The sequence below is a fragment of the Papio anubis genome, chromosome 5, assembly GCF_008728515.1.
Source record: "Papio anubis isolate 15944 chromosome 5, Panubis1.0, whole genome shotgun sequence".
Classification (NCBI taxonomy): domain Eukaryota; kingdom Metazoa; phylum Chordata; class Mammalia; order Primates; family Cercopithecidae; genus Papio; species Papio anubis.
The window spans coordinates 110,006,942-110,079,030 of record NC_044980.1 but is presented as its reverse complement, the minus strand read 5'-3'; the positions used below and the strand labels follow the sequence as shown (position 1 = coordinate 110,079,030).

The window sequence follows — 72,089 nt, the reverse complement described above, 5'->3', positions numbered from 1 at the left end:
CTAAAACTCTTTTGAAATTAATTCATGTTGATAAAACTCACAATGTATTCTTCCATTTTTACATTGATGGACTTTGATCATTTCTAATTTTTCACCATTATATTCAATGCGGTTAAACAAGATCCATATATATTTTGTTTGATTGGTTGGCTTTTGAGTCCAGACAAAGGTCTTAAAAGTGAAATTGCTGACTCATTGCTGATACTCAGTCAGCCTTAAAAGGTATTACCGCATGACTCTCTAAAGAGCTACAGAATTTAATCTAATGGATAGAATATATGAGATTTTCTGTTCCTCTATATTCTTTCCAATCTTAATACTATCAGTCAGTTTTTGACAATCTAATGGATATAGATATATCTCACTGTGGTTTTAATGTTTATTTCTCTGACTGCTCACAAGGTTGAGCATCTTTACAAATGTTATTTCTTCTGTAAGCTGCCTGTTCATACTCTTTGCCCTTATTTCAATAGGTTTCTTCAACTTTGTGTAGATTATTTATCAATTTCAGGCTCTATCTCTTTGCTCAGTTGTATGTTTTACAAATATTTTCTCCCAGTCTGAAGCTTGATTTAAAAAAAAAAAAAAATTAGATGTGATCACATTATCAATGTTTTCCTGTATTATTTGTAAATTTTGTGACTTAAGAATCCCCTGCTTCCTCAGTGTCGTAAAGAAGGTCTTCTATAGTTTTCTTCTAAGAAACTTATAGTTACATTTACATGTATATCTTTATTCCTTTCAGGATTTATTTTTGTGTATAGTACCAAGTAGGGGTCAAATTTCATTTTATATTTTTGTGTATGGATAACTAATTATCCCAGCACCATTTACTGAATACTCATTTCTTTTACCAATGCTTTCTGAAAGCGTCTCAGGTATAGAACATGCTTTTGTTATATGCTTGTTTCTGAGTTCTGACTTCTGTTTTCTTGATGTCATTCTCTCCGAGACAACACAGATGATGAATTTTCTAAATAATAACTTAAAGGTTTTATAAGATGTTTTAGCCCAAGTTCCCCAGATAAAAACTTGGATCCCATAAGAATAACTTTTAATGGAATTTTCTTTATTGGCAGCATGTAGCAGAGGGACATATAGGGCTGTCGACTCCAACAGTCCTGGGCTAGCTACAGCTGGCCAGAGGCTGTCAACAAGTGGTTAACTCAATGTACTTATCTGTAAAACTGAGAGAAAGGAAAATAGTCCCCTGTCTGCCTATAGTCTATTACTTTGCCTATTTCCTTCACTTCACAGCCTTGTCATAAGCTATAGTTATTTAGCTCATTTGTTTGTTTACCTATTTGTCTCTACACGTACACAAGAATATACAACTTTATTTACTGTTATATTTCCAGCACTACTATGGTGCCTGATATATAAGATATATAGTTCATAAATATATGTTAAATGACAAACATGAAGTAATGAATTACTAAATTTAAAGGAATATGTTATAACAAAAAAACAAAACAACTTAATAAATTTGCAAGGAATGTACATGTTGCAATTCTGGAATTTGTATAAACATATATTTGGAAGCCTGTATTTTAAAGAGACAAGAGCTATAAACTTTAAAACATTTTAAGAATACTATAAACCTCATGATTATTTCTTACTAAGATGACTGATATAGACTCCACCTCCTAAAAATATTGAGAGGTGGGAAACTACAACATGGGTTGGAATGGCCATGAAGTCACTGAGCAAACCCCTGAAAAACAGATAAGATACAGACAAGCAGAAAGAAGTTCTCAAGGTGCTGTCAATAAATTATAGCAGCAGAAGAAAGGTCCTCATCTGGTAATGAATACAGAGTGGGTGAGATAAGAATTTAACCAATGGATCAGTAGATATGGAAAAAATGTGAAGTAAAGTTAGAGCATTTTACCCACTAAAACACTTCCCTTTTTGGCAAGTTATTTAACAAAAAAGAGAAAGGCATTAATTTTGTGCTTAAAATGTGTCTTTCTTATAAGCAAATTAGATGATAGGTTAAAATTCTGTATTCCCTCCAGTATCAGAATAAAAACAACAACATTAATACTTCCTTGACCTGCAATCTAAAAGAAACCAGCTCTTCTGTTGGATTTCCACTACTTCCTGCTTCCTGGTAGGATGTGCTCTGAGTATTCTAACAGTGGTACTGAAGTAAAGGAGTAATTGGATTTTTCATATTATTTTAACATTAACTCTAAGTATCAAAGTAAAATTCAATACTGACTTTCGGTATCAAATTAAATTAGCTTAAATGGGCTGAATTTTATGAAACCAAAGATTTATTTCTAAGCATAAGACCTGAGCTGAGTTTGATTTTTACAAAGTCCATATTTTAATTCAAAACCTGGCTCTTTATCCATTGCCCAGATCAAAGTAAATTTTACTTTTGTTTAATATTAAGAATATTGTGGTATTTCATTAAAGTAAGTGGATGAAGATTATATAGTGAACTCCATCACCTGATTAATTAGAGATTTGTCAATATCATTAGCATTTGCATTTTTGCTGAGTATAGAAATCTAGCCACTTTTCAACTGGCCTCTCTTGGTTCGCTTTCTCTTTCATTAGTCTAGTGGTCCCTTGACTAATGTCTTCTGTTTGCTCCAAAGCATTCGTCTGGCTAAAGTTCTTTAAAAAAAAAAAAAAAAAAAAATCAACAAAAACTTAATCTAAAGGAGACAAGTTTGACTTTTATTAAGTATGGTTAAGGATTTTTACTCTAGTAGGAAAAGTTAGCAGTCTCTTGATGTTAGCAAAAGGTAAAACTTTGAAAAAACTTTTGAATTTAACTCATCAAATGCTACTAGAAAGCAATGAAAGGGACTTTTCTTAAGCAAATAACCTAATCAGGCTAAAGTTCTCATCTCTACACATTGAAAATATTTTTATATCAGGCATATTTAAATAGAATTATCAAGCAATCGATGTAAAAACTTCCCTATTATAGGGAATGAGATTGAACAACAAAAAAAGTAAGTTTAGGTATAAGTAAAGTTAGAGCAAACCTCAAACCAACAACTCAAGAAAGAGCATTCTGGAGGCAATTTTATAATCTTCAAATTGATAATACAATAAGTAGGGTGACCTGACTGTAGAACTAAATGATTCTTAGTGACCTCCAGATTTTTAACGTAAGGATCTCTTGCCAAATATTTTTTTCTGATTTTCTTTAATGTTCATCAAATATATTACTAATTCTTTCTAAATAAGCAGAGCCCTTCCAACACTCATTCCATGTAAGGTGTAGTGATAGAATTGTGAGAAGTGACATACCAATGGTTTGAAGGGGAAATGAGAGGAATAGGAAAGGAAAATAATATTGCTAGAGACAATACTCTATTTGAAATGGAGATAAAATTTCCCTCATGGTTTATTTTCATTGTTATCCTCTTATGAATGTCATAGTAAGAATTAGAATTCATCTTTTCTGACTCTGAATTCAGCATTCCCTTTCACTATACCAAAAAGCATTTGTAAGTCTGACCAGAGTTGTCCCTTGATTTTCTGTTAATGTATTTAGAGTGGTCAGAGTCAGAAAGTAGCTGAGAATATAACTCAAAGATTTTTGGGTGAAAAAAGTTTGACATTACATAATCTATAGTTACCTAGAGTGAAAATTTAAACTACATTGGCATTATGGTATGGGAAGAACTGTGTGATATTTCTGAGCTTCAGATTTACTATTTTAATTAGTTTTCCATGCTTAAATCACAACAATTAAGGAAAATTTCAAGAAGTATACTGCATAAAATACCCATTTTTATTTAAATATCAAAACAAATGTATAGAAAATACCTGTTCTATGAAAATACTTAAAATATTTCCAAAATTAGCTAAAGATGAACAATTGACAGTTATGTACTCTAAAATTTGTCCTTTTTAGAAATCTATAGTTTTTAGTTTCAAGCTTTAAAGGAGTATTCAGGGATAATAATCAAGTTAAATGTAATACCTTCAGTTGGGTAAGGTTATTAATGAACACCGTGATTTCACATTTATTAAAATCATGCCATTTTTCCAACATTTTTTTGAAATTGGTATGGAATACAGATATGGCATGTTGATATAGACTCTCTGAAAACAACAGTAGCAACAAAAGCATCCTGACTTGTAGCATTTGTCAATTTCCACAGTGTACAAATTCCCACCATGGATGAATTCAAGCTACCACCACAACATTACTAGAATTTTCATGGCATGTTTTTCCTTTCTTAAATAAGGAAAGTAAAATTTCCTATTTTGTAAGAGATGTGCAAACTATTATTTAATAAATCTCTCCTAATCTGAGAAAAAGACACTGATGAGAGAGAACGTGCCTCATCAAATGATAAAAATGTATTAAATGTATTATAAAGATACATTAATTAGAAGATTGTGGCACTGGCCTAGACATAGACAGATGAATAAAAGAGAACAGATCAAGTTTCCCACCTTATGTGCAATTGAAATGTTTTCCCTCCCCCACCCCAAGAAAAACACATGGGCAAACACTCATCAAAAATATGACTTTTTAATCCATCTTCTGGAGATTTAAAACCCATTTCAGTATATTAAGGAGTCTGAAAACTATTACTCTAGAAACCCATTTATAGAGTCCCAAATTTTCCATACTTACATGATCATTCATTTTTTCTGAAGATAATTTCTAAAATTATCTTCCAAAAACACTACTTGGAACATGCTGGAATAGAGAATCTACTAATCCACCCAACTGTGTATGGGAATATAGAATGTGAAAACCGTTGAGAGAAAACTTAATTAGCCAATAAGGCATAGTAGGAAGAATAATGATACCAGGAAAACTGACTAACTGTATTTTTTAAAAATGCAAGAAAGAAACAGTAGCTAGTTTTCTAACATTTCTTATACCAAAATAAATTTCAGGCAAATCAAAATTTTAAATAAAAAAATTAAAACTTTGAAAGAAAAAAATTCAAAATACTGGTTAATATGGCTGGTCACAGTGGCTCCCAACTGCAATCCCAGCAGTTTGGGAGACAGGTGGATCACCTGAGGTCAGGAGTTCAAGACCAGCCTGGCCAATGTGATGGAACCCCATCTCTACTAAAATTCACAAAAAATTAACTGGGAGTGGCTACATGTGCTTGTAATCCCAGCTACTTGGGATATTGAGGCAGGAGAATCGCTTGGGCCTGGGAGGTAGAGGCTGCAGCAAGCTATGATCACGCCAATGCACTCCAGCCTGGGCAACAGAGTAAGACCCTGTCTCAAACAAACAAACAAACAAAACTGATTGATACATTTAAAATCTTGGGAAAAGAAAATCTTTCTTGGCCTGACATTGAAGAAATAAACTAAAGAAAGCTATAAATATCACCAGATAAAAAATGAAACTTCTATATACCATAAATAAAGATAAAATATAAATTTTAAATGGCTAAAACTATTTGAAATATAAATGACATAGCAAGAGCTCTCACATATCAATAGTGAGGCCCTTCCAATGTTCTTCAGTTCAAGTTACTCAGCATGCTAATGAACCATTGTATTCGTTTGCTTTCGCGCTGCTGATAAGACAGATCTGAGACTGAGTAATTTACAAGGAAAAAGGGGTTTAATCGACTCATAGTTCCATGTGTCTGGAAAGGCCTCATAATCATGGTGGAAGGCGAAAGGCACGTTTTACATGGCAGCAGGCAAGAGAGAGAATGAGAATCAAGTGAAGAGGGTTTCTTTTTATAAAACTGTCAGATATTATGAGACTTATTCACAATCATGAGAAGAGTATGAGGGAATCCACTTCCATGAGTTAATTATTTCCTACTGGGTCCTTCCCATAATAATGAGAATTATGAGAGCTACAATTCAAGATGAGATTTCGGTGGGGACATAGCCAAACCATATCAGCCATATTGTGCTTATCGTGTTCTGAGCCCTGACACCATCTTGGTTGTATCTGTATTCATTTCAGAATTTAATTAAGATTAACATTTCTTCTTTTATGAATTATGAATTCCATGAATTAGTAAATTCTCTATTCCAGCATATTCTAATGCCTGTTTTTCGTTTGTTTCAATTTACTATGGATATGTGAGAGCCCTTTCTTTGTCATTTGTATTTCAAATAATTTTAACCATTTAAAATTTATATTTTACCTACATTTATGCTGTAGAGAAGTTTTCATTTTTATCAGGTGATATTTATAGCTTTTTTAGTTTATTTCTTTTGTGTTAGGCCAAGAAAGATTTTCTTTTCCCAAGATTTTAAACATATCAAGCAGGTGTTTTTTGTTGTTGTTGTTGTTGTTGTTGTTGTTTTGAGGCAGGGTCTCACTCTGTCACCCAGGCTGGATTGCAGTGACTTGATCTTGGCTTACTGCAGCCTTCCCCTCCCTGGTTCAAGTGATTCTCCTGTCTCAGTCTCCCAAGTGGCTGGGATTACAGGCACATACCACCACTTCTGGGGTCAGAAGTTTCTCTGACCTCCGCCTGCCTTACCGCCCCACTTTCTCTCCTGAAGCAAGTCATGAAGCAGAATTCCTGTTCCCCAAGGTGTGAAATAGAAAGTAGAACCTCTCTTATCCAAAGCAAGGCATAAAACCTAGTCCTACTTTCTCCTTTGTTCCTTGAAGACTCTCATTCCAGAGGGGTGCTGTCCTATACTCAGGAGGAAAAGATACTACACAGAGAGATAAAAAAGAATCTGACCGGACAAGCATTACTGGGTTTCCCCATTCAATCTATGTATTAGGCAACTCTTGCATTGCTGTAAAGAAATACCTGAGACTGGATAATTTACAAAGAAAAAGTTTTAATTAGCTTTTCTAATTAAAAAAGATGATTCTGCCAGCTGTACGGGAAACAGTTCCAGCATCTGCTTCTAGGAAGGCCTCTGGAGGCTTTTACTCATGGCAGGAGGCAAAGTGGGAGAAAGCACATCACATGGCCAGAGCAGAAGCAAGAGAGAGAGAGAGAGACCAAACCTGTGTGAACTCAAGTCAAGAGTTCACTATCACCAAGGGGATGGTCCAAGCCATTCATGAGGGATCCGCCCCCATGATCCAAGTATGTCCCACTAGACCCCACCTCCAATATTGAGGATTACATTTCAGCATGAGATTTGGGTGGGGCCATATATCCAAACTATATCAGTTTATTATTATTAGATCTTACCCTGTTGTTCAATCACATGTATGAACAGCTATTTATTCTTCATCAAACCTATGCATAGAAATAAACAATTTTCCCTGGGTCTTTAGGTCTTCATTTCTGAAGTTTCCTGTGTCACATAACACTATGATTAAATCAATTTCTTTCATCGTTGTACCTTTCGTCTGTTAACCTGTCTTTTGTAATAGGAGTTTTGCTCTTAACGCTTACGATGGGCAAGGTGCTTGACTCATGGAATCTCTTTGTGGTGAAAAGAGAAAAAAATAAGCAAATGTATTTACAAAAGCCATCAGGGGATATAATGATCTGCAAGTAACAAGGTGACTGCTTTTACACTGGATGATCAAGGAGAGTGACCCTGAAGAATTGTCATTTAAGCTAAGATCTGAATGATAAAAAGGGATTCAGACAAGAAGTTAACAAATAAAAAACTCTGATTTTATCCTAGATGTAATAGGATTCCACTCTAGAGATTTTTAAAATAATATAATTTCCATTTTAGAACCATCATTGCAGCTATTGCATTGACACTACGTTACATAGGGGCAGGAGCAGGATAAGAGAGACCTATCTGAAGGCTCTTGCTCTAGACTGTGTGAAATCTTGGAATAGGATAGTAACACAAGGTATGGAGAAAAGTGAGGGAAATTTATATATAATATATGAGTAAAATTTATAGTGCTTGCTAATTAATTAGATATAGGGATGACACCAAAAAAATGATTTTTTTAAAAGCTCAATAATTTTTATTTGAGCAAGTGGGAGGAAGAGTGTGATATTGACTACACAGGAAAGACCTAGAGCTCATTGTGCAGTATGAGGTATTTATTAGTAAACAGTACTTCTGTTTTGACCAGTTACGTTTGACATGTCTATTTCATATCCAAGTAGGGATACCAACCAGGCAAATGCATATATTATGTTAGAGTTTCAGGAGAGGTCAGGTCTAGAGAAATGAATTTTACAATCGCATAACTATTTAGAGCAAGAAACAAGAGCATGGTTACCAACAAAGCAGGGCAAGTTAACAGAGATTATTCATAGGGCACACCAACATCAGAGATTGACCAAGGAAAGGGAAGACAAGAATCTGAGTCCTAGCTGTGCAATCTTCCACCTCTATGACTTACTCAAATTAGCGTCACCATTCCTCAATCTTCTCATTTCAAAATGGGGATAAATCGTAATAAAAACTACCAATGCTGGTTGGAGAATTAATGGGAATAATTCCAAGTGAAACACGTAACAACATCCCCAACACACAGTCGGGTTCAACAATTGTCTGCCATAGTTTATTTGCGAAAATATCCATAGTTTTAATAGAAAAAAAAGCGGAAGCAGCCAAAATTATTTTTTAAGTAATAAAATAACTTTCAATAATCAGTGAAAAGAAAGCTATATGCAAGTTGAGGAAAAGAAAAGAACAAACAGAAATAATTCTAAGTTGGTATTAAATTAGTAGTTACATATAGAAAGCTATTCAAAGAAATAAAATTAGATTGCAGGTTCTAACCAAAGTTTTTTTGTTTTGTTTTGTTTTGTGTTTTTAATTATAAGGGAGTAAATCCAGAAACTTTTAAGTGAGAAAGAACATCAGAATGTAACTGGATGGTATCATAAAGGCTCCTAATCTTCGGACAATTGAAATGTTAAAATCTGCCAAGAGCAGGTCTCTACATTAATTACTATACTTCCATGTAACATTTAGCCAATAGTAAGTGTTTGCCATGGAGTTCTAAAATTCAGAGAGGAGGGTTATTTTGCAATTTCTATTAAATTCTCCTTTACATTAAAGCAACTCTCCATTCATAACTTAATTTTTAATACTTTCCGGGTTATAGGAAATAAAGCACTGATTGCCTTAAATAAAGAAAGAAATCTTACTACATTTTTATTATTTCATTATTTCACTGAAGGAAGAAAAAAGTACTCATAAATAAATACATTTTTTTTTCTAAATCTACATGTCTCAAGGAACTAAAAAATCAGGACGGGATATTCTAAATGGTCTTAATGAAGCAAGTATTATTAATTGCTTTTCGAATCAATATTTCAACAAAATAATGATAAGATAGAGTTGAATTCTCTTGCTTCTTTGCTTTGTCTAAATCTCTTAGAAAAACACTGTTTTTTCTCCCTTCATCCACGAATAAAATAATATCCCCCAGGACAGGCGCAGTGGCTCACGCCTGTAATCCCAGCACTTTGGGAGGCCAAGTCAAAAGATTGAGACCATCCTGGCCAACCTGGTGAAACCCTGTCTACCCTAAAAATACAAAAATTAGCTGGGCGTGGTGGCATGCTTCTGTGGTCTCAGCTACTTAGGAGGCTGAGGCAGGACAATCACCTGAACCCGAGAGGCAGAGGTTGCTGTGGGCCAAGATCGTGACACTGCATTACATCCTCGCGACAGAGTGAGACTCCATCTCAAAAAAAGAAACAAACAAAAGTCTCCCACTGCCAAGAGTGACATAGAATTGAAGAAAAGACAAAAAAAAAAAAAAAAAAAAAAAAACCCTGTATCTGTATAGTCACTTATGTGCAGCTGCTGAATTCTCCAAACAACAGCTGGGCAATTATGACTATCACCCTTGTATTCTAGAACACAATCTGAAAAGCATTTGTATTTAAGTTAAAGATTCAGTGCTTCTGCTATGTGTTAGTTCTCTCTTCCCTTCATCATCCCTTCCCCCTTTTTCTCCCCACCTGACCCACTGCTTCCCTATTTCTCAATACAAAATTTTATCAAACCTGTTCAGCATATTTTTCCTGTAAGGGAAACATGCTAAAGTTTATTGCCTGTACAGTTATTTTAGCAACTTAGAAATACCTATCAGCTCAGAATTTTCTATCAAAAGTAAATTTTGAAGGCAGTTAATTCAAATCTTAATGTGTTTCTGAAAATATTGGTGATTCAATTCTCAGTCTGTATTTTCAAGTTTCTTCCATACATATTTCTTATAAATATTAAAGTAAGGGACATAGGATTTTGAATTTCACATCATTGCAGATAACCAGGGAAATTGCAAACTGCTTTAAGAATTATTTGGGAACTCTATATGATGATCCATGAATTTATTCGTATGCATTTTATACTCCTCTCATTTGAAAGAAATTTTTAGTCTGTACCATTCTATCCTTTGATCTTGAAGCTACATTCTTACAGATTAAATGGGATAGACCCCTTCTTTCGTGTTCACCTTTCTTATCGTTATACTCCATCAAAATGAGAAAGCCATAAAATGCTCCATATTCTAGTCAAAGCATAGAAAGCCTTGTGTCTGGGGTGTGGGGATTGACTCCTATAGCACAGTGATAGTCTCACTCTCCTCCTGGCACTGGCCAGTCATGTCATTCATTTACCCCTGTTTCCAAATACTTTTCCATTTCTTCTCAACAGCAAAAGGAGAGGAGAGGAGAGGAGAGCAGAGGAGAGGAGAGGGGAGATGAGGGGAGGAGAAGGGAGAGGAGGGGAGGGGAGGGGAGGACAGGGGAGGGGAGGGGAACAGAGGGAAAAAGGAAAGACATAGGCTGCATGCTTTTGAATAGAATGAACAAAGAGAAAGAATAAAGAAGTTACAGACATTTATCGGAATACCACATATCATTGAATCTTTATAACAACTATATGGCCTCCTTATTTCCATGTTACATATCCAGAGTTCAGGAAATTGACTGCCAGAGGGTTTGTGCAATATACCAAAAGTCACATATTTAGAAAGTAGGAAACAGAAGGACCAGGCCTTAAGGTCAGATCTGACAGATTCCAAAGACCAAACATTTTCAGTTTGTCTTCCTTGAGATGTTTTCATTTGCAAATGGAACAGTAGAGAATTCTCTCTTATTTGTCCAACTGTATATGCATGTTTGGATGACATTACTACCCACCAGGGGAGCTGCAAACAGCATTAATTTGGGGTATCATTGATCAAAAAATGCCACAGAAGTTTGTCTGGCACTGTCTCCTCAACATTCTCCATCCCACTCCAACAGTCTAAGGGAATTACCGTGGTAAGAACTACTAATTGTCAGCCATTGGTGAGAGCTGAGGGGGAATGAAAGAGTTGAACTAGAGTCAAAATAAGTGTGCAGTGGGAAAATCCTGCAGACACAGTGCGAACTGTGCAGGAGTGCCCATTGGGAAAGCAAGTGCTTGAATTACTGCCACAGTGAGGTCATCAATAGTGGTCAACTGGCCTCAGCCAAAGAACTTGGGAAGACAACATAGGTAAAATGACATGTGTTCTTTGATCTAATCCTGTCTCACCCCTCGCAGACTGGATTAATAGAAATGTAGACCATTCTCCATTATTTGAAAGCCCAAACTTGTGCAGGGTGAAGGTATGATTGAAGTTTTCAACTGAACTGCACTGACATTTTGATAGCTGAAAATGATCACAAAGTATTAAAAACTCCCACAAATGTTAAGGAGACAGAAAGAAAGATTGACTATCACAGTTGGGAACAGGTAATGGAGAAAAAACTTAAACCTCATATTTGTATTCATGAAACTTCTGCTTCTACAGGAAATTATTATACTATTATTTGAATCCTCAGAACTAACCAGTGAAATGGATACCATGTTTTTGCCACTTTTCAGGCTGGGTAATTAACATCCAGAGAGGTAGAAGAATTTGCCAAATTAACAGTTAGTAAGTGACAGAACCCTGGCCCCAGAATCTGCTGCAAACAATTATTCTATGCTGCTCTAAAACAGGTTAACAACACACACCACAAACAGTTTTCCAGTTTAAACTGTGTTTAGATTAACTGTGCTCAATTATATATTCTTATACAATGACCAGACACAATATCTACAAAGACCTTTTTATCTTACTGGAAAATATGTGTGATGTAAAAAAGAAGAAATACATAATATCACACGTATTTTTTGCATACTGTGAATATAACATACACACACACAAATGAATTCACAGAACTATATCATCTTCTCAACATTTTTGACAGCGGGAGGTAGGGCAGGAGATAGAAGTTATCAGTGACTTTTTCCGGCTCTTTTATACTATGTTTTATAATTTCCCTAAAATAATTTTGCATAATTTTATAATTGTAAAAACTAAGAGATCTGGGAAAAAAACCTATTCTGCTAGTCTGCCATACATTTTTGTGCATATTGTATAAGAAGTGTCATACTGTATTTAGCTTATTTTGAGATTGGCCCAAGTAGTCAAAAAGTTTTAAAGCTTAGATGTTTATAAAACAAGTAATTTAATCCAGTAAGAAAGATTTTTAAAAATGTCTGAGTAATTTTCAATTGTTTGAGATTTAAAACTTCCATTTCACCTCTTAAAACCTAATGCCACTTTTAGACATTGCCACGATGCCAACTTCTTACATATGTTTATCTTAATCGGTTATTTCAATTATTCATAAAATTTTCAGTAAAGAATCTTACTCTATAGAGTTCTGTGAGAGTTAAAGGAGGTGTAAATTCTATCAGCAGCTTTTTCTAAAGTGACAAAACATGAAAGCCAAACTTACAGAATCCCCAATACTACAAGATAGAATTGTAGCCTTCAGTTGAGCATGAAGTGAACACACGTTTCACATTTCACACACTGAATTACATGAAATCCATTCACACATGTCACAACCACACAGTAAAGCTACTGGGGCCTCTTGCAGCTGTCTGGAAGCCACTGAAAAGCGATTACAAGTCAGAAAGCAGTGAGAGGCACTGAAAGTCCTTTTGTTTTAATGCCACATTCCTTTCCAGGGTCCCTCAGATTTGTTCTCCGTTATACAGTATTTTTGATAAAGATCCCCCTGCATGTAATACCCCTCTGAGGTCAGAAAAGGAATACAGTAAGAACCATTTGGACAATCGTCTTATTGCAAATTCCCCATACAATTCTGCTGACAGGTCAGAACGTCTGGCAAAATCATTTTAATTAGACCAAATCTACCCTGCAAAGCATGCTTCAGGAAGGCAACAGACCTTGAGATCCGTGGGTGTTCAGACGGCACTAGGAAGGGGAGTGCTCAAGCAAAGCATTCCAAGAATAGAGAGAACTGAAACGCACCTGGCTCCAAACTACTGGGCTCAAGTGATCCACCTGCCTCAGCACCCTGAGTAGCTGGGACTACAGGCATGGGCCTCTGTTCCCTCCTTTCCCTGAGCATGTTTGAAGGATTTGACATCATAGTATTAATGGATAGAGAAGGTTCGAAAAATTATCAAGTCCTATATAAAGGAGGTAATAGTATTATTATATACTGTGACCTCCTCTGTCCTGGATCCGGTGTGAAACAGTAACTAGAGGTTAACTTTAAGCTTGTGCCAAGTAGTTTTATTAAAACAGTAGTTGTCTGAAATATGCTTCTTCGGGGAATTTTCTCTCCACAACCCATACTCCATTTCCTTTGACCTCTATGCAGTCTTTGCTCCTTGCAGTTTTATGGTCTCATTAATGACACTATTTATTTATTTTTCCTTCTCCTAAGGAATTCCTAATTTAATTATATGACTTTCTGCAAGACCTTTGTATTTAAAGATAGGAAGTATAAAGACTAACTACAGAAATTTGCTGTGCTATATTTAAATTAATCCAATATAATTTGGTCTTAGGGAACTCAGTTACTAATAGATAACACATCATATATTTTCTCTTCTCTCTGGTGTATAGCTTTTGTTAAATTTCAGGTTGGAAAAATGATTCAGGAAAACAAAATTCAGAGAATAATGCTTATTAAGAGGAGACATCAGAAAGATTTGGGGAACAGAATATATTAAATAAGAGTAAAGTAGCTCATAGTTTGTGAGTAGAGAAAATGAGAGCATTGTGAAATCCTTATTCTACAAAGTGTGAAAGCAAATGCTACCTCATCCTACATGTGATTAAGCGTAAGAATTAATTGGATTGAAATTTTGTACAGTATACTGGAATTTAGAGGAAAAATGGGAAGTAACTCACAGGATGAAAAGTTGATAGTAAAATTGTTACAACAGGGCATGTTAAGTGTATATGACTATATTTTTCAGACACTAAAACTCTAGTATTGCAAACCAAATAATAAAAATTAATGTGTATGCATCTTACAGTCTTCAACAGTTCAATAGTCTGTCATAAGAAAGACAAAGAAAAGCTGGTTTGCCCAGTATGATGACAACTTTTTCTAGATGATTAAAGAAACAAATACCCACTAAACATAAAACATTTCTGAGAACAGCTGGCTAACTTTATAGCTCTCTGTAACTCACATCTTTTAACACCAAGATTTAGTGTCTGAAGACTTATAAAAAACGACGAATAGGCAAAATATACAACAGTGAACATGAGCTAGTCTTGTAGCAGATCAGGCCATTCATCCATAAAGCACTTTATGACCCATGTAAACAATTTAGACTCATCCATGATCTTAGAGTTTAGCTAAATGCAACTAACTGAAATCTCTGACTCTCCAGTACTCTGACTCTGGAACTTTAAAGGTTCAGTATAATGTCTGGGTAGTATTTTAACCTTAACATTAAATCTTAAATTATTACCTGTTGAACATTCTCATCCTCCACCTATTTCCTAGTTTCTTGAAATTCTTTGTTTTCTAGCCATCTTTTCACCAGGGAAGTAAACCAAATTAAAGGTTTTCATTTCTACTTGGCCCCTGTAAAAGTAATTCTGAGATGGGGCTATATTAAATTTCCGGATGGATGACTTCTGAAAGCTTTGTGTGCTCATTCCCCTCTGATTTTAGAACCAATTCCTCCCCCCACACATTTTTTTTCTCTTTTTGTGTAGGACAGACAATTTGACATAGATTCTGCATAATAAGGGGCACATTCTACATCCCATGATCAATTTAACTATCAGCCCAATGTTTATCTACACTTTTTAAGAATTTCAACATTGAAAGTCCCAGAGGGAAAACAAATGTCATTATCTAGCGTTAAAAATTCCATAACCAAACAAAGCAGGAATATCAATGGCAAAAGATGGCTTAGCATTTAGTTTATGAAGGATTAGCTGATTTTGCCATAAAGAGATATTCTTTAATGTTCACCTGAAAAATAAGATGCTGAGGAAAAGAGTAAGGTGAGTGACGACAGAGTTATTGCCTGGACACTGGAAAGTATGGGAATAGAAATTTAAGTGCAAAATACCTCCAGACCACCCACCACCCACTCCATCCACCAACAATAAAGCAGCCTCTGAGGAGAGCACAAAGCCCATGGACAGCTAGGAGCTAAGAAGAGAATTCTGTTGCAATGACCCAGACGTGAACTTAGAGAAGATAAAAGGAGAGCTGTGATAACTACATTCAATCACTGCAACTCCAGAGAACATTAGTTAACGGAAAGGATCATCAACATCAGGTTTTCTGAAGAGTTTTATAACCATGTCCCTATAAACATAGGATGATCTTCAGACTGAATGTTGGTCTCTGGCTGGTTAGCTGGTGAATGCCATATGATTGTATAAACTGAACAAGGAGACAGAAATGGATGAAGGAATAGATGGAAACGGAGTCTAACTGTGAAAGGAAAGGAAAGTATGAAAAAAGAGTGAGAATACGAGAAATAGGAGAGAAATAAGGATGAAAGAAAATGATACAGTCTGGGTAGAAAAAATTGACAACTTTTTCACAAAGTAAGTTAAGAAAAAACGTCTTTAGTTAGCTGTAAATATTAATATAATTTAATCTCAAACATTTAGTGGAAAAATATCTAAAAACAATCTCTCTTATTTTCATCTGTTCTCATTCCTATCTTATGCTCTCAGTCTGCAGTTCTACTGGTTGGGAAATCTCACAATTTTTATTTATATTGCTTTAATATCTTAACAAGAAACACAGTAGAAAATCAAGCTTTTTTTTTTTTACCCAAAAGTATGTTTGAGATGAAAGCACATGCATTTCCTAATGCAACAAGAACCCCATATACATTTGAAAGGAATTGCTTCAGAGCTTGTTGGTTTTCTTAGGCAAAAACAGAAGGAGGCCATAACATGTTGGTGTTATTTTCCATAAGCTTAGCAGGTTTTAACTGATGGTTTCAACTGTCTGCATCACCAAAAGTGGTGTGAGCAGGTCTGAGCTCAGGGGCTCAGTGGTTTGTCCTGGGACCTAAAAAAGTAAGTGACTGACTGTCATCAACTGTCGACTTTCCACACTTGAATGCTGTCGACGAAAGACATGGCTGAAACTCATCCAATCAAAACATCCCTGAGCTGCTTGTTAAAGTCCAAATTCTTGGTCCCATTCAAGAATTAATGGCTCTGAATCTAGAGTGAAGGACATTTTACTTTCTAGCAAAGGTGATTCTAAATTCAGGCTTGTTTGAGAAGCACTGTAAAAAGGAGCAATTCTTAGACTATAAATCATGTATGATTTTGGTTTTCCATTTTGAGTGACATATGACAAAAAAAAAAAAGAAATATTATGTATGCCTTGGGACCTGTTGCAACAGACTTATAAAACTTACACTAAGAGATGTTTTAAATTTGTGTATCAGTCATTTGATCACCTTCAAGAAATTTATACAGAAGCCAAATAGTATCCTACGGGAACAGGTAGACTTGAGAAAAAAACTGCAACACTGTTTGCTTATTGAGGGAACCAAGAATCAAATGTTCACTCTAGCCACCTGTGAACAATTCATGTTTGACACGTGACACAGAAAGTGGCTAACAGCTCTGTAGCTCTGTAGATTTATGGTGATAGAGATAGCAATTCATTTCCTTCACTTTTTGTCCAATCGAAGTTAAATTCTCAATTATTACTTTATGACCTTTGAAATAGAAGCTAGTTGAATGCTATTAATAGAAAATGCTTTCTTTGGTGGTGTAATATGCAGACATAGGAGACGAAGAACTTAAGAAATAAGAGGTGCTTTTATTTTGATGTCTCATATGGCATAAAAAAATAAAAAATAAAATCTTGGATAATCTAAGAATTGATTAAAATGTTTTCTAAATTCTTCCAGAGCTACCAGCTACTCTCTAAAGCTTTTTAGATTGGTACCACAGGAGTTAATTGGCTTAATTCTTTTCAAAGTTCATCACTTGTAATTAATAGACTAAAAGACTGGGAATGTAAAGATTTTTAGGTCTAAAGTTTATAATCCCTTGAATTTTAAATGTACTTGACCTCTTTCGTCTCCTTCCCTATAAACATCACATTCATGCAGATATGGAAGATAACTTGCCACTCACATTGACTAGCTCTGAATCCCAGTATATAGTTGAGATTTTTTTATCCTTAGACATTTTCAGCCTCTTTGTCCCAGAGTTTGTTAATTCCTATGTAGCACTACACTACCAGCACCCTCTTCAACAAAATATTAATCCTCATCTGTTTTGCTGTGGTCTCCGAAGACAACAAAGATTGACTAAGGCCATCTATTGTAATAGTCTCATAAAACATTTGCTACAGGTAACACTAACATAGTGACTGAGAGTCTCAGGTACAAAGATTTCTCTACATTTTTACAATATAAATAATCTGATGATATACATTCACATTTTATTAGAAAATAAAATGTAAGGCTAAGTAGTAATTTTTAAAACACAGACAATCTAACATAAATATCAGGTAAAATGTAATACATTAATATTAATATATTTCACAGTAAAATTTATATAAACTAGTTTTAGATTACCCTTTTAATAATAAGTAAAATATAATGTTAAAATAATAAATATAATATAAAGAAGTAAGGGCATGTGCTTATCGAGCTTGTGCTATGTGCCAAACACTATTTTACAGCTTTATATCTATCGACTTATTTTATACTAAATTTGTAACAAGAACACTTGTTTAGACAGGTTAAGGAATTTACCCAAAGTTATTATGCTTCTTGGTAGTGAAATTCAAATTTAGTTCTGCTTGACCATAAAATGTATCTTCTTAATATTATAAAAACACCTCGCTTCCTCAACTTTGAATGATTTTGGTAAACTGTATTATTGGGTTAGAACGTTGTTTACCAAGGATTAATGCTGGCTTCTATCTATCTGTGGTAAAGGGAAAAGATCCTGTATTAGTGGTCAGAAGACCTACCTTGTTCACGTCATTTGTTCTGTTTTATGATCTGAAAGTCACTTGAGGCCTCTCAGCTTTAGATTCCTGTTATAAGATGATGAAGGTGGTCAAGGGGGTGGTATTATCTAGCCTCACTTGCCTTATCTATGATGCTGTTGTGAAGGCTGAATGTCCATCCAAAGACGTGTACATACAAATGCAAACTAACTTGTTATAACCACCATTATTCTACATGGCAAAAAAAGCTTAGCTGCTGATTTAATATTTCACAGAAGAAGAGACAGATCTGAGTGAACTATACCTAGAAATCTGAATGTTGTCATGGCATAGAATGCTGTCTGATGCCAGAAAAACTAGCATGAAAGAAATTTTTACACTGAGAAGAAACCACCCTAAACATTTTTGAGATTTAAGATTTTTGGATTATTTAGTACTAGAACACAAAGCATTAAAAAAATACAACTTTCATTTATTATTGGGAATAAAATTAAACAGTTCTCATTTTGTTTGCAAAATTTTGTGTATATCGCTACAGATCCATTCAGCCAAGTTTGCATTCTGGTACCATGTAATTGAGGAGGTCTGTGTCTATTTTAAAATTGTGCTTTGATTATTGCTATATAAAATTTAGCCCAGACTACCATGTTGGCCATAAAGTACACTCTCTGCACACACACATACATACACACCCTAATCTGACATCAAATGCATCCTTGAAATCTGGTGAGTTGGATTTGTTATCAAAAATGTCTCCAAGGGATGAGACCAGCATTTTTTATTAGAGCTGTTAGGTTAAGCTATTTACCAGCAAATATCTCCAAAAAGGCAACTTTTCAGATTTTATATAAAAGAAAATATCTGCTTTGGCTCATCTGTGACAAGTTATCAGTCAGTATGATTACATGCTCAGAAAGAACATAGCAAAAGAATCTCCAATATTATCCTTGCTGTTCTCAGGAAACATCTTTACTTTGTCTTTGCTATTGTCAAGAATCTCCAATATCAAAATTTTTAAAGTTCCCAGATCCTCTTACATGCTACTGTTAGGAGTGTAAACTTTTAAACTCCTTGTGAAAAAACAATTGGCAGTATGTATTAGGAGCTTTTAAAAAATATTAATTCCCTTCGACCTGTTGATAAAAGACCATGAGATCCATGGAGAAAAAAGAAAGGCTTTATTTTCTATAAAAACAATCCATTGACTGGGGAGGCACAACTTCCAATACAAGTGAAAGTCTGCTTTCCTGAGAACAAAAGCTTAAATAGGAAAAGCTCCCAATCAGGTCTGTTTATGCAAATAAAGGACTCAAATTTGTTTCATTCTGATTGGTCAAAATAGCCAAGCTCTGATTGGGTGGTTTCCAAGACCCAAACCAGAAGAATCTGTCCGATGTTTATTTCAAATGGCACTGGGGTGAGATCGGGGTTCCTTGCTACAGTTAATCTTGGCAGCAACAACAGGAACTGTTTTGGCCTGTTGTAGGAAGGGACATCCTGTGATACTTTTAAAATATCTTTCCAAGAACACAGTGTGTGACCAGTCCCTCACTGAGCCATGGCTGCCTGATTCTGTTTTAACTTTGATCACCTCATTTAGCCATGGGGAGTCCATTTTGTCTGTTGGCCAGGGACATACCTTAACAGACCCAGTAATGAAACTTCTCAAAAAGTAGCTTACGAAAATAATCTATATTAAGAAAAAAGATAAAAAGGAAAAGAAAGGGAGAAAAGGAGGAAAAGCGAGAGGGAGAAATAAGGTTATACTGGTCATAGTACAAAGGGTTTAGGCGGTTTGGGGATTGTTTTGCATTATTTACAATATAAAAACTGAAAAAAAAATAAATATTCACAGGAGGAGATAACTGTGTAATCTATGGCATAGACAGAAGACTTGGTAGGCAATCACTAAAATATATTTATAAAAAATTCATTATAATATGAAGAAATGTTTTCTGTAATATTAAATTTTAAAAACTAGATGTCAAATTAAATCAAATATGAAGAATCTATCCATAAAACAGGAATTAGAAAAGTATAATTAGTTCTCATTACCTTTGTGGATTAGCTGGAGTGATTTTTTTTCTAGTTCTCTTGATTGTTCAAATAATCCATAATAATGATGAATTGCTTGATTAACAATTGTACATGCAGATTGACACCTAATTTTTTTCTAAATGCTAGAAATTTTTCAATTTCTAAATGTAGGCTACTACTTCTATCACCTTTACAGGTTTAAGAAAAAAACAGATTATTTTTTCCTAATTTTAATTCTGAAATGTAGATGTTGTCTAAAACAGTGAAGTTTATTTCTTCATCTAATAATAATTTCTTCAGTAAAGAATAAATGAAAATACAGAAAAGTAGGAGAAAGAAGAAAAAAAAATCAATGGTACCCACAGTGAGAGATAGCTATTGTTGATATATTAATGTATCCTGTTTTTTTTTTTCTATGTACTTTTCCTTTTACTTGTTTTACATGGTTATAGTATAGATGAACTTTTATATTTTGTGTTTTTCTCCATGAAATTGTTTTTAAAGTTACCTAAAATCAGTAACACAATAGACAAATAACCTAAAATTAACATAATTCCTGGAACTGAAATAGAAAAAAATACCAAGAAAAGAACTTAAGTAATACTGAATCCAATGAAAGTTGCTCCCTGAAGAATATGAAATTACTAATAGGAGGAAAATAATCTTTTAGAACACATTCTGACACACAATGCAGTATTTCATGTCTTAACAAAGTCAACAAATTCACAAGAAAACAAGTAATTACATGATAAGAAGACTGGAATATGTTTATACTGTCTGTGGAATCCTCAATAGACAGTTCTGGGCCTGGTATTTTTCTTATATCCACTTTAACCCAAGTTTGTGGTGTGGATATGAAAGCGTGTTGTAAGAAGTAAACCCCCACCCTCCCCGCCACAAAAAAAAGAAAAAGGAGAAGAGGAGGAAGAGGAAGAGGAGGAAGAGAAAGAAGAAAAGAAGAAGCAAAGGAAGAGAGGGAAGGGCAGAAGAAGAAAAGGAAGCAAACAAGTTGGTTTTCTAAATGGTGCAACAGAACAAACTTAGTTTTCTGTAACAAAGTTTGCTGAGTGAATTTCAAACTCTGCTAGACACAATAATCACCTGGAAAACTTGTTAAGATACAGATCCCTGAGCCTTGTCACCAACAATGAATGCTCAGTTGTCGTGAGGTAAGCCTAAAAATCATTTTTTACGAGCGCTTGGGTTGCTATCCAAGGCAGTCCATTGGTACTCTGAAAATTAATTTAACAAATTGAGGTCAATCCCTTCACACCCGACTAAATTACAGTCCAGAGACCTAGGCAGGAAAAACAAAAGAAAACAAAACACTCAGATCACAAATGCCCACTTCAAGAATGATTTTGAGACTAATTTTACTAGTACCTGCTGCTGCTCGCCAACCCTGGCATAATGTCTCAAATGCCAATGAGATTTCTTTCAAAACAACTCATCTATCTTTTCTCTTTCCCTGTAAAACCTTTACCTTCTTCTTTGTTCTTCAGACATTTCAAAAGCCACCACAGTCTGCGCATATGTCCCGAATTACAATTTTATTTTTTGTATATTTCCAAACAAAACCTTTTGCTTGGAGATTTGCCTTTATATTTTTATTTGATATTGACATTATGAAGACTAGCTTTTGAAAAATACTCACTTAAGATTGAAGAATAATTTCCTTTCAAATAAAATGTATCTTCTAAGGATATAAAGCATGTTTAAGGGGGGATAACCAGTCTAATCAAAGCATCTAAAATGAAAACTGAGGAAGAAGAAAAATGTCTAAATGAAATTTTTAGCTAGAGTGGCATAAACAATGGCAGACATTAACCCGGAGAAGAAGGAGGAAGAAGAGAAGGAGAAAGGGTTGATAAGTGTAGAAATTACAATAAGAATGCAAGATAGAGAACCAGAATAATTGTTACAGCTTCACATACTTACGTGCTTGCTTCTCAGAGAGTATGGATAATAAGCTCAGGACACTTAAAATTTTAACATGTTAATAATAACATACACATGTACCACCCAGATATGTTTTGAGAGGCTTAGGTCACATCATTAGAATACGGCCCCAACATTTCACACAGTGTACAAACAGTAAATATTTGGTAGAAAAAGTGGAACATTGGTATTGTGTGTCATCTATCTGTCTATCTATCTGTCTATTGGTCAGTATCTCTGAGAGAGAAAAACATGGATGAATGAAGACAGAGACAAAGAAAAAGGCAGGGACAGTGGAAGGAAAAGAGAGAGATGGAGAGACAGGGACAGAAAGGAGAGAGAGAGACAGCATCCATGCACAAAAATAATTAGTCATCAACGGTGATATAGTCAGGAAAATATAAATGACCAAATGTGACAAAAGAGATGTTAGAAAAACTTCAGTATAGCAACATGTATAGGCAAAACTGAAAGGTTCATTTAAAATTGTATTCTTAATATGTTGATCATAGTTACCTATGTTGGCATTAATTGATTTGAGAGTAAGGGGTGATTGTAATAAAGTGATTTTCATACTTTAATTTGTATAACTTACAATGATAATATATTTATTTCACTGGTTCTGTAGTAATAAAAAAAGCAAGTAATAATATGATAGTACAGACAAGAGCATGTAAATCACTCCTGATCTCTCATCCCAATATAAATGAACCCAATAAACATTTTGGTGCCTTTCCCTGTTTCAAGTATATCATTTGATGTAATTTTCATTCATTAGATTTTACCGTATTATTTATACATTTTCATAAATCTTTTAATGCCTGCATACCATTATACCATGTATATATGCTCAATAATTAACATATCTCTTATTCATTTTGATATTTTATAAATTATTAACTTTCTTTTCTAACAACTTGCTCTTTTACAAGGTTGAGGAAATCACCAGTGTGAATTGTACTATGAACTTAATTCTTGCAAAGGAAATGAAAAAATGACCATAATATCTTAGAATTTAAAACAGTGATGAGCCAGTACTAAATGCAATATGACTTATGTTAAGGTTTTATAAGAATTAATGTTAAAATCAAAAAGTTATTAATATAAGCCCATTTCCACAGATTCTGAAAGGAAGCATGACGTGGTAGGGACAGAAAGTTGACAAAATAAAAATAAAATAATATCAATTTAATCACGAACATCCACCAGAAAAGCAATTTGAAATACCGCAAATATTCTAAAAAATGTTTTTGGTTTTGTTTTGTTTGGCTTGGTTTGGTTCCGTGTGGTGGATGGTTATGGACGGTATAGGAAGAAATGAATCTACCCTAGAATAAATAAATACAAGAGTAGCACAAATCTTAAGACTAGTGTCAACAAAGTCAAAGACAAATAGAAAATAGTTTGTTAAAGTGAGGGATAATTAACAGAAATTTTTTTATCTACATGTTAAGATGCTGAAGATAAAAAGAAAGAAAGGTTTGGCCCCATTGCTTGGGGCAGATGGTTAAATACTAACGAAAAGCAGAATTATTTTTTTCCAGACAGGCTATCAAGGGAATAATTGTTACGGAAAGTGTAGAACAGACACGGTTAAAAGGAAATTGGAGCCCAAGATACGGAAAATGATAATAGGTAAACACCCAACCTTTTAATGAGGTTGAGTCTCTAGACCCATACAAATTACTTCCTAGGATATGGAGAAAACTTTGAAAATGTGATTGCTATTCTATTTCTGGTTATCTTTGAGGAATCGAGTGAAAGAGTCCCATGGGCGAGTGTTACATAGTTCAAAGGAAAGATTTCTGGTCTACAAATTGGCTTAATATAGAATCCCTACAAAGTTCCAGAATTATTCTTGAGCATTTAGAAAAAGATGTGGTTAGGGGATTCTACGTGTGTACGAAACATAAAAAAATGAAATTGGAAAAAATAAGGTTACTGTACTGGCATAAAAAAACAATGTTCCAGACACGGCAGAATATATTTTAAAATGGGGATCTGATAATATCTCCAACAATATCCTTGCTTTACAGGGTGAGGGAACATGGCTAAGATGAAAGCAGAATTGGTCATAGTTTCAACCTTACTCAAGAAGTCCACATATAGCAAAGCCTCTAATTATGTGCCACGTGATTCTATTATTAATCATACCTTCATCAACATTTATATTAAGTGGCATAAAAGGAAACTTGGAAAGTAAGTTTACCAAATTCATAGGTGACAAAAATCCTGGTGGGATACCTAATTAATTTACTTATCAAAGACTAATTCAAAAAGATCAACAGGCTGGAATAATGGGACTATATTTTTCAAAGGAAATATAATATGCATAGAATCTTATACTGGATTTATAAAATTATTTGTCTAATTAATAGATGAAAGACAAAAAGTTAGAGAAACTTCATTTAAGAGCAGTTATGGTATAAAATAATCAGAGGAATTAGTTGACCATTCATTCACCATCTAAACAAGTGAAAGAAGTATTAGGAGGCCAATTTTAGCAACAGCACAAACTGTGCTCTCTAGTACAGTTTTACCTGCAATTAAGTTGATATTTTTATTCCTGGTTTATACCTGTATCAATGTATTGATTGAATCAGAAATCATCAGGGGTGGGAGGGAAGGCTGGGCAGGCGAAGGCAGGCATTTTGATGAAACCCAAACAAGTGGTTTATATACATAATTACAATTTTCCTCTTATGATTCTCATTTACAGATGAGAAATGTGAGGATTAGAGAGTTTACATACCTAATGGAGTCAACTAATAAGTAAAAGGAAAATTTGAACCTGAATCTGATGGACTCTAAAACCCCATGACTATACTTCTACTCCAACCCTCCTGGATGAGGGAGGAAAGGGCCTTCTCACACCTAGTATAACTTGTTTGAAGAGAAACGTTGGCTAAGTAAAGGCTGGCCAAATAAAGCAGGGAGGGGTGGGGCAAGTGCAATGGGCATTTGAAAACTATGAATATGAGTAATGGCAAAAGAGAGTGAAAAAGTTGACTCTGAAAGAAGGAGGCACAGAAAGGACAAAGAAACTGACATTCATTATTTCAAGTGATGGAAGAGAGATTAGATGTATTCAGTGTATAAAAGGAAAGCTGACTTCTGCTGGAGAATGAACAAAAATTAGGGGAGGCAGATTTTCACAAACGTTTAAACGAACGTAACAATTAACACTGTTCAAAAATGTATCCAGCTTTTTTGAATTCCTATCTCAAACAGTGGCTAGACTGTCAACTTTTGTGAATCTACAAAAGAAACATCTGTCCTAGATTTATTAATTCATTTTTAGAATTGAATTAAATTCATCTAATAGAAGAATTGATGAAGAGGGAGTCACATTCTTCTAAGTACTAGAGATGAGAGCAAGAGATGAAAGACATTTATAAAATAAGAACAAATTCTAATTCTAATTTATTTATAAAATAAAAAAAGAAGTATTGAACAAAAGACAAGCCTCTTCTCTCATGAAGATTCCACTCTGGAAAGGGAAGAAAAGTAAATAACAAACAAATAATGAATAAGTTAATTTGTGATATTGATAAATGCTACAAAACGATGATGTGATTGATAAAGTATAATCAAAAGTGGGAAAATATTTTAGATCATTTTTCAAGAAAGAGTTCTCTGAGATGACAGTTGACAACTAAGTTGAGTACTTAATGACAAAACAGAGCCACAAAATCTATGAAAAAAGAATTTCAGTTGGAGCAATACCAAGGACAAAGGCCCTTAGGTTTGAGTGAGCTTGTTGTATAGAATGAAATTTATGATGGATAGAGAATTAAGAGCTTTAACTGAGAGAATAAGGGCATGTCTACCCTAACATTATTGATTTTAAAATATGTCACTTCCTATTTTTTAAAAAATAGATGCAGCAGAATTCACTATTACAGATGTAAAAATGTTCAACATCAACTGTCAATGGAAGAGTAACGCATTTTGTGTCTTTTTTAATTATTATTTTTAATTGACAAATAAAAATTGCATATATTTATGGAGTATAATGTGAGATCTTTAAATATGTATATATTATGGAATAGCTATTTAATAAATCAAGTGAATTAACATATGCATTACCTCACATACTTACCTTTTTTTTGGTGGTGAGAACACTCAAAATCTACTCTCTTACCAGTTTTCAAGAGTACAATACATTATTATTAACTATCATCCCCATAATATCCAGTGGATCTCTTCAACTTATTACTCCTGCCTAACTAAAATTTTTTATCCTTTGACCAATATCTCCACAAACCTCCCTCCTTCCACCCAGACCTCAGTCTTTTGGTAGCAACCATTCTACTCTCTGCTTCTTGGTGTTGAACTTTTTAGGTTCCAAATGTAAGTGCGATCATGTGGCATTTTTCTTTCTGTGTATGGCAAGTTTTTAAGGTCTACTGAGAAATAGCTTGTCACTTATAAACCAAGATAGAATATTAGCCTCACCTTTCTGATGATTTTCCTTAAGTAAGAGAAAATCTGATATGCATGTATTGATTATGATGATAAACATTTTGTCCAAAATTTATTTTCAAAGCAGTTAGAAACAGTGCTTGATTACTGCTCCCAGCCTAGGCTCACTCAGTGGGGGAACACAATACAGAGAATCGGGAGCCCTCAGTTCTTGTTCTCACTCGTCACAGGGTGTGATGTTACTCAGGTTGCAATGTCTCAGAGCCCCAAGTTACTTTATTTGTAAAAAGAGAGGATTATAACATGCATCTAACAGACTTGACGTAACTGAAGAACATAATGTAGACAACGATACAAAGATGATCTGAAAATGTTTTATTATTAGATGAGACAGATATCTTAATACAAACTTTAGCATATGCTTTATTAAATGAAAAATAAATATTTGCCATTTTCTACAATTTGTAGAGGATTTGAAGCCTCAAGCATTCTTCTAACAAAGAAGAAACAGAGTCCAAAGCAAATTAGAACGTAAGTGAAATACTGAAAAGAAAGCAGTAGTGAATGACAGTTGTCTAGAGGAATAAGAAAGAGAGAAAAGTGGAGCTTAGGGACAATACAGTATCAAAGAAACTGTAATTTAGAATTTTGTAAAATATGAAAAAGGACTGCACCACAGCAATAGATCTCTTAACAACTTTTCAATGTTTACTAAAAGGCAAAAATGATCTGGATACAGTAAACTTTGGGTATAACTCTGCCAAAGTTTCCTTTTTGTCTGTAGAGACAGAAAATTTATGAATTTCTATAGTTTACTGCATATTTATTCCTCATGAAATGATAATATATAATATTGCAGATAGAGACTGGGACCCTTTTTGTCTCACTAAGAATAAAAAAGAGAAAGAAAAAGCCTGGGCAACATGGTGCGACCACATCACTACAAAAAATTAGCTAGACGTGGTGGCATGCACTTGTGGTCCCAGTTACTTGGGAGGCTGAGGCAGGGGAATCACTTGAGCCCAGGAGTTTGAGGCTGCTGTGAGCTATGATGATGTTGCTGCACTCTGCCTGGGGCAACAAGAAAGACCCTGTTTTAAAAATGAAAAATTGAAAAAGGTTTACTTCAGAAAGAACAGAATGGCTATGTAGTTTATGAAGATATTGTATCATCTTCCAGGCTCTACATGTACAAAAAAGTAAAAATTATAACTTGAGAAATGCCAGGAGACAGACAAATGCATAAACCAGTAAAAGATCCATACTTTAGAGGGTAACAGAGACGTAAGAAAGTTAAAGGCAAGCAAGACTTGCAAATGCAATCAGTTCCCAAAGGCTGGTTAGTGAAGACTTATGACCTACTTTAGGTAGCTCATGTTTATCTGATACTAGAGTCTTCACATGCTACATGCCCCCTAAACATGTATCTTAAACCTTAGGTGGGAAATTAGTTCAGAAAAGACTTCTCTACCCCAAATTTTCTATCCCCCCTTCACCCTCATCACCCCTGCCCATCTGAAATTGCCTTAAATTCTGTCATTTATGTGTCTTTCCTTGGCTCAAACTTTATATACTTTTAAAAATATACAAATAGGAAAAATAGCATCTTCTGGACATTCTGCCCTGCAAAATTTTTGTGAAATAAATGAAAACAAGATAGAGGGCAGTTTTGGGAGGAGGTTGGAGGAAAGTTCAGGTACTCATGGGAGACTAGTGTTGAGAGCATACGCAACCAGTACCAGGGTTGAAGAAAAAGTGAGTCTGAGTAAAGCTGCATTTAGCATTCTTTATGAGCTTTTTGAGGCTCGGACATGACAGCGAGGCAACACAAAGAAAGGATACTGTAAGGAGGTTTAGGTATGTCAAAGCATAACTTCTTCAATGTCATAATTATTCTCCAGGCAGGATCACAACAGCCTCATACCATAAAGAAATAAACAATTACAAAATTGGTATGAAATTCGCATCATTCAGCATTGACAACAGATATTTAAAAATTGAACTTGAGCAATGAGAGAATTAAACAATGGATGATAAATCATGTACCTTTAAAGGTAGGAAAAAATGATTCTATACGCTACCTCATTAATTTATAAGCTATGGTTTAGGAGCCAGAGGAGAGAGTATCAGTGCAGGTTTCTTTTCCTTCTGTTCTAAGCCAATTTTTGAAAATTATTACAGTTGACCCTTGAACGATGCAGGTGTTAGGGCCGACAACCCCACACACAGCCAAAAATCTGAGTATAACTTTTGATTCCACCAAACGAAACCACTAATAGTCTACTGTTGACCAGAGGTCTTACCGATAACATAAACAGTCAACACATATTTTGTATGTTATATGTATTATGTATACTGTATTACTACTATAACCTATAGAAAAGAAAATATTATTAAGGAAATCACAAGAAAGAGTAAATATATTTACTATTCATTAATTGAAAGTGGAGCATCATAAAGGTCTTCATCCTTATTGTCTTCACATTGAGTAGTCTAACAAGGAGGAAGAAGAAGAAGAGCTGGTCTTGCTGACTCAGGTGTGGCAGAGGTGGGAGAGGTGGAGGAGGTGAAGGGAGAGGCAGAAGAAGTGGGCACACTTAACATAACTTTTATTGAAACATATTTGTATATAAGTGAACCTACATAGTTCATATCCATGTTGTTTGAGGGTCAACAGTACTTTTAAAATAAAAGGAGAGGAGAAAAAGTAAGAGTAAACAAAATGTCAAGTTAGGGGTGGGTGGGTAGAGACGGGGAGGGGCTGGGAAGAGAGAAACTAAATGTAAGGTTAGAAGCAGCAGCCTCAGTGAGGAGAGGAGACATGTGCAGAAACCAGTGGAGAGAACTGTTTCACAGATTAAATGCAGGCACCAAGGGTGACAGTGATTCTAGAAACTTCCACGGTAGCATTCCAAACTTCTCCCTGAATATCTGTGCTTTTCCCTACTCCTACCTTCATTTACTGGCTCTGGGGCCTTTTTCCCTATGCAACAGAATGTGAGTTCATAATAGTGAAAGGATGAGAAAGGATTAACATACACCGAATATTGACAAATTACACAGCAAAATAATGAACCTTGAAAATGTAAGTGGGGTGAAGGTGAGGTTTGGGAGGGCAGCCTGAGATTCCCAGTAGGGCTCTTGAAGCCTGTGAGCATTATTGTTTTATAAAAGAGATTTAAGCATGAGTGGGAAGATTGGACTCCCAACTCTACAGTTCTATGAAGAGTTTGATAAGCATGTTTTTAAGTGAATTTCCTGCTTTCTCAGACTAATTTCTTAAAACTAATTACCTCATTCTTAATTTAAATATGCAAATTCATTTTCTGTAAATCTTAAAATGTACATGTGTATAAAAATGTCTTTTCATCCCCAGATATAGCTATGGGAAACAAGTTGCTGAATTTTTTATATAATCCTCATCATATTTTAGAAACTGAAAGTTGTATTAAATAATGATGTTTCTATTACTTTACACATTATCAGCATGACATTTCATGTTTCTAGTCGCATTTTCCGAGCCCACTGTAACAAACAAGACTTTAAAAAAAAAAAAACCATAGTTTATTGACTTTAAAAGAATACTCTTTACTGAATTCAAGTAGGGAAAGAAACTTCTAATGGCATCCCTTTGCACTGTTGCTAATGACAACTACCAACCTTTTAAGGACATATAGGATTACTGTATATTTAAACAAACTTAATATGCTCCAGAGAATTTCTAAAGTATTTCTGTGTTTGGCGATCTCTACTACTTCCACATCATATATTTATAGTCTCTTTTTATTTTTTATTTATTTTTTCTTTCTCAAGTTGTTTGCCCCTAGCATTTTTATATCAGGACATCTCTGTTAGCTATAAACTTTTAGAAGTTTATTTTTAACCCTTGCATTTGTACTCTATTGCATTTATAGAACAGAAATCTGTCCCATTTAACAAACCCCTTCTTTTAATTTCCAAGCTGGCATTTCAGACTGTGACCAGTTGGACAGAAACTTCATTCAGTCACTGACAGTTCATTCTGGCCAGACGAGTGCAGCTGGGGGATTAGAATTTTTCAGCCATTGAGTATTTTTTATTGGAGAAAGATTTGTGGTGCTCAAAAACAGTCTAATTTATTCCATATACCCTTACAAGGTCATAAACAATCTTAGAATTACCTAATCAGTATATTGTTCTTACTACATAGGAAAAAAATTCATGGGAAGAGACAAAGAATATTTTTTTAAGTTGGAAAATAATATTCACAGTGATTTATGTATGCTGTATTTTTTGGAGACACACAACTTTTACTCTGAGATAACTGTTTTATTACAAGTCAAATAAGCTTTATCTGGCTAGAATTCACATGACTTCAATAACTAATTACACTGAAACTAATCAATGAAAACCCACAGTATATACAGTAGAAAGTAATGTTTCCACTCTCAATATCCTTGTGAGAAATAATTAGATAGTCACTGATAATCCAGTAATTCTGATTGTAGCTTCCACTGAGTGCTATGAAAGCATAGAAAATAATCTAACTCGGGATATGTGGAGTGAGAGGGCAGGGGACCATCTCCTGAAGTAACTTTTGAAGTGAGCACTAAAGAGGGAATAGGTTTTATTAAGGTAAAGAAAATGAGGAAAGAATATTCCAGAAAGAAAGAATAGCTGGGACAAAACACAGAGTTTGGAAACAGCATAATGTTTACAGGGAACAATAAGTTGGTCAGAATTTCTGGAATTTAGAGTTGTGAGTAGAAATTCCAGGCTGGCAATGGAATGAAGTCATGAGCAATGGTCTGGTAGCAAAGGGCCAAGAATGTCATGATAAGGAATTGAAATCTTACTCTGTAGCTTAAGGGAAATATATACATACATACACATACACATGTCATAGTACATACAGACATGTATTTTGAATAGATTATACCAATGAGAAAGGCAAATCTTAATGAAGCAGCATTGCATGCAGCAACAGCTAGCCGCCTGTGTAGGATATTGTATGGCTTCACCTTTAGATTAGAGATGCCCAGGAGGAAGTTAGTTGGGTTGTAGACTTGAATATAAATGGACTTCTCATGTGAAAGGACCCTGTCAATTCTGATTTAGGAGTCAATTGTGTAAAATGATTAAAATGGTGAGTCTGACTGAGATTGCAGAGAAGGAATTGTATAGAACTGAAATTAGAAATGGGCACAGAACAGAGACTTACATAGGTGATTGCAATGTCACAGGGCAAACCCCAAAACTGGGGTTCAGCCCAGGAGGCTATATGGGTTCCTGGCTTGACACACAGGAAGAATTAGCTGACAGAGTGCAGTGAAAGCAAGTTTATTAAGAAAGCAAAGGAATAAAAGAGTGGCAACTTCATAGGCAGAGCAGTCCCAAGGGCTACTAGCTGTCTATATTTATGGTTATTTCTTGACCATATGCTAAACAAGAGGTGGATTATTCGAATTAAGTTTTTTGGAAAATGGGTGGGGAATTCTCAGAGCTGAGGGTCCCTCTTACTTTTAGACCATACAGTGTAGTTTCCAGAGGTTGCCATGGCATTTGTAAACTGTCATGGTGCTGGTAGGAGTGTCTTTTAGCATGTTAGTGTATTATAATTAGTGTATGATGAGCAGTAAGGAAGACCCGAGGTCACTTTCATGGCCGTCTTGGTCTGGCCAGCTTCGTTACCACCTCCTGTTCCATCAGTAGTGATTTTATGATCTGTGTCTTGTGAAACCAATCCTGCCAAACTCCTTTTTCATCAAGGTTAAAGGACACCAAGGAAGACTATCTCAGAGGTGTGGACAGAATTGAAGAGGGACTCATAAAAGCCAAAGAGTTTCAAAGGGAAACTCCCACTTCAAGGAGAGAGTGGGAAAATTGTTACTGGAGCAGTTACCTCCTGTAAAGTAAGATCTGGAACATTTTCCTTTGCAGTTTAGTGATGTGGAGGTCACTGGGTATCTTTGCAGTTGGGTTTGGGGCACTTTCATTGTAGTACAATGGATAAATAGAAGTAGAGAAAAACAAACAATAGAAACTCATTTTTAAAATACATGTAATATATAAAATACATATTCTCTAGCCGGAGAATATATAATCAGAGAATTCTACTCCCACCCTATCCTTTCCTTGAAGGGACACACAATTTTGTCTTTTGAATGGGAGGAATGGGGAAAGTTCACAGGATCAGAGGAAAGAGCTTAAAGAGGAAAACATTGATGAGAGAGAGAAACCAGGGAATAATTTAAGAACCAATGGGAAGAAAGGCAATCAATTCAAGAGCTAATGTAGAGAAATTTGCCTTCCACAAGAGAAAACTGCAGGAAAGGAAGGACTGATGTGTGCTTAGGTGGCTGCATTTATTGGATTAACTTATTTGAATTTAGTTTACAAGTGTTACTATGCACCTTCAGATGAATCACAGCCACAAATCTTTATTTTACTATTTTCCTACTCTTAAGTGCTTAAGCATAGACAAGTGAAACAGCAAGGTAAGACTGTGCTAACAGGGTAGCATTGCACAAGTAAGGTAAAATTACAAACTTAAATATAGCATTAAGATAAAGCAGTCTTGTAATAAATATTAGGTACTTACTATATTCCAAGCATAGTGGTATGCATTTTACAAGCATTAAGCAACTGTCTTCATTTATTATTCACAATAATCAATTTAATTTAGTCCTATTATTATTTCCACACCACAGATGAGGCAACTGAGTCAGAGAAAACGACTTGCCCAATGTCTCACAGCCAGTGAAAGCTTTATAACATCTCTATCACATCACCATCTAAGACTCACCAATCCCTTTGCTCTCAACATGCAACATCTCCTTGTAGATATCAGGTGTGAACTCTTTAAAAGTGTTGACTTTCCCTCCTTAGGATGTACCTATATATGCACTTACCATCGTCTCCTTTGATCCAAAGTTGGCCTCCCATCTACTTACTGACCCAATAACATGAGGAATATTGGAAGTCAACTTGGTCTAGTGGTCATAGCAGCTTCCAGTGGCATATGAAGTACTATTGGGGCTCAGAAACTGACACCTCAAAATATGGCTCTTTGACATGCTGAACTAAGGAAGCAGTCTCATGATTTCCCTGACCCTTCCCCGACCGCTTCTCTCTCTCTGTCCTTCCAAAGCACAGAATGAGACCATTTTCTGAAGTTCCCTTACCTACCTAGAAATCAGAACCCCAAAGAAGAACACAAGTGTCTTCATCCCTTTCCTGAAATTTCATTAACCAGAGAAGATTAAAACTTTATATCACAGAGGAAGAAACAAGCAAACAAACAAACAAACAAACAAACAACAACAAAAAACCCACCTAGGACCCAGGAGAAATTTGTCCCAAACTATTGTCTGTCCTCAGGTCCCATTCAATTCCCAAAGAGAATCATTTACAAACCATTGTCTGCTCTTTGTTTCACTAATTTACAGACCCTCCACTTCCCTTTTCCCAACGAAGAAGGTATTAATTGTCAAACATGTCTTTTTTTTTTTTTAGCTTTCATATTTTATATGACTTCCATGTGCATGTGCACGCATAAGTTTGTTACGCTTTTCTCTTTTAAACCTTTTTGTTATAGGGGTGTCAGCCATGCCTCTTTATGATTGGGAGGAATGGGATTACCCTCTTTCCACTCCTACAGTTTTCACAATGAAAAAAGACTGAGATACGATTGAAAAGAATAAAGATCTGTGAAGCCTATACCATGTAAAATATGAGGAGTTCAGATAAAATGAGAAAAATATATGTTGAGACATTATCTAAACATTATCTAAATGTCAGGATACAGGAACTAGTGTCTTCTATCTAGTGCATCTTGGGTAGCCACGTCTAGAGAGGAAAAATCAGTTTAGTGACTAAAATCAAACTTTACTTTTATACTCTTTTACTGAGTTGAGAAATAGTGAATTAAGAAATAATTTTGTTTTGAAATCCACATATGCAGTTGCTAGTTAATGAAGTATTATTTAATGAGATGATTTTTTTCCCATGAAATAGTAAGAAAATTTATGGCTTTAATTTCACAAACAGAGCAGATCATTTTATTGATTTTTAAAATTTCTGACAGTGTTTTGTTCTTTACTGTTACTGTTTTTCTCTTTGAATTGCTGACGGGTTGATCTAATTACAAAGAGGTCAATTTCAGCATTTGGCCATATATATACATATATATAATCATACAACAAAGTTTCTTCAGTTATAAAGTAGGATAATAATGTATATAGGTTCACACCTTGAAAAATATATAGAATTAGAACTCGGAATATTTGCTAGGGATAGTGATAAAGAGGAATGCTATATTTAAAATGAGTCATTCAAGTAATTCTATACATGATGAGCTTCACAGAGACGTTACTTGACAGAGAAAGAAGAGAAATGCACCCAGGCATAGGAAACACTGTTCTGTTTCAGAACCTCTGAACATGTATTTTAAAAGAAAAATCTTCACCAGCAGTATATTTCTGTATTTGTATTCACCATTATTGTTGGAACATTTTATTTTTCTTCATTTAGCTGGTTAACCTGACCCTGATGAATTTCTAATGAGTCTATTTTAAGAGGCCTCTGTCAAAACCCCTCTCCTCTCATATCCACAGTAACTGAAAGAGAATTTTATATCAACAGTACAGGGTGTTAGGGTGTTAGATGTTTCAGTTGGTTCTGAAGGACTCCATGACATCTCCTTCTCAGTCTTAATTTGAAAGAGTAGATTCTTTTCCTGCTTTAACTTGAGACGTCCCTGATAAGAAAAAAAGAAAAAGAAAGAGAAAAAAGAACTCTCAAGGTCTCTTGGTTCATATAAATGTAAGTAGTCACTCAAGTTGAAGAGTTTGCCATTCTCAGCATCTTGAATAATCTGCCAGGGCAATTGCGCCTCTATCACTATTAGTTGATTAATACAATATATCTTTACATGTAGACTTTTTATTCATTCTCTAAATTTAAAAAGGGAAAACAACTATGTATTTTCAAGTTGTTGAAGCTTCCTTCCTCTTCCATGTTCGCCAGTATTGTGAAAGTCACGATTCTATGGAAGCACTTTTAAGAGTAGACTTTAATAAAATATTAGGTAGCTTTTGGAAGTTAAGCTTAATTCAAGTGCCTAATCCTTTTGTTTGTCATTGGGAGAGGGTAGTTCTCACAAACTGAATGATTGCAATCCCTTTTCAGATGAAGTCAACATAAAATTTTACCAGTGATGGAATTTTGTAAGCTAAACTATGTCATTCCAATAAAAGTCTTGTCTATCAATTTCAAAAAATAACAACCATTCATTTATTATAATTCACTATATTAACTGTGTACACCTATCTGATGCAATCTTATATATATCTCAGGACAGGATCATACTTATATATCTGTGGATAATAATCCTTCTTCGAATTAGATGCTAAATTAGCCCAATATTATCAGATTTTAGACACAATTACATTTAGTTTAGAGTCATGTATATATTTTTGCACTGCATGAACATTAAATAATAATGAGGGAAAATTGATTGGTTTCTATTCAATGTATATGAGGCAATATTGTGGTTTATGAAGGGATTTCTAAGATCACTTCACATTCAGCTATATTTATTTTCTTGATAATTGTCCTGCATAGATTGATGTTTGCTATATATTCACTTATTTCTTTCCTTTTATGATTTTAATAAAACAGCTTCAAAAAATTTACCTCAGTTCTGAAAGACAATACCATTAAAAAAGAAATTATTAAAAGGCAGACATTATTGATTTAGAATACCAGATTAAAAGAATGAAATTTATACCATCTTACTACATAAAAAGTAAGCTGGTCTCTGCATACAAAGTGAAATAAAGAAGTGAGAAAAATTTATTTGTATAATAAAAGCCAAAGTATCACTCTTATCTATATTTAGATTATTAATGGTAAGATATTTCTATATTGTGTTACACAAATAATTTCTCAAAGTCTGTAATTTATAATGAGTTCCTAAATTGTCTTCCAGTTCCATATCTCCATGGCCTTATTTGAAAACATTGATCCTGTTTTGGAGAAGTGAAACATGATAGCATCTAGTTGTCTATATATTTAGCATAAAAGTTGGTTTATAAGCTAAGATGCTGAAAAATTAGAATTAAGATTTTTAGCTAATAAAAATTTAACTTAAATAAATTGCTTCTAAGGAGTTGGTTACAAAAGGAAGATAATCCACTCATCTTTACTATAAATGAAATAGAGACTGCGTTGATTGCTAGGAGATGATCTACAACCTCTTTGCAGGCAAATTTGAGGCAAATTCACTTGGAAGTATCTTCTGTTCTGATAAGAAACCTTAAAGGTCCCTTGCCTGGGTCAATATAAATCATGGTTCTCATTCTGCTGGTTCCTTGTCTCTACACCTAACTCCTCAACTCTTGTTGGTCTTTCGGTTCCAAAATTGTTGCTGCACTTTGGACTATTAAGATTATGCATTTTTTATGGACAAGAGTTTAGTCTTGAACCTCTTGATCTCCTCCACATTGACCACTTAACTCATATGGGCCTTCAGGAATTACTTGTCAACACATCTAGTATCGTTGAACAATAGCTCTTAAGGACTACAAACAACACTTTATGTACTGATCATCATCCAGATACACTATTATTTACAACAGGGCTTGCCAATAAGCACATTGGCATATGTTTTTCCCAATTGCCAATGTTTACAATATTTATACCTAATTACAATGAGCTATCCTTGACAGGTTCTTATACTGATTGAAAAGCTTGATGTCCTACACCCAAAACTATTTGCAGATATTTATCAGAATTCATGAACCAGCATTTGCTTGACTTTGAAGTGTTAGATGCTGAGGCCAGAGAATGCTTATGTAATGATGCTTAACAACTAAAATTGTAACTAATGGGAGTTTAAATAGGTAGTGTAGTGACTGAACACCTCATTGCACTAGTAATACTTATTGATCTCACTATGTGGAAAACAACTTGGCATTGAATCCTTGAGCTTCTAGAAAGGTCAGGAGGGAAAAGAAAACCACCTAAGATCTGGAAAATCACTCAGTTGTACCTAAATTAGTAAAATATGAGAAAATAATGATTATCTTGTCCTCTCATAAAATATGAAAACCAAAACAAAACAGGGGTAGCAAAGTATGCTAAAAGTTTTATAGATAAGAACTTGTTCCATCAGCAGCTCTTTACCTATTAAACAAGTTGTCCCAATTCCTGCCAGCATCAGAGGAAATTTGCACAGGGCTATGATGCTGGTATGGGCACTGAGAGATGCTACCTTAACTAGATCTCACACTTTAGAGCTAGTAGAAAATCTAACTCTAAAGCATTGTTTCTTTTAAAAATATTTTGAAGAACCATTACTTGCTTAATGAAGGAAGGCTGACTGATGCTAAGAATGTTTTTCTTAACTTTTACACTATAAAAACACAAGAAAGTCACAAGCATTTAACACTCTGCCTTTTTAAACATAAGCAATGGTTTTAATAAGAACAATGTCCATATTAAAAGCTTCCTTTATTTAAAAAAATATGTTTCCTAGATCATGAGGAAATAAAAATTTGAAATTTATTATTAACAATTTAATTCAGTATACTACATAGTATATATAAAAATTTGGGAGATCATAGACATATGTACATGATTACATGTAAGTATACATACACACACACACATATATATATACACACACACATACATGAACTTTAATCCCAGTGACGTGTTACTATCTTGTCATCTTTGGTACAATATCAGCATTAGCATCTGCAGTTAATTTATAGGTGAGAGTCTTATGGTCCTTCTGAGCAATGGGACTTCTGTGACAAACTTGCTATATACCTGAGGCTCCACTCTTTTCTGACATTTGCTGCTGCTCCAGTCAGTAAGGCCCGTCATTCCACACATGGAATGACCTGTTGTCATGGCCATTTGCAGACAAGATAGAAAAGCACAGGCGGAGTCATATGTGACCTTTTTGCACCCTATGTGTATGTGGTACTCCTTCCCTTGGCACCTACACAAAAATCATTCCTGCATAGTATAGAATTGGGTTAAGGTGAACTATTCTAAGGACAACATCCTGAAATGGAAAGGAACAGATGTAGCAGCATTTCTCAAATGACAGCATTCCACAATGATCACTTTCTAATCCAACCAGAATCTGTGTAGGCAGTTTCACTTATGTGTTTATATGTTACATGAATGAGTGATCTATTCCACACTGCTTGTTCTTTTAGTATTTCTCTTTCTCCCTGAAAATAAAGAGTTGTTTAGGCCCAAGAGTTGACCAGATGGACTGCACAATGGTGTGCTGATACCATTTGTGCAGTGAATGGAAGAGATGATTTCAGAGCTCTCCTATTCTCAAAGGATCTAGGCTTCCATCTGTTGGGAATGGCCACAGTCAATCTTAATAGTCCAGTTTAGGTGCTGAATTCATTCAGTCACTTAGAGAACTCCCTATCAGGGCCAGTCTCTCACTGTTTTCCAGTTTTATATGACAATTTAGAGCCCCATGTGTGCAAAGCAGTTTGGGTCACAATAGGAAAAATACACCAAACCTGCCCAAGTAAGATCATTTTTGTTTCCTTAGAAAAGGGAAGAAAACGAGGCATACTGTGGTTAATGTTTTGCTTAGGCGATAAACCAAGGGCAGAGCCAGGAAGAGGACACAAGTTTTCTAGTTCTCACCTACGACAATGCCAAGCAGTCACACAAAAGTTTTATGGCTTATGACAGCAGCCAAGTAAAAGAAGACAAAGCAAGAATCGGCAGCGTATGTTTTTACCATTACCAACACCCTTCCCACAATTGTTTTAAGCAATATGGTTTGATGTTAATCAACTCCATAAAAGCCACCCATCTTTTTCTATAGCAGTGATTGTCTATTATTTTCTACAAACAAGTCCTTGCACAGTCTGACCAGGCTGGAATTAAGGAGAAATAGTAGATCTTCTCACCAATGTCCTGATTGCGAAAGTCGTCATTGAGAACAGCCACAGGGAACTCACGGACCTGCCAGCTCACTTGAAAGAGAATCTTTGTGTGAGCTGATGCACTCATGAGGAAATAAGGCTAAGGATGGGGAAAAAAAACCAGCTGAAATATACATCCATGGAGGTTTGGAACCGAAGTAAAAGAGGTTTGCTCTCTGACAGCTGGGTTTTATTCACCTCAATAACTAGGGCAGGGCACTTGGTCTTTTTTCCTCACTTCTCAAGTTTAAGGAAGAGTGCTGGAAAGATAGAAAATTGTACTTTAATTGGAGTGGTTCTCTGGTTCTCCTAACACAGCCTCTTTAAAAAATGAAGGCATGTAGAGAATAATTATTCTAACTGGAGTCAACATCACCATGATTCATTATCTTAATATGAATGAAGCCAGCATAGTCAGGGAGAGATGAACTGTACACAACAGAGGGGTAGAATGAGTAATACTGCCTCTAAGTCTGCCTGAACTTCAGGGAATTTACTTTTGGGTCCCTCCAGGGGACACCAGCAGACTTTCTTCTATTGATAGTTCTATTTGACTACTAACTAGAGCATTTATTGGGATGATTATAGCAACCCATCTGTTGATTAGTGCCTCTTCATCAAATGTAAACATTCTTCTGAAGGTCAGGGTGCATTGGACACAGTTCAGAGCACAGATTCTAGAGTCAGGCAGCCTACATTCAGATCCCTGGTTTACCACTTAAACGCCTGGAACCTTGGCAGGCTACTTTGTTCCTTTACATCAACCACTGCATAGGACTCTTCTGAGGCATAAATTAGTTCATTTGTGCTAAGAGTGAGCACTGTGACTTTGTGCCTGTCACCACCCTGCCCCTATTATCAGCAGCGAAATGTTCTGTTTAAAAGAGTTCCTCAACCTGTTACTCATACAATTCTATTTGCACTGATTGAGAACTTACTGTATTCTAAACCCTAGAAATTAGGATAGCAGAGTGGTTTGAGGTAGACAGCCTAGATTCAAATCTAGCCATTTGCATGTCATTTTTCTAAGTTTCATTTCTTTTATGTGTAAAATAGGATAATGATAATACCTAATTCTGTATTTTGAGTATAATATCAGCTAGCACATTTCCTCACTATCCCTCAGGAGCAAAGTAAGATTAGCTCAATAGCCCATTTCACACCCTCAGAACTTAAAAACACGAGATGACTGTAAAGTAGAAAGAGGAAAGCTTTCCTTCTTGTGGTCTCTTCCACCTCTTGAACAATTGCTTTCAAATATGAGCTGCATACATCACAGTTGCATGAAACGAAATGAGCAAAACTCTGACTGTGCCCAGTATTTGTGTCTTAGAATTTGCCAAAAAAACTGCTGGTTATGGGATGGGAGCTACATGGCATATCCCACAGCAAGCGATTTCAAAATCCATATCATATATTCTTGTTCTCTGAATCTTTTGTTTGATTGGTTGGGGGGTTATTTGTTTTTACCTTCGTGGGTCCCCTCATGATCCTTTTTCCCCAGTGCAAATTTCAATCACACTCATCATTTCGCAGACAGCAGAGTGATAATTACACAGACAAGAATCGTATTTGGATTTTAAAATTAGTGGGCAAAAGTATAAGGAAAAAAAGGATATTCTATAGTTGATGGCTATCTCCTGCCTCCCAGATTCTCCTCAGAATACTACATTTAGCAGAACAACTTTGCTCCCCACACTGTGACTCTCAAACTCACATACCCCAACCCTTCAAGTACTCACCCTACAAATATCCTTCCATTCCACAATATCCTCAAACATTAATTATCATTATGAGTATAATTTTCAGATCATTTTTAGTCTGATGTTAGTCTCAAACACTTATGGTAACTGTCTAAAAAAGGTAAGTATAGATATAGAAAACTAAGTAAATAAAGTCTCCTGCTCACACTGAAGTCTTGTCTTGTAAGTTACACTATGTTAGTTACATTTTCAGGAGTATATGAAACTATGATTCCATGCAGATTAATGTGCAGCCATGTGTGACAAGTAATCCTCTTCAATTGTGTTAATGCTATGTGTTTTTACTTTCTTGCAGAGGTCAATGACTTAAAAGAAACAAAATGTTCTAAATTTTTGCAATGTGCATGTCTTTGATTTAGGTGTACTCAGTCTTCTAAAAATGCAATAAAAAGCACACCAAGGGTTTAACTTGACCTTGCATAGCAGAAGCAATATTGATTGATGCTATTCATTTCTTAAGTAGTTTCATGACAGGTATGCAGTAGGTTTGCAAACAATCCCCTGTCCTTAATCAAGTTATTGTTGTTATTAGTGTTCACAAATTGAATCTAAAATGAAGTTGGCAAAAGCTGTTCACAAATACATTTACTCAAAAAATGTAGATGAGAATTGGCTCTCTTCAGTTTAATGCTCCAGCAAACATTTATCCAGATGCACTTACTCCACCCTGTCACAGGAAGGAACCAGTAATTGTGTCTGTGTACTGGTATGCTCTTATAATTAAGGCTTTGGGAATATGAGTAAAAAGCTGCCTGGTGTATTTAATTAAAGTTAGTAGGAAGCTACCAGGCAAGCAAGCATTGTCAGTAGTACTTAGTATTTAATACAAACACATCCAGATGTTTAGATATTTAGGCCAGAAGAAAGTAGAATCCTGTTATATTCAGAAAGGAACATTATACATTCAGTGATCAAATTCCAGGCAAAGAACCATAGAACATTGGATGCTACGTGAATAGAAATTGTGATTTCATAAATTAGTAGACTAATCGACTGATCAAGCTAGAGTAATTCAAGTACGTACTCTGTGTTTAGTCCTGAGATTCTATTCTTAATTTTGAGAGTAAAGAGAAATTGGAGAAATATTAGAAACCATGTCTAGTCTGAGAGGTGTGACTGGAGAATGAAAAAATCAGGTAAAATTAAAAGTAAACAAAACTAATTGCTGAAAAGTGGCACTAACGATAGAGCACAATAGGAATTCAGAAAGAGGCACCAAAATTAGGAGCAGAATCACCAGGGAAAATTTCATCTATCAGCACATGGCAAGATGCCAAAAAAGAAAACCAACTTGCAGGAACTGGTAGTGGGCAATCTGGGACAATTTGAGCAATGTTAACAATTTGGACAATTATTGCCAATTAATAATTGCAATAATTATTATTATTATAATAGATTATAACCCATAAAATATGAATCTGTGAGTTCATACTAATGTAAATAAATAACTTTTAAAATAAGTACATAAAAAAAGAAAAAACAAACAAAAAATAAGTACATGAGAGAGAAGAGACAGTTCCTTTAATGACAGAATTCCAATTGATAAAGGTAGAAAAATCGTGGAAATCACAACTCATCATTTTGCAAACAGCAGAGTGATGATTATGCAGACAAGAATTGCATTTGGATTTTAAAATTAGTGGGCAAGAGTATAAGGAGAAAAAGGACATTTGCACAGTTTTAGTGTCACTCCCCACATGGCATTTAGTAATTAGAAAACGAGAAATAGTAACTTTACTGAGTTGGATGGCATCCTCCCCCAAAAAAATTCATACCGTTTCTGGAACCCAGAATGTGATCTTATTTGGAAATAAGGTCTTTGCAGATGTAATTGGTTAAATTAAGATGAGGTTACACTGGAGTTGGGTGGGCCCTTAATTCAATATGACTGGAGTCCTTAGAAGAAAAGAGACAAAGAGACAGACGCACAGGAAAATGTCATGTGTTCATGGAGATAGAGACTGTACTTATGCCTCCAAAAGTCCAGAAATCCCTGCAGCTGCCAGAATTTGAAAGAGACAAGGAAAAATCCTCTCCTAGAGGCTTCAGAGGGAGCATGACTCAGATTTCTAGCCTCCAGAATTGTGACAATAACTGTCTGTTGTTTTAAGCCACGCAGCCTGTAGCACTTTGTTATGGGAGCCCTTGAAATCTAATACAGTAACTTTGTAGGAGAAAGACCTGTCAGATATCTGCCTTAAACAAGTGATCAAAGTTAACATCATTCATAAAAAGGACACGAAAACATCAAAAACGTCCTCATATGATGAACCAAGAATGGCACAACTTCACTTTTGCAGTACTCTTGACAAAAATACATGACATCAATCTAGTACGCAGAAAATACCAGATAATTCAAATTAAGAAACCTTCCACAGAGTGATTGACCAGTACTCTTTAAAAATGTCAAGGTTATAAAAGCCCAAAAAGGAAAAGAAAAAAGAAGACCGAGAAAGTGTCCCAAATAGGAGACTAAGGAGACATGACAACTAAATAAAATGTAGAATTCTTGATTGAATTCTGAATCAGAGAAAAGAAAAAAAAAAAAAAGATGCTAGTGGAACAACTAGCAAATTCGAATAATGCCTGTAGGTGAATTTAGTTTCTGGTTTAGGTCATTGGACTTTGGTTAGATAACATGTTATCACTGGGGAACCTGAGCAAAGGGCATTGAGGAACTCAGTATAATCTTTTTGCAAGTTGTTTAAAATTCAAAAGTATTTTAAAGTAAAATAATTATTAAGAAATTTGTGACTAAGATGCAGGGGGAAAATGATAGGATCAGGCAAGATGAGTAAGAGAACAGATCCCTTGTTACATAAAAGACAGGCTTGAACAAAGGCAAGAAAGGAAGGAGCAGAAGCCAACTGGCTGGGTCTGTATTGCCAGCAGTGGAAGGGCATGTTGACACCTGCAGAGAACTTCTGGGCAAGAAAAGTCCCCAGAAGTCAGACGGGAACCTCACAAGGCTGCAGAATGGAAGCTCTGTAGAGTTTTGAGCAAATGAGCTAGGAAGAGTTTTGAGCAAAAGCTGTTCACAAATACATTTACTCAAAAAAATTAAATAAGAGTTGACTTTCTCTGGCTAACCATGAAAGCAATGATAAATGACAATTTGTCTGTCAGGAAAACGCAGAATGAATTCTGTTTATATTGACTCTTAGTCAATGTAATTTCTTTCTAGTTCAGTGGCTAACTAAGGAGTTTGAAGGGTCAATGTTTCTGTCTCCGTTCAAGGGTGCTTTTCTTTCTTGTTTTCTCATTCCATTTTCCTTAGAGGGAGAATTGAGATTTGGGATAAGGGCTGATATTAGAAATATCACTAAATATCCCTTGTCAGAATAATGGGATTATGTTCTTTCCGGGGACATGGATGGGGCTGGAGGCCATTATCTGTAGCAAACTACTGCAGGAACGGAAACCAAATATCCGTAGAAAACTAATAAAGTAATTTTGCAGGAGAACGACCTGTCAGGTATCCCCCTTAACCAACTGATCAAAGTTAACATCATGCATTAAAAGACATGACAACATCAACTCCCTCCTCATATGATGAACCAACAACAGCACAACTTCACTTTTGCAGAACTCTTTAAAAAAATGCATGACATCAATCTAGTAAGGAAAAAATAGCAGATAATTCAATTTAAGGGACATTCCACAGAGTGACTGGACAATATGTTCTCACATATAAATGGGGGCTAAATGATAAGAGCATGTGTACACATAGAGGAGAACAACACACACTGAGGCCTCTTGGTGGGTGAAAGGTGGGAGGAGGAAGAGGATCAGGAAAAATAACTAATGGGTACTAGGCTTAATACCTGGGTGAAGAAATAATCTGTACAACAAATCCCCATGACACAAGTTTACTTACGTAACAAACCTGCACATGTACTCCTGAACTTAAAATAAAAGTTAAACAACAACAACAAAAGAAATCAGAATAGCACTAATAGGAAAATATAAATAACTAGTATTCAGGAAACAAAAATGAAGAATCCAAATACAAAAATAATAGAAATTGTATGAGTTAAACCAAAGGAAGAACTCAAGGCCACAGCAGTCACACTATAGGTAGAATAATGATCCAAATTCTTAGAAAGTTAGTAGAATAATAATAAGAAATATATGACTATTCTCTCTCTGCTCAAGGTTGTTCTGATTGCTTCTAGATCATATTTCAAGGTCTAGGCCACAGAGTAAACATAAATAAAAAGAACCAAGTAAGTGTCAAAAGAAGCAAGTCACCAAGAATTCAGAGGACTCAAACATGATTGTAAAACAGATCCTAATGTAATATAGTTTGACAAGATTGGAGGAAAAAAATGATTCAAAATGGATCCTCCCACAATAAAAGTTCATTAATTCCAGTTCAACTCAGCAATTTGGCAATCATTTACCATAGATTAGACTGAAATTTACCTTTATATTATCTCAAAGAAATGTTTTGCTAAGCAGATTAATAATGTAAACAAAAGGTACTGTTTTAAAAGCTTTTTGTGGGCCTAGTGTACTGAAAAGGAAAGATAATAGTGTCATAGCAACAATGGCTTAAACTTTATTGCTGTTATTAAAAGTTAAGCTTTCATTTATTTTTAAAGGGGTTTATGTTAAGGTTTAAATCTCATTGTTTAAAATCTCAACTTTTTGTTTTACAGTCCCTACTATCAATCACTGGATAAGTCAATATCGTGAAACAATAAAACTTTTGTGAAACAAATAAAAACTTTTTTGTTCTTGCTCATCTGCCTCTAGGTGTCTACTTGCAATGACTTAAACACAGTAGTCTCAACAAGCAAATATAAGTAGGGATTTTGCAGGGACTTGGGGAACATAGAGGTGTAGAAATTTGTATGAGAAACAGGTGGCCTATTCTTTCTAAATAACCAGATAAAAATATTTTTCATACACAAGTAATAACTGAGGTCTCAGTGAGGTTTTCCAGAAATGAGAGAGGCAAAGAACAAAAAAGAAAGGTTAGAACAGTAAAGATAGGTGGCTTCTATCCAAGATCCACACCAAACTAGAAAATAATTATCTCACTGTGGGGAAAAGAAAAAAAGACCAAGGTACAAAAGAGTCGTTTTGTTTTCTTCTTTCTCCTGTTTCCTAATTTAGCAAAATCCTGGTCCACTCACAAAAATGAGCCTTTACCCACAACCAGCTCTTTTGGGCACCGAGACTTCCCTGAGCCCTTCCACTTCTTAGGCGTTCTTGGAGAAGACAGTAGGTCATTCCAGCGCGGCCCAGTCTTACTGTCCTGTGGCCCAGTTCCCTAGCAGTCCCCTAACAAGAGCAAGCACTCCATGAAAATCCAAAAAGTCCACTCTCTGGCCTCATGCTCCCAAAGCTTCAGAAACACAAGGAAGTACAATTTACAAAATCAAGATGCCTTAATATAATTCAGTTATGGACTCTACACTTGCAGATTGTGTCACTTTTCCAGTGATCTCTATAGGAGTAAACTTTGGAATTTGTTTAAAAATATGCTTGCTGCTCTACGAGAGTTGTGACATAGTCTTTTTCTCTTTGTTTCCTTGGATGTACGTGTTTAGAGTTCTGGGTGAGAAAGAAGGCTCAAGAGAAAGCTTGAGTTATTCTTGATTTTTGCTGTTTAGGGGCAACAGACTTGCTGATATAGGGGCTTTGTAATTGGGTATTCCTAGGAATTACCTAACTACATAATTGTATAAAATGCATGCTTTCCCTGAATGACTATGAATCTGAAGAGATTCTGCCTGGAAGAAATAGACACTAGTTTAAAAAAAATTACTAGTCTCTAAATAGTTATAAAACTACTATTAGTCCACACCCTTCTCAAACTCCTAACCTAACAACCTCCAAAGCTATCAGGAAAACTAGTAACCTGTGTATATTAGGAAGTCAAAGAAACTTGGACGTATTTGTAACCAATGAGTAATTTTATTGTCTAATGCCAAAGTAGGATGTGACACATGATTTATACATTTTTGGAAAATTAATATTAATGCACATACTGTCCAGGAACTTGTCAAATGATGAAAGTCAGCTCAAGCTGGTCCAGTTGCAAGGGATGAAAGGATGTATGGAGAAGAACTAGGTTAGAAATGGGGAGCAAGGTATGTTCAGGTAGATGATAAATCCGTACTTTTGCTGCAATTAGACATTGCCATATCATATTAAATGTTGTTGGCTAGAATTTTCTCTATTCCTCAGGTCTACCTTCTTTGTTGATGACTTTATTCTCATACAGATTTCCCCAAATGGTAACAAAAATAGCCTCTGGAATTTCTAGGTTGACATCCTTTTATTTCAGCAATCATGAAAAAAAAAAAAAAGCATCATTTTTCACACGCTTTCAGAAAAAAATTCTAAGTTTAAATCTCAATGGAAAATATGTGTGCACATACACTAACTTAATCACACACAACACACACACACACACACACACAAGCAAATGACACCGCTACCACCACTGTCAACAACAATCATTGTCCACATTTAAGTCAGATGTTAATCGCTATTGCCAATGATGGAATGCTCTAATTGGCATATATGACTCACGTGCCAAATTCTAAAATTTGGAATGTATTGTGGAAGTTCTACACCCAGAGAAGAAAGTTCAAAAGAGGCTACTCTCTGCTCCTTACACCTAGAGCATTGGCTCAAAGATGTTGCACAGGGTGAGAAGCAGTCCACAAAAATGAAGACTTCTAAAGGCATCACCAAAGAAAATGACTCATCTAAAACAGTGTGGAGAATTTCAAACCTAAAGGATCTCTCAAAAAACAATGGAGATTTTGTTGGTAACAATTAAGAAGAGGCTGATAGTTCCTTGAGAGAAACAAACTACATCATAGATTTATGGCTGAGATCATACCACTGCACTACAGTCTGGGTGACAGAGCAAGAGTCTGTCTCAAAAAAATATATTATATATTTTAAAAATCTATATAAAATAAAATTCTATATAAAATAAAAAACTATATTAAATAATATGAAAAAGTGAATTTAACAAAAAAAGTATAAAATGTATACTCAGAAAAACATAAAAACAATATTGAAAGAAATTAAAGATCTAAATAACTACAAAGATATTCCATGTTCAAGGACTAAAAGACAAAGTTGTTAAGAGGCAATGTTTATCAAATGAATGTACAAATTCAATGCAATCTTTATCAAAATCTCACCTGACTTTATTTTGTAAATATTGGCAAGCTGATCTTAAAATTCATATGGAAATATGGGACCCAGAATAACCAAACAGCCTTAAAAGGAGGGAAGTTGAAAGACTCACATTTCTCCACTTCAGAACTTACTACAAAAAGCTACATTAAGTACACATCAAGAAAATGTGGTACTGCTATAAACATAGACATGTAGATCAATGGAATAGAATAGAGAAGTCCAAAAGTACATCTTCACATTTATAGTAAATTGATTATTGACAAGGGTGTCAAGATCATTCCATAGGGAAATAACAGTCTTTTTTATAAATGGTGCTTGGAAGACTAGACATTCAAATACAAAATAATGAATTTAGAAACCCTACCTCACACCATATACAAAATATTAACCCAAACTGAAAAGTTAACACTGAAGACTTAAATATAAAAGCTAAATTTATAAAACCCTTAGGAGAAAACATAGTCATAAATCCTTGTGACTTTGGATTAGGCAATGATTTCTTAGATATGTTGCCAACAGCATAAGCAAAAAAGAAAAAGAAACAGAGAAATTGGGCACCATCAAAGTTTAAAATTATTGTTTTTCAAAAAACAACAAGAAAATGAAGAAGTAATCCACAGAATGGGAAAAAATGAGCATATTACATATCTTATAAAGGACCTGTATCTAGAATATGTAATTACTCAATGTATCTAGAATATGTAATTACTCAATGTAAAAGACAAATGACCTAATTAAAATATAAGCCAAGGATATGAACTGGCATTATTGCAAAAAAGAGATATAAATGTCCACTAAGCATGTGGAAAGATGCTAACAATCATAAGCCACCAGGGAAAAGCAAATCAAAACTGCAATGAGATACCACTGCAAACCTACTAGGATGGCTATTATCAAAAAGACAAACAATAAGTGTTAGAAAACAGGTAAAGAAATTGAAACCCTTATCCACTGCTGGTGGGAACATAAAACAGTGCAGTTGCCTTCAAAAATAGTCTGGCGCTTTTTTCAAGGTTAAAAGTAGAATTACCATAGATTCAGCAATTCCATTTCTAGGCATATACCTAAGAGAAATGAAAACATATGCCAAAACAAAAACTTGTACCTGAATGTTTATAGCAGTATTATTCATAATAGCCAAAAAGAGAAACTACCTAAAGATTCCTCATCTAATGAATGAATAAATAACATATGGTATATCCACTCAACAAAACATTACTCAGTATGAAATTAAATTAACAGATTTCTGATCTGGCATGTAAGAGTCACCCGCACAACAGCAAGTAAACAGCTGAACAAACCGAAAAATGAACAACTCTTCTTCAATCCATCAGAGAAATAAAATCACAGGGCAAATGACTACACAAAAAAGTGGAGAAATGGACAAAGGGATACAAAAAAAATCACAGTTTACCAAAGTAGAAACTCATGAGCTCCAACCTCTGCACAAACCAGGGCTGGGGTAAAGAAATCTGAATGAACTGTAAATGACAAACTGCTAGAAGCTTAGTGTAGACAACACTCAAGAGTTTAAAACTGTAGGGGGACCCAGTCATAGAAGACACCTTAAGAGTTTGCAAGTTTTACCTCCAGGAACTCTACCAGGCCCTCACAATGAATATTGAAGAAAAGTCCTCCCATGTTTCCATCAGGAGGAAGGGAAATTAAATGATTATAAATATGCCAGAGAATTTTGTTTTTCATAATATGACCTGCCTTTACCAGATCCTAACCTGCTGGGGTTTTAAGAGTGTCCAACTGACCTGGGTGAAGAGATATATTCAACTCCAGCCAGCTCTAGCCTTCCACTTTGGTGAGGGAAATACCTAACTTTAGTTCAATCTAGAATTCTGTACCTTGCAAAATTATTTTTCACAAATAATGGAGAAATAATGACTTTTATAGACAAATGAAAATTGGGGAAATTGACTGAGAGTAGACCTGCTTTGCAGGAAATGTTGAAAGAAGTTATTTACAGAGAAGGGAAATTATGTAGCTCAGAAAATCAGATACATAAATAGAAACAAAATGCATTGAAGAAGGAATAAGTAAAGGTAGAAAAAACACTTCTACCTTTCTAATTCTTTGTTAATCTAACATAACAGTATGCTCAAAATAATCTATTTGATTGTGTTTGCTTATGTGTGTGTGTACATGCATATATATTTAAAAACTTATGTATGAGTGAAATGTATGAAAGAAATTATACAACAAACAGGAAAGAAGAATTAGGATCATTATCGTTATTATCATAAGAAACTCATGCTACCTGTGAAGAAGTATAGTGTTATATGAAAGTGAATTTGAAGCCCGGGTGTGGTGGCTCACACCTGTAATCCCAGCACTTTGGGAGGCCGAGGTGGTCAAATAACAAGGTCAGGAGATCAAGACCATCCTGGCTAACACAGTGAAACCCCATCCCTACTAAGCCCGGCGAGCACCTGTAGTCCCATCTACTCACTGGAGAGGCTGAGGCAGGAGAATGGTGTGAACCCAGGAGGCAGAGCTTGCAGTGAGCCGAGATCGCACCACTGCATTCCAGCCTGGGCGACAGAGCCAGACTCCGTCTCAAAAAAAAAAGAAAGAAAAAAGAAAGTGAATTTGAATTACTTGTAAGTGTCTATTGCAAACTCTAACACAATCACTTTAAAAAGCAAAACAAGAAAATAAAAATGGGAGAAATTTGAATCAGTTAAAAGTGTAAAAGGCAGAAAGAATGTGGCAGACATAAATAGAAACAAAGAACAAGGGCAAAAAATAGAAAACAGTAAAGAATATGGTAGATATCAATCCAACTGTATCATAATAACTTTAAACATCAATGGTCTAAATATCCCAATTAAAAAGCAGAGATTGTCAGACTGAATCAACAAATAGGCTCAATTATATGTTGTCTATAAGAAACACACTTTAAATATATACACACAAATTCAATGTAAAGGTATGAAGAAAGATATACTATGCTAACACTAATAAAAAGAAAGTAGGAGTAGCTATATTAGTTTCAGACATAGAAGGATGAATTTTTAAAAACTGAAAATTTTTTATGTAATACTATGATAGTGCACACTTGTTATTGCACATTTGTCAAAATTCATAGAACGTACAACACCAAGAGTGAATTTCAAGGTAAATTATAATGATGTGTCAATGTAAGTTTATTAATTATATCAAAGGTACCACTGTAGTGGAGGATACCAATAGTGAGAAGGCTGTACCTGTGTAGGACCTGGAGTTCCTCCATAGTGAGAAGGTACAGCAGAAGGCTGTACCTCTGTACCTTCTGCTCCATTTTGCTGTTAATCTAAAACTACTCTAAAATAGTTTATTAGTTAGGAAAAAGGAAAGACATTAAGTATTGATTCATACTACAAAATGGAAGAGCCCTGAAAACATTGTGCTATGTGAAAAGCCAGGCACAAAAGATTACTTTTGTATGATTCTATTTATATGAAATGTTCAGAATAGGCAAGTCTATGGAGACAGAACATAAACTAGTGGTCGCCTAGGGCCCTGGAAGTTGGAGAAATGGGGGAGTGATTGCTAAATGGTTGTGGTTTCTTTTTAAGGTAATGAAAATGTTCTAAAATTGCTGTGGTGAAGGTTGCATAACTGTATCAAAATATTAAAGCCCATTAAAATGTTCACTTTAAATGGACAAGTTTATGGTAGATAAATTATATCTCAGAAAACTGCTTAAAAATATTTTTGAATTCTTAACTGAGCTCCCAGAGAAGGAAAGGAAATTCATACAGGTCAAAACAAAACAAAAATAGAATAGTAAATGTATAAGGCTGCAGCTTTCCTATGCAGAATTATTGGTATCATCTGAATGATAGTATCTAAAAACTAAGGAGAAAATACGTGGCACTAGAAAAAGCAAAGATTTGAAACTGAGTCTTCCTGCACTAAATTAGACCCCATAGTAAGATTCTGAGTGAAGGTACAGACTAGAACAAACCATTTGCCTGCACAGGGTGCCATCAGCAAATCTTATCTAGAACTGAGGTAAGACTCATAACAATGTCCTATACCTCTTGTCAGTTTGGAATTCCAATTTATGCTGTTTATGAGGTTCATAAATCTCCAAACTGAAAATTAAATAAAAATGTATCCCAGGATATTGAGAACACTGGGGCTTCTGGAAAAATCAAGTGCAAAACCATGCTAGAGGCATCACAGTTTTTCCTACCTCGAAATCACAACTGAGCATAAGATCATATCTGAAAATTTCAAAATACAGTAAGAAAATCTCCTGAGCAAGAATCAAAAGCTAGAACAAATATTAGCATAGACACCCTTAGAAAGTCAAGTTGTGATGGAAACTATAAAATGAGTATGTTTAAAATGTTAACATGAGTCAAACTAGAGAGATATGAAAAGAAATCAAATAGAAATTCGGAAAAGAAAAAACATTCATTACAATTTAAAATGCAGTGGTTGGAGTAAATAGCAGATTAAACAAAGTTAAAGTAAAGATGAGTGAACTGGAAGGTAGATTTGAGGAAATTATCTAGAATGAAAGAAAAAACATGGAAAATATGGCTAAAATATGGAAAAGCTGTTATTTGCATAATAGATACCCTAAAACCCTGACTTGACCACTACACAATTTATGCATGTAACAACATTGAATGTGTGCCTCATAAGTTTATATATATTAAAAAAATTTAAGAGTGAAGAAGAATAAATGAGAAGTTCCAAACTATTTATAACATTATTCCCAAAAGGAAAGAATTAAGAAAAGGAAGGAAAAAAAGAAGGAAATGCAATATTGAAAGAGAAAATACCTGGAATTTTTCTAGATATCAAAAGATTTGAGTACTGAGTTTAGGAGGTAAGATGAATCCTAAACAAGATAACTAAAATAGAAATCTATACCTAGACATATCAGAGCAAACCCGCAAAACACCAAAGATAAGGAAATATCTTAAAAGAAACCAGAATAAAAGATAATTTACCTTTAAAGGACAAATAACTAAATTTATAGACAGCAGAATTCTTACCAGAAACGGTTGAAACCAGAAGACAGTATAATATTTTCCAAGTGCTGAGAGAAAATAACTGCCAACCCTCAGCTCTATACTGTATAATTTTAAAATTCAAAATACTTAGAAAAGTAAAATTCCTTTTAGTGATGACATTTGGTAAACAAATACTGAATCTCATTCTCCTACTTCCCTCCAAATGCCTATGGGCACTCCTCATGGGCCAACCCCATCTAGAAACGGTTGGACAAAAGAACCCATGGATGCAGTTCATATAGTTTAGGCTCCAGGGATAGTCAGCAAGGTGAACGAGGATGGAAATACATTTAGAGGTGTAAATAAAAGAGATTGAACTACTTTTCCAGTTTATGCGCTATCTATCTTGTAGTAAAGTATACATTACTGAATTTTGGAGCAATCATAATATTAAAAATATTTTATCAATACTTCGACACTTAAAGACCAAAATAAATAATGATAGTAATGAATTATAATCCATTAAATAAGAATCAGTATATACTGATATACATAAATAAGGAAAAATAAAGAAAGCGAGTAGAAGGTTAACTAATAAACATAGGAAAAAATGGCACAGTTAGAAAATCATTATTTTGCAACCATTACAATCGATTGTAATAATTGATTCAGGCAAGAATCATCAATGGACACTAAGCCTGGTAAGTGAAAGTTTAGTCAGAAACAGGGTATTTACAAAGCCAAAAAGTATCTCTTCTTGAATTACTTTTAAGGTATAAAAGGAAAACAGTAATTTTAGAGTGGAGAAATTTGGTGTAAACTAAGTGATCTGGTATTAACTAAGTGATCAAAATTAAGAGAAAAAATGACTTCATGAGCCTTCTAAAATAACACACTGAGAAGGACACATCATTTATTCAGTAAAGGCATAATTTGGACATAATTATGAGGAAACTTCAGACAAACTATGAAATGAATGACTTGTATTCTTCAAAAATGTCAGTATCACAGAACAGCAGTCCCCAATATTTTTGGCACGAGGGACCAGTTTCGTGGAAGACAATTTTTCCACTGTCAGGGTTGGGCATGCGGAATGGTCTTGGGATGAAACTATTCTACCTCACATCATCAGGCATTAGTTAGATTCCAATAAAAAGAACAAAACCTAGATCCCTCACAGGTCCTGTTCACAGTAGGGTTTGCAGCTCTTATGAGAATCGATTGCCGCCGCTTATCTGACTTGAGGCGGAACTCAGGTGGTAATGCTAGCTCACCAGCTGCTCACATCCACTGCTGGGCAGCCTGGTTCCTAACAGGTCACAGACCCATACAGGTTCCGGACCTGGGGGTTGGGGATCCCTGTAAAGAACAACAAAAATGCTGGGGAATTGTTCCAGGTTAAAGGAGACTAAAATGACATGACAAAGAAAATACAATGCATGATCATAAATTAGATTCTGGGCTGGGAAAAAAAAAAATTCTAAAGGACCTTAACTGTACAATTAGCAAATTTGAATATGTACTATAGATTAGATATATGTATTATATTAAGTGTTTAAGTTTTCTGATTGTGATAATTATATTGAGCTTATTATATATGAGATTGTTTTTATTCTTAGTAAATAAAGACTGAGACTGAAATTTTCTTTCTTTCTTTCTTTTTTTTTTTGAGACCGAGTCTCGCTCTGTCGCCCAGGCTGGAGTGCAGTGGCGTGATCTCGGCTCACTGCAAGCTCCGCCTCCCGGGTTCATGCCCTTCTCCTGCCTCAGCCTCCCGAGTAGCTGGGAAGATAGGCGCCCGCCACCACGCCAGGCTAAGCTGTTTTTTGTTTTTTGTTTTTTGTTTTTTTTTGTTTTTTTTTTTTTTGGTATTTTTAGTAGAGTCCACAGTCTCGACTTCCTCACCTCGTGAACCGCCTGCCTTGGCCTCCCAAAGTGCTGGGATTACAAGCGTTAGCCACCGCGCCCAGCCCAAGACTGAAGTATTTAAGGGAAGATGAATGTGATATCTACAACTTAATTTCAAATGAATTTAAAAAGAAATAATATATATATTTCTCATATATTATTAGTAGTATATACAATAAATGAGGTGAGAGAAAGAAATGTCAAATAGAGTAAAATGTTGACGATTAATCTGAATAAAAGATATATGGGAATTCTTAGAGTATTTTTCCAAATTTGTTTGAAATTATTTCAAAATAAAAAGATAAATAAGCAAACAAATCTACTTAGTGGTATAAAACTCTACAGACCTATGTATATCTTAGAAATTTTTACCATTATTCAAAATAAAGTTATTGACATGAGGCAAATTTTTCCATTTGTAATGCATATTATATATGGAATGAACTGTGAATGATCCAAAAAGCTAGTTGGAAAATCAAATATAAACTAACCAAGCCAATAGGCAATTTCCTTTTATGAAATAAATGCCTTTATTTCTGAAAATACATAATGAAGCATTGAATTCAATTGTCTTAAGTCTAGTTGCTGTACAAATATTTTTAATAAACTTTTTCACTTCTTAGATATTAAACAGAAAATGTGTCACTCTTTCAGCTGGTGAATGAAATACCCTCCCCTTGTTAGCACAGTAGGCTCCCCAGGACTAACGGCATTCTAGGAGAGGAGGGAACCAAAAACCAGGAGATCCTGTGGCCTAAGAGAGCTCTCTAGACACCTGTCTTCCTGGGCCCTGTTCCTTGGCTGAGGTGTCATGATGCCCACTCATTTGCACACTATCCAAGGTCAGTCTCCTTCTTCTGGAAACTTCCTCCTATCCCCACTTCCCAGAATTCATAGATTATATAGGCACAGCCATAAACTAAAAGCTTACAGACAAAATTTTGCCCCACAGACTTAGGACCCACCTTACTGCTTTCAGTACTTTTATTTTTTTTAACGTGCCAAAATTTAAATCTGGAAATTTTGGCATAAAAAATCTAGATTTTTAACTTAAAAGACAGTCTAAAGATCTGGCAACCCTGTGCTTGATTCTCAAATGAAAGTATGTAGCTGGAGTTGAGCTACAGCAAAACCTTTCAGACTGCGGAACTTGCCGCTTAGCTGCAATGGTCTCTGCTCTTCCTTATTATCTTACCCCAGGCTACTTCTTTGCTTACATCACTTACCCGGCCCCAGTCAGCATTTATGTTTGGGCCCCAATTCTGGGATAGGCAAACAAGTTTCCACATGCACATTATTTCTATTATCCATATTTAACTTTGTATGAATCAGTTCATGTGATAAGTACAAGAGACTCTGGTAGCTAGTAATTTTAACCCTATCAACATAGTGAAACTCTATGGTAGTTGTCATCTAGGCCACAGTTGAGTCATCAGCCATGAAAGGACTGTCACAACTAGAATAATAAGGAATCTTACATATCTCTGGATAAAAGGCTATTTTTAGAAGTAAATTTAAGCACAGTCTACTACAGGTCAGTGGGTCCCAAAAGATCTGAGGATTAGCCATAGGAAGGCTTTTAAAAATATTACAAATATTTCAAATCCTTTGTTTCTGGTTTGCTCCAACAGAGATTCTGCTACAACAGGCCTGCAGCTTCTGTATTTATATAAAGCTCTAAGATCTCTCCTAGTAATCCTAGGAAGTGAGAGTGTGTTCGGAAAAAAAAAAAAAAAAAAATCTTTCTGCAATGTTTTAACTCTCTAATTCAAGGTTAAACATAATCTTATTGTTTACCCTTGGATTTGGAGAAAGAATTATGTTAGAAGAGCTGAGAAGTTTATCTCCTTCACCAACAAGTGGAAGCTAAAAGATAGTGGACAACTTTCAAAGTCAGCTAAGCATTGTGTATGTAGCTAAAAAGTAAGTAGGCAAATAAATAAATAAACTAAATTAAATTAAAAATGGAGCAGCTACAATTATATATTCCTTTCCCTCATTCCATATAGTTTAGTTATAGCCAACAAGAAATTATGAATAAAAACATTTCTAGGATATAGAGGACATTAACAGGTGCATACTTATTTCTAAAACAATAAAAAAATGAAAGAATGAAAAGGAAGGAAATAGAGAAATAATTCTGATAAAAGGGCAGACATTGATAAATTTCAAGTATTACAAAGATTCATAGTAATTTGTAAGTTAGCAAAACTTTAGGAAGCACATAATCTAACTCTTTTGTTTTACAGTTAAAAATACTAAAACAGGGAAATTGACTTATGTCACACAGTGATATGGTTTGGCTGTGTCCTCTCCTGAATATCATCTTGAATTATAGCTCCCACGATCCCCATGTGTTGTGGGAGGGACCTGGTGGGAGGTGACTGAATCATAATCATGAAGGCAGGTATTTCCAGTGCTATTCTCATGATACTGAGTGAGTCACATGAGATCTGATGGTTTTATAAAGGGGAGTTCCCCTGCACACATTCTCTTGCCTGCTGCCATGTAAGACATGCCTTTGCTCCTTCTTTGCCTTCCATCTCCCCAGCCATGCTAAACTGTGAGTCAATTAAACCTCATTCCTTTATAAATTATCCAGTCTTGGGTGTGTCTTTATTAGCAGCATGAGAGCAGACTAATACACATGACTTACTTATGGGTGGAACGGGGACTTGAACCCCGTTCTTTTAACATGATATCTAGGGCTCTTTGTTCTGAATTTTTGTGGTTTTAAAAGACTTCTGTTTACATTACAAATTGAATTTTCATGAAGCAGGAAATCTTTTCACCCTCTCCTTTTGCATATTCATATTTTCTCCATGTGAAAGAGGTTTTATTCTCAAGGGCTAGAAACCAGATGATTTTTTTTTTCTAGAATGTAGAATATGAAAAGTGAAAAGACAACCACTCAAAATTTGAGGCCTACATCAGTGATATTTGTGGGTCTCACGTTGAAGTGTACAAGGGGCTGCTTGTGTACAAAAAAGTGAGTCAACTCCTAAAAGAACAAAAAGTACAAAGGTAACTATTTTAACTTTGTTTGGGTCTTGAGTAAAAGAAAATCTAGCCCAAAATGCAATCAATGCATTTATTGAAACATACAATAAGAGTATCCAGGAGAAAGGCGAGTTTTAGACAGAGATTAATCTGGGTTCTTTGCATCCATACCTTCCTCTGTAAATGTTTGTCTTCGTGCTAGCACTCCCTGTGGTCACTAGATGACCATCAGCAATACCTAAGACAACAGGCCCTAGTTCACAGTGGATTGGAGAGACAGTCATTTCCTGCGGTTAGCAAGTGCTTTGTTCTCATTAGACCATCCTTCAACTAGTCACGGAAGCTAAAAGAAATGCCATGCCCTAACTGGTTTAATCCTGGGTCACTTGATTATCACCGAAGCAATCTCTTTTTTTTTCTTTTTTGAGACAGTGTCTCGCTCTGTCGCCCAGGCTGGAGTGCAGTGGCCGGATATCGGCTCACTGCAAGCTCGGCCTCCCGGGTTTATGCCATTCTCCTGCCTCAGCCTCCCGAGTAGCTGGGACTACAGGTGTCCGCGACCTCGCCTGGCTAGTTTTTTTGTTTGTTTTTTGGTTTTGTTTTTTTTTTTTTAAGTAGAGACAGGGTTTCACCGTGTTAGCCAGGATGGTCTCAATCTCCTGACCTCGTGATCCACCGGTCTCGGCCTCCCAAAGTGCTGGGATTACAGGCTTGAGCCACTGCACCCGGCCTACTGAAGCAATCTCAAAGTAAGAAAACGTTGAATTACTATTACTCTAATTGTAGTTTTATATGGTGTATAGATAAATAAAAATTCATTGAGCCATACACCTAATATTTATGCTTTTTATTATATCTATTTGTGCCTAAAATAATTTTTTAAGTGTTTTAAAGGTGATCCTGAATGGTTTATAAAACTAATCAGGGAGGAATCCTGGAACTGGGGATGGATTGGGTAAACCTCACACAAACGACATGGTAGCAACACAAAGTAAGAGAGGTGTAATTAATGTTTTGGATTCAATCACAAAGCCCTCTACAGTAAATATTTACAAGGTGGACAGCAATTTGCAACTAAATCTAAATCTCACTGAAAGGCTACGTAAGTCCACCACCAGCTCCCTTTACCTAGTGAAGAACAGAGACTAAATGCTCTCCTTTGAGTTAACCTTGCAAAGTATCTTGAAGGAGATTTTTTACTTCTTCCTAGTCCAAACACACACAGTAGCTAACTTTGAATAACACAGTTGGCAGCAAAAAATAAACTAAAATTTAGTTCCTCCTATCCTAATGTTAATTATTTCCTCAGTCTCTACAACAGCTTGAAACCTTACAGATTACATAGAGTGGTTTTATTACCTAGAAAAGTGCCTTTCTCAAGGTTGGTACCTAACATATATTAGGAAGAATTAAATGGCATGGGATGGGGTAGGATGGAATGAAATAGGAATGGATTAAAAGCAAATGTAACTGAATGAAAATGACTGAAATGGAATGGAATTTATGGCTTGGGGCAGTACAAAAAGGGGCTATACTCAGTCAATTAAGCATGATGGCATGTATGACCTCAAGCTCTATAGTATTTCTGTTAAATCATAAACCTCATCATTGTTAAGAAATACCAATTGCCAGTTTATATCCTATAATCACAACTGAATTTCCCTAAAAGCTTGTATTTAGCAAATACAATGGTTTTAGAAAGGTTAATTTTGGGTTTGAGTGGCAGGCAAATTGAAATTTGTGGGATGATGGGGGGTCAGAGAGAGCATTCATAATCTTTTTTTTTTTTTTTAAAGGTGCTGTATAAAAAAAGTGGATCCAAAAACTAGTTTATTCTAGCAGAAAATAAATGATCATGGGAAGAAAAGAAAGAAAGAACCCTGGAATAGGGAGTTTAATTAAAGCAATGCTATATGCAGTTCATAAAATGACAAACACTGGCTTAGAGTCATCTGTCTGCAAAAGAGTGAAATTTTTACCTGAAATCACGCACAGGGTTACATGTGGAACACAGAGAGAAAAGGGTAAGATTCCACAGAGCTGGAAGATACTGCAGATAATGAATGGAAGGAACCAGACTAATATATGAAGATTTATGAAATCAGATTCAGTGGAGACTCTCTGAACCTGTATATTGTCTATCTGGACATATTGGAAGATCCAGTTTTCCCACATTTTAAAGCGATACTTTTGCTTTCTAAATGGCTTATTAGGGGTGTAATGTACTTAAGGTCTGTGGTAAAGAAGAGAGATAATCTTAGGGTAAAAAAATGGTAATGTTATTTCTAAATCTCAATTTGACAAAACGAAAGAAGAAATGGCTGCTATACTACTAGGTTAAGCATAGAATACCCAAAAATGCTTATATTCATACATCACCTTATAACACAGAAGTTTCGTTAATAGGGTTGAGCCTTACAAAAACCTCTTGGGTAGACAGGGCAAATAACCACAGATTTTGATGCTATTTGTTTGCTTGTTTTTAACAAATGTAGAAAGTACGTGACTTGGGCTATTCAGGACTAGAGAATAAGTTTTCTGACACCAATCGAGAGGACAAGTCCATAATCATGTGTATCGTGGCCAAGAGACCAAAACTAAACCCCTGAGCCCTGTTTATTGCTATTATTATCTTAATCATTCTTCGTTACTCTATTGAGCACTGAGGACCTAAAAGTTACTGTGGCAAGACCTTGACATATTCTCACACAATCCAATGAGAAAAACCACTATTACTGTGTGGTTTTTTTGGGTTTTTTTTGGGGGGTTTTTTTTTTTTTTTTGGTTTTTTTTGAGACGGAGTCTTGCTCTGTCGCCCAGATCTCAGCTCACTGCAAGCTCCGCCTCCCGGGTTTACGCCATTCTCCTGCCTCAGCCTCCCGAGTAGCTGGGACTATAGGCCCCCGCCACCTCGCCCGGCTAGTTTTTTGTATTTTTTTAGTAGAGACGGGGTTTCACCGTGTTAGCCAGAATGGTCTCGATCTCCTGACCTCGTGATCCTCCCGTCTTGGCCTCCCAAAGTTACTGTCTTTTCTTTATAAGAAAATTCAGAGAATGTCTTGTTCAAGTTTCCACAGTTAATAAGCATCAAATCTAAAATTTGAATCCAGGTCAGTTTTGTTTCATGGTTTCAAAGCCGATATCCTCTTAACTATTGTGTTATACTATGGTTAATCAGTTTATTCCATTTTACTCTACATTCAATATGGCTTATGGCCTGTATTTCCATTCATAACAATATAGGTACTTATTGTGCTTTCCATTGAAAGCATTTTACTATTGTACAATAACTATTAAAATTGGGCCGGGCGCGGTGGCTCAAGCCTGTAATCCCAGCACTTTGGGAGGCCGAGACGGGCGGATCACGAGGTCAGGAGATCGAGACCATCCTGGCTAACATGGTGAAACCCCGTCTCTACTAAAAATACAAGAAAATTAGCCGGGCGAGGTGGTGGGCGCCTGTAGTCCCAGCTACTTGGGAGGCTGAGGCAGGAGAATGGCGTGAACCCGGGGGGGCGGAGCTTGCAGTGAGCCGAGATCGCGCCACTGCACTCCAGCCTGGGGCACAGAGCAAGACTCCGTCTCAAAAAAAAATAAAAAAAATAAAATAAAATAAAATAAAATAAAATAAAATAAAAAACTATTAAAATTGTGTTTTTTGACTAACCACTAAGAATGGTCATTTACCAGTAAGGCTCAATTAAGACTTAAAAAAAAAAAAAAAGAAGGAAAGAGAGCACAATCACAAAGTTAAGGAGTAACAACACAGAATTAATCCTGAAAAAATGCTGAGATAATGTCTCACTCATATTACCTCTGTATTCATCACTGTTTCTAGTGCAATCATCTGGTGCTCCTTGTGACCACAGACTATGTGCACACTGACAAAAGTCAAACCAAAAAAACTCCTAGGGGAGTTCATGCCCCCAGGAGTGCCCCACAACAAATGAGACGGAAGTTTGTGTCTAGATACCTAGCTTCCTGGTCCCTGGCGTGAGATAACTGAGGCATTCTCTGAGCTGTCTCCCTAAAGATCCCCCTGGAAAAAAACTCCAGCTGCGAACAGCAGATCCTCTCATCAACAGTTTCTGAATTGGCTTCTTTCTCCTTTTCTCCATCTCCTTACTGGCACTTCCTGAGATCACCTCCCTCCAAAAAAAGTACTCAGGTTTAGTTGACACACAAAATGAAGTCATTTATTTTGGATTCAGTCATGATTTTACACATAGGAATCAACTGTTTTTTCATATTCTAAAAAATATATATATTACTTGTTTTCCTTCCTTGTAATACATATGATCCAAAAAGACAATAAAGTAAACCAGATCAATGTGACTTACTCAAATTCAATTCTTTGGGCTGAATTTTGTCCCCTCCAAAATTCATATATTGAAGTCCTAAGTTTGGATACCTCTGACTATGACCATTTTTGGAGATAGGATGATTAAAGTGCAGTTAAGCTAAAATGAGGTCATAAGGATGGGTCCTAATCTGACTGGTGTCCTTATAACAAGAGGAAATCAGGACAAAAATATATACAGAAGAAAAACCATGCAAAGACACGGGAAGAAGATTGCCATCTACAAGCCAAAGAGAAGGACTAAGGCAAGTAACCAACCCTCCTGACACCTGATCTTGAACTTCTAGCCTCCAAGAAGAATTGTGAGAAAATAAATCTCTGTAGTTTAAGTCAGCCAGTCTGTAGTACTTCGTTATGTCAGCCCTGGCATACTTACATAGTCAGAAACTGATTATCATCACTATATTGGAAACACTAGCTAAGTGTATGCAATTAAATAATAATAATAAAATAACAATAGGTCTGGTGCAGTGGCTCATGCCTGTAATCCCAGCACTTTGGGAGGCCGATGTGGGCGGATCACCTGACGTTGGGAGTTCGAAACCAGCCTGACCAACATGGAGAAACCCCATCTCTACTAAAAACACAAAATTAGCCAGGCGTGGTGGCGCATGCCTATAATCCCAGTTACTCGGGAGGCTGAGGCAGGAGAATCGCTTGAACCTGGGAGACAAAGGTTGCAGTGATTGGAGATTGTGCCATTGCACTCCAGCCCGGGCAACAAGAGCAAAACTCCATCTCATAAAACAAACAAATGAACAAACAAACAAACAAAAACAAGTTTTATATATAAAATGGTTATTGTGTGTCAGCAACAAGGCTAGGCAATTTATATGTATTATTTATAGCCATGGCAACAAATTTATATTTCAAATCAGTGTTATTGTCTGCATTTATCTGATGAGAAAACTAGAATTGAAGGAAAATAGAGAACTTACTGTGCAACCATTTACTGTAGTTCCACAGCTTCCATAAAAGCAGGGGAAGAGACTGCATCTTAGATTTGTGATATAAGCCACTTAAAACAAATCAGAATATCTGATTCTAATCCTTATACTATTATAGATGTACAGTCAAGGATTAGTAATTTAATTTCTCTGTGATTCAGTTTTTCCACTTATAAAAATGAAAAATCGTACTATGGGGACAGTAATATACCATAGGGATATAAATGAGTAAATTTCAGAACAGCTTTAAAAGACACTTTGATACCTCTTTAAAAAAAAATTAGGCAAACTGAAAGAACTATTTTTATTCAAGGCACTGTGAAAATTACATGCCAATGACAAAGCAGCCTTTACATTTGCAGCTTCATCAGGGTTCTCAGAATTACATTTTCCTCTTTCACCATGAGCAATAAACCATCCATGCTCAATCTCTCCATGCATAGTCAACCTAATCAGCCAACAACAGCGAGTTCACAAATGTTCAGGGGCTCATTATTCATCGCTTCTGAGGAGCAGATACTGCAGCCCTAGTTAGTAATTAAATATTTAGTGTCACTGATATTGACAACAGAGAAAAGAAAATACCGCACTTCTTAAATTCCCTGGAAAACATATTGAAGGCAGCCAGTCAATCACACGAGTGACAGGCTCTGACTACCTCATTAAAGGTGATAAAATAGAAAATATGCTCCAAATTCAACCCACTTGCATGCTTTCTCTCTCTATTAGGCAATATTGGGACATTCTTGTTGAATTTTAGAACTAGTTTGAAGCAAAACTCACCACCAAGGACAAAGAAGTAGAGATATTATAAATAATTTGCTTTACCACACATTCCAGGTGGACTTCATATACCACCTGAGGCGTTACAATGCTAGGGAAACTGGAAACTGTCCCTATTTCAGAGCATAGGGCAGCAGACTCTGCATGACAAAATAGTATAACAAGCCTCTACTCCACTCCCCACCCCAATCCCCCCCAAAATGAATATGTGAATGCACTGGCCTCTGAATGTGTATAAATTGGGCACAGTGTAACTGTAACCAAGAAATAATACTTGCATCTTACAATTTTATTTCTTGAAGTAAGTGCCAGCCATTCCAAACTTGGGTATGAAATGGTAGATATCCAGATTAGATATCCTCAGATTCCAACAAGGGCAGACCTGACCCAGACACTCAGAAATCACATTATGATAAATCTTGTGATTTTAAATCACATGCATATGCTCAAGCTGGCTCACTGGACTTTGGTCAGATCCTCTATACTTGAGGTTTAGGCCTCATTAGGTGGACTGGGTCTTTAATTGTGAGGGTACGTTGATTGCACCACACTCTAGAACTCTATTGCTGCTCAGTCTGTACGAGGATTTCAGCTTTACTTTGCATCTATCCTGACGCTCTTTCTTACACCTTTGTCTTTGAACTTGGCAAGGCTTCGTCTCTTCACAGGGACATGTTAGTCCAAGAGTTAGTAGCCACTGGAGAACTCCATTCTATGCCTGGGTAGAGTGCACTGCACTCATCGGTTCTGGGCTTTGTCCCTCTGCAGCACTAGGAAAGCAACGGTCTATGCTCCTCTCTTAGCTATCAAAGTTGTCCTTCACCTTTTACTGATTGTTCCTACAAATCTCAGGCATTCTGATTCAACAAAAGGACCCTATAGAAGTGCAAGGTCATGATCATGGGACCTCAGGCCAAAGATCCTCATTCACTGATTCCTAGCATACACCCCCTTCAGCAGCTACATTGGGTTGATCCCCACTACCAGCACTGTCTTCATCTCAACCGTCCCACTTTCTATACTATTCTGATGGTCAGGTTCTAATGATTCCTTCAGATTTCATTTATTAACTAATGTTGATGAAAGGATTACTTCTTTTTGTTCTGACTTCAACAACCACCCCATTTTTTAAACACAAAAGAACAGTTTCTAGTCAGCTAAAGAAACTATACCCTTAAAATAAATGGATTTCTCTTCTACAACCTTTTATAAGACTTTGAACCATTGTTCCATCATCTCCCTGAGGGTTCATGAAGGTTACATAGGGTAACAGTCCTGAGTTCACAAGCCTGTCATCTGGGCCTAGAAGTCCTTGTCACTGCACAAACAAGGTTCCAGTGGAGGAGGCAGTGATTTGAAATGTGCTTCCACTAACAGTGTAGCCATCTTTATTTTAAATTACAGTTTATTCTGAAATAAAAACTCTAGGCTTGCACATTGACTGAGATAAATAAGTAATAATCATCGAGCAAACAATATTTTCTAATCTATGTGTATATAAAAAAGATAGTTGAATGAAATGGTTTGTGGCAGCACCATTAATATGCTTTTGCTAAATATTGCTTAGAAATTTACCTTCAAAAAAACTTAAGGGAAAACCTTTTTCATTGAAGGATTATTAATACATTTACATTTTAAAATTACATCCCTAAGGGAGCCTGGGGAAACCAGTTATTTTTTATTATAAGTGTCACTTTCTATTCCCTTTATTGCTGTATCTTTGTAGGTCAGGACACTGTAAAGAACTTGAAATGAAAGGCACCTGATGACAAAGATGAAAGTCAAAAAGTTATAGTAAGGTCACAGATATTTAACATGTATTGGCTTAAAAGGAAAATAGAGTGGCAAATGGTCATTTACTTTGAGAATTAAACAAATTACCCACAAGCCAGTCTCAGATTTTTTTTTTTTTTCCATGCTGTGGAACAAAGGTGTTTAAGCACAAATGATATCCTGCAGTTAAAATCAAAATCCCTCACCCCTTCAAGGAAGGAGTTTCTCTAATGGTTTTTTAAATTGTGCTGAGTTGCTTTTGCAAATGGAGCCTGCATTGTCCCACTGAAACAGAAGCCCTGTTTCAGAAACAGACTGTACAAAAAAGTATTTAATATGACCACTGCTTGGGTTGACTTGCTTTAGCCCCAGGGTCCTGCTTTGGACTTGAATAGAGTCTGTGTGGCTGCTTTCCATGGTCTGCTGCATCATCATATAGCAAAACTGAATTGTTTTGACGAGAGCTGGTGAATAGGCTATGTTTGGACAGACTGGGTCTGTTTTTAGCCATTAGAAAGGGCTATTAAAACTGCTGAGCTGTCATTAAAGCACATTGTGAGGTACCCAAGACAAAGCAGCAAGAAGTAAATTGGCTTTCTGCATCCAGAGGCCCTGAGTCTGAGGGGACATTGCCCTGTCAGGCAAACTCCACTTAACAGTGCAGAGCTGAAACCAACACTTATACCAGGTGTGACTGAAAGGAGCTCAGCTTGAATTAGACTCTGGAAAAGTGCTTTCAGTTAAAAGAAAGAAAGAAAAAGAGAGAGAAAGACAGACAGACAGATAGTTTAAAGTTTCAAGAACTGGTGAGGAAATTGGACAATGTTCTCTGGATTCATTCTCTGCATTGCAGCAAAACCTCATTAATTTGAAATAATTGGGAAAAGGAAAAGTGTTAGGCTTTTCCAGCTAAAACAAGGAATTATACAATATATTTGGAATACTGCCATTATATTATGTTATAGCCCCAGGGTAACAATTATTATTAAACGAAGATTCCACTTAATGTCTGCAGTCCAAAAGAATAATTTGTAATTTGCACATTATTGATATGCAAATATAAGGCCTGATTTTGTTTTTAAGATTTTTTCCATGGGATAAACATTCTTCTCAAATTCTCTTTACCTATTAATTTCATTGGTAAAGCCAATTAAAATATAATAAAATGCATATCACAAAGATCAACTGTAGCTCTGCCCCCATTTGAATAATCCCAAATTCTGAAGTAATTAGATTTATAAATTAGTGAGTGCAAGTAAGCAAAATATTATTGTGTACTGAAATAGAAGAGATTTTTACGACTCTAAAAAATCAGAAAAATATGTTTCTCCTCCAGGACTCCTTTTCCTCCCTCCTTTTCAGTGATTTAAGCATTAAAATTGGACCCTCTGTCCTTTGTCTTTAACTTCTCTTCTACCGGTTCCTTCTTCACATTTGAACATATTTCAGTCTTTCCTGCCTTCATGTTAAAATCTCCCTAAACTTCATGTCCAGCTCAAGGCATCACCTTATCATTTTCCTCTTCTTCAGAGCCAGATGAAACACTGTCTACACTCTTGGCTTTCTGCTCTCACACTCCATACTCATTCATTTTCAGCTCACTGAAATTTCCCCTTTCTTACCCATCACTCTGCTAAACTGTCCTCTCTCTCTCTCTCAGGCGAATACTGCTACTTTTTCATCCAAATGATGTCTAACTCAGACGTTCTCTCTAATTCTCTCAGTCTCTAACAGAAGTTCTCTGTCTTTGTTTCTCAGTTAGTCAAGATTTTAAAAAAAATGACTAGTGATTGCATTTTATTAAATAATTTTTCCTGCAACCACTAAGATGGCAGGTTCAATGAATACACAAATTCCATAAAGACAGGAACTCACCCCCGAGACTGTTATTCCTCAACTAGCACCTTAGAGAAGACTTTAATAAGTCATTCTATTAGCCTGGCTGTTGATGGGACATGGAGCACATGTAACACCAGTGTATCTCATGGTTATTCTTAGACCTCTGTTGCTATAAAATGAGTTCACTGATCCAAGACAATATTGTGTGAAATATTTGTTGATAAATCAGGTATTCTGTAAACACTCTGAATGGGAAAATCCAAAACTCATATTCATGATGGGTACTGATTATAGTAAAGACAATCTCCGTCCCCTCACCCCACCGCCCTGTGGAAAATTGACTGGTCTAAAGGTTGGGATTATCGGATAAAATAGAAGACATACAATTTAAATTTCAGATAAACAATTAAGAGGTTTTTTTGTTTTGTTTTGTTGTAAAAGTATGTCCCAAATATTACATGGGACACCCCTATACTAAAGACATTCATTGTTTATCTGAAACTCAAATTTAACTGAGCATCTTGTAGTTTTATTTGCGATATCTGGCAATCCAAGTCCTGGTAGCTGTCTGGTCTGCCACAGGCATGTTGCCAGATCGAGGACTTAGCATATCACACTGTTGTTGACCAGAGGGGCATTCAGCAGAGGCAGTAGCCACATCTACCTTGGCGAGGCCCATATTGTTGGGTCTAAGAATAGCCTCCATCCCTTACATCATGGACACTCTGTCTATGAACGACTGTGGTACAGGAGTGGCTGAAGAGTGAAGCTGGATGACATTCATAGAATGAGTCATCCTATCCACTTAGTCTCTGAGAGCATCCTTTAAGGTTAAACACAAAGATTCACATAATTTGTGCTATGCCAATTAGCCTATTGTCATGCCACATATTCAGAATATTTACTCTTTCATTATTGATCCAAGCCCTTAACCTACTAGATAAACTTTTTGCCACTGCCCAGAATTTTAGTAGATGTTCCCATCACCAGGCACTTCTCTCACCCAACAAAGTAAACAGTCAAGTGTATTGTTCAGCGCTTTTTCTAATGCGAGGACTTTCCATTACACTGTTCCATAATGCTAGCTCTGAGTGGGGCTGTAATGCAGTAGTGGTTCATTACACGTAGCTGTAATAAACCTGTACCTCTATTGGAACAGTACCCCTGTTGCATCAACCCGTATGTGAATTAAGTTTTTCCATCCATGAGTTGCTCATAGAGAACCCCTTATGAAGCCATACTGCGAGCTTACAAAGAGGGACTGATGTCATGGTAGTAGGAAACGCAAGGGTCTGGCCTGTCTGTTTATGAAATATATTAGTGTCTTCTGATTCTCTCCAGGCCTGATCCCAAATATGGCATTTTTATCATACAATGCATTACTGTTGCCTTGCCTCAATTCATGACTTGGTGCAACTGATAACACATGGTTCATGATGGGTAGTTCTAGTTGCATAGACAAAGGGTGGACGTTAGTGAGGCCCTCAGTCACTAGGGTTAAGCATACCAGGAACTGTGGCGGGTGTTTTGTTTTTGTTTTTGTTTTTGTTTGAGATGGAGTTTTGCTCTTGTTGCCCAGGCTGGAGTGCAATGGTACAATCTCGGTTCACTGCAAACTCTGCCTCCCAGGTTCAATTGATTCTCCTGTCTTAGCCTCCTGAGTAGCTGGGATTACAGGGGCCTGCCACTATGCCCGGCTAAATTTTGGTATTTTTAGTAGACACAGGGTTTCATCATGTTGGCCAGGCTGGACTTGAACTCCTGACCTCAGGTGATCCGCCCACCTCGGCCTCCCAAAGTGCTAGGATTACAGGGATGAGCCACCGTGCCCGGCCAGGAACTGTGTTTTTAACAAAGGATAGTTTTTTGCTGCAGAAAGCAGGACCTTCCTTCAGAACTCTATGAGTCAGCCCTGCAATTTTCCTATGGGAATCTGCCAAAAATGCCTTTATAGCATCTTTATCCATAGTGGATACCTTTAATGCCTTCAAATCTGCTGGGTAATAGAGACTGAGCAACAGAACAACAGACTGCCTCAGCTGCAGAGGCCTCTTGATCTGGGCATTACTCAAATCTGGTATCCTGCAGAGTCACTCAAAAATGGGTCAAAGCTGTAATCTCAAATACACTATATGATGACTCCAATATCCAAAGTGGCCCAAGAAGCAGATGATATAACAAACTATCCTTTACTTTAAAGGGAATGTCCCAGGGTGCCCATGTCATTAGCATCAACATCATCAATGTGTATGTATTGGTTTGCCATTGCTGCATAACACATTGCCACAAACTTAATAGCTTAAAACAACCTATTTTTATTATCTCATAGTTTCCACAGTTCGTGGAGGAACCTAAGCTAAGCCTGGATTACCTGGATTCTCTGCTTCGAGGTCTTACAAGGCTATAACCTACATGTGACTAAAGCTGAAGTCTCATCAAAGGTTTGAGGTCTTATCAAAGGCTTGGTAAAATCCACTCCCAAGCTTCCTCAGTTTGTTGACAGAATTTCTCTCCATGCAGCTATATGGCTGAGTTTCCATTTTCTTGCTGGCCATGGGCTAGGGGTCACCCACAGGCCCCAGAAGCTTCTGACAGTTTCCTGTCAAATATGAGTTCACAACATGGCCATTTGCTTCTGCAGGACCAGTAGAAGAACACCTTTCTTAAGAAAGGGCCCAGTCCCTCTTTTATGGGCTTTCACCTGATTAAGCCTGTTTTAACTAGAATGAACCCCTCTTGACTAACTCAAAAGCAACTTATATGGGACTTTAATTACATCTTCAAAGGCCTCCACCTTTGCCATAGAACTGAATCTAATCACGGGAGTGAAGTTGTTTCTTAGCCCCAGGTCCCACCCTCACAGGTGGAGATTATATGGCAGGTGTACATCAGGGACTGGGAGTCTTGGGGTCCAGTTGAAAATTCTGCCTACCACTGTGTATTCTGCTGATCTGAGCATGATGCCATTCATCTATTTTGAAAATGCTCAGCCATTATCTCTTGAATTTATGCTTCTCACCCACATCCTCTACTTTCTCTTCTGGAGTTCTCACTGGAGAAGGCTGGATATTCTCAGTGAACTCACCTTCATGTCTCTTAACATCGATTTCACATGTTTAATTTTTTTGTATTCCTGTGTTTCATTCTGGGTCACATATTTAAGTTTCTATTCCAAACCTGTATCTAGTATTCTCTTTGGCAATAAAGTGACTATAGAATGAAAAGGAGAAGGTCAATATGACAAATGGTTAAAGAAAAGAAAAAGGCACAGCTACAAAATAAATGTTGATAAAGAGGTAAAAATTTGAGAAGCACATTTTAGAGAAATTAAGTTTTTAAAAATTTATAGTGTAAAAGAACATAAAATAAACTAAGAATATTAAATTTTAAAATAGGAAATATCGATGTGAACTCATGACCTAAAATAAATATATTTTCCAGCTCAGTCTATAGCCACATCATCTTCCCACCCGTTGTTTTCAGGAGGAACATCAGATGGGTATCCTTAAACTTTTGTTGTCTAAATACTATTCTCTATTAGATGGAAATAAATTTTCTTGCAGAATAGGAGAGCCCTGGTCTCAGAACAGGAAGCAATGTAATATGGGCCTTTTTGCTACCAGAAAAGGTGAAAATTTCCCAAGTGTCTGAAGTAGTGGTGAAAAAAAGCCTGTTTAGAGCATGCAACATTTGGCCAGGTTGTGACAAAGTAACAGAAAAAAAGAAATTCACTACAGCTAAGTAAAAGAGATTGAGTAGATAAAAAGTAGAGTATTTAAAGAAAAATAAAATACAAAGTCAAAATAGTGTACAAAAAGATAAAAGTTTGCAGAAAGGGACATATAATACAAATAAAGAATGAATAGGATATGTTTAGTAAATTTTTTATTATTTTTAATTACCAGAGAGTATTATCCTCATGGGCGTTAATTTTTTTACAGTTAAAATTTATTTTATAACGAAGATAAGTATTTTTCTTCTACATGTGTAAGAGGAAAACGTGGGTACAGAAAACAATTTGCTGAAGGAAGAAGGACCTATTTCCATGCAATGTCCTTTTAGAAAGAAAGACTCAAAGAGAAAGATAATAGATTAGTTAAATACCTC

At 35.7% G+C, this 72,089-nt stretch overlaps 1 long non-coding RNA gene across 1 annotated transcript; it reads right to left on the bottom strand.

Annotated features, from left to right (window-relative positions):
• Positions 1-34,981: 34,981 nt before the first annotated feature.
• On the bottom strand, positions 34,982-54,932 carry LOC103885347. The gene is made up of 2 exons (XR_001903668.3): positions 53,415-54,932; positions 34,982-35,262 (listed from the first exon to the last, which is right to left on the bottom strand). It is a non-coding gene; the product is annotated as an uncharacterized LOC103885347 (long non-coding RNA).
• Between the last annotated feature and the right edge of the window lie 17,157 nt (positions 54,933-72,089).